Source organism: Salmo salar, chromosome ssa04, assembly GCF_905237065.1.
Source record: "Salmo salar chromosome ssa04, Ssal_v3.1, whole genome shotgun sequence".
Lineage (NCBI taxonomy): Eukaryota > Metazoa > Chordata > Actinopteri > Salmoniformes > Salmonidae > Salmo > Salmo salar.
Genome location: NC_059445.1, coordinates 36,664,524 through 36,736,612, shown reverse-complemented (window position 1 = coordinate 36,736,612; position 72,089 = coordinate 36,664,524). Strand labels below are relative to the sequence as shown.

At 42.5% G+C, this 72,089-nt stretch overlaps 2 protein-coding genes across 2 annotated transcripts in view; one reads left to right on the top strand and one right to left on the bottom strand.

Annotated features, from left to right (window-relative positions):
- Positions 1–22,235: 22,235 nt before the first annotated feature.
- LOC106603005 (claudin-4-like) lies at positions 22,236–47,512 on the bottom strand. Its single transcript, XM_014196105.2, has 2 exons — positions 46,912–47,512; positions 22,236–23,274 (listed from the first exon to the last, which is right to left on the bottom strand). The coding sequence occupies exons 1-2, from the start codon at positions 47,397–47,399 to the stop codon at positions 22,623–22,625; spliced, it is 1,140 nt and encodes a 379-aa protein (XP_014051580.2). The 5' UTR covers positions 47,400–47,512; the 3' UTR covers positions 22,236–22,622.
- A 15,885-nt stretch (positions 47,513–63,397) lies between these two features.
- LOC106602913 (claudin-like protein ZF-A89) overlaps positions 63,398–72,089 on the top strand; it is a 13,703-nt gene continuing 5,011 nt past the window's right edge. The window contains exon 1 of the mRNA XM_045716872.1: positions 63,398–64,050. Coding sequence (XP_045572828.1) covers positions 63,575–64,050 — 476 coding nt within the window. The 5' untranslated portion in view covers positions 63,398–63,574. The remainder of the gene's footprint in view (positions 64,051–72,089) is intronic.

Below are 72,089 nucleotides of genomic sequence, written 5' to 3'. Positions count from 1 at the left end.
ACAATAGGTGGCAGCATAGACGATCAATGTACAATTCAGCAGAACATTTATGAATATCTGTACAAGAAGAGGATAGGGATGATACAATACAAACAACACAACATTGCAAAATGGCAACATATGATAAAGAGACACGTATGAAGAGGAGGAATATTTGCTGTGTCTTACAGTGAGGGAAAAAAGTATTTGATCCCCTGCTGATTTTGTACGTTTGCCCACTGACAAAGAAATGATCAGTCTATAATTTTAATGGTAGGTTTATTTGAACAGTGAGAGACAGAATAACAACAAAGAAATCCAGAAAAACGCATGTCAAAAATGTTATAAATTGATTTGCATTTTAATGAGGGAAATAAGTATTTGACCCCCTCTCAATCAGAAAGATTTCTGGCTCCCAGATGTCTTTTATACAGGTAATGAGCTGAGATTAGGAGCACACTCTTAGCCTATGAATGAAAGTTTACAATGTAGGTACAGGTCCCTCGGGTGTAACTGCTAAACTGCTTGCTAACTGTACATTGTACATACAGTACAGTGTACAGTTAGCAAGCAGTTTAGCAGTTACACCGCCGGGCACCAGTGGCAATAAATGAGTAAAACCAAAAGCTTTCCTTGACTTGGAAGAGTTCCAGTGTTGGGTAGCCATAGCCAACTAGGTAACATAGCATCCCTTTCTGTTTTTATCCGGGTGTTGGAGTAGGCTAAACTAACTAACTGCATTAGCTAGTAAGTGAAGGTGAAAGTATATATATACTTTCACCTGATTGATTGCTTCTGTGGACAGGTGTCTTTTTTACGGGTAACAAGCTGCGGTTAGGAGCACTCCCTTTAAGAGTGTGCTCCTAATCTCAGCTCGTTACCTGTATAAAAGACACCTGGGAGCCAGAAATCTTTCTGATTGAGAGGGGGTCAAATACTTATTTCCCTCATTAAAATGCAAATAATTTTATAACATTTTTTACATGCGTTTTTCTGGATTTTTTTGTTGTTATTCTGTCTCTCACTGTTCAAATAAACCTACTATTAAAATTATAGACTGATCATTTCTTTGTAAGTGGGAAAATGTACAAAATCAGCAGGGGATCAAATACTTTTTTCCCCCACTGTAGCTATCTATCTCTCTCTCTCGCTTCTCTTAAAGTTTTAAAGAAATGTATTTGTTAAAAACTCTTCAGCTATTCTGCTTCTCTCTCTTTGAGTCAACTACTCACCATATTATATGCACTGTAGTGCTAGCTAGCTTCAGCCTATGCTTTCAGTACTATATTAATTATTTGATCTGTTGATTGGGTGGACAACATGTCAGTTAGGTTGGAGGATGTTCCCCCGGAAGATTTCATAATTACTATGTACGTCTATGGAAGTGGTTGAAAACCACGAGCATTTTAGGTTTTGTGTTGAAGTCAATGTACCCAGAGGAGCATGGAAACTAGCTGTCCTCCAGCCACACCATGGTGCTACCCTACAGAGTGCTGTTGAGGCTACTGTAAACCTTCATTGCAAAACAGGATGTTTTAATCAATTATTTGGTGACATGTTAATATATTTAGTATAGTTTTATGTTTCACTATTTACATTTTTCTAAAATTCACTGAGGAGGATGGTCCTCCCCTTCCTCCTCTGAGGAGCCTCCACTGACAATTACAGTATGCCCCATAATGACAAAGCAAAAACAGGTTTTTAGAAATGTTTGCAAATGTATAAAAAATACTAAAATGAATTATCACATTTACATACGTATTCAGACCCATTACTCAGTACTTTGTTGAACCATTTCAGGCAGCGATTACAGCCTTGATTCTTCTTGGGTATGCCTCTACGAGCTAGGCAAACCAGTATTTGGGGAGTTTCTCCCTTCTCTGCAGATCCTCTCAAGCTCTGTCAGGTTGGATGGGGAGCGTCGCTGCACAGCTATTTTCAGGTTTCTCCAGAGATGTTCGATCAGGTTCATGTCCGGGCTCTGGCTGAGCCACTCAAGGACATTCAGAGACTTGGGCCGAAGCCACTCCTGCGATGTCTTGGCTGTGTGCTTAAGGTTATTGTCCTGTTGGAAGGTGAACCTTCAACCCAATTTAATTTTATATGTACATTCTTGTCTTGTTCCAGCATCAGTAATATTTAATGCCTTTATTATGTTCAGCACCACCTCTTCCTGTATTTACCTCTTATAGTATTAAGCACCACAATTGTTTAAACTGATCTCATTAATAAATTGTCATGGCAATGAATAGCAATGGCTTGTATTTGTCTTTTTACTGAATTTACAGGTACCAACCTTGATAAAGACCAGAAAATGTACAACTGCCGTCAATTCTGTGCATGACGCATCACTGAGAGCTCTTTTGGCATCTTGACTGTCAGGTGGGGGATCCTTGGCCCGGCCAATTGAGTTCCATCCCGACAAGGCGGTGGACGTTGTGAAGGCGTGCGTCGCCCTTTAAGACATTTAAGTATCACTTGATCAGTTCATGAATCAGTTATCAACAGAGAAGTCTTTCATTCACTAATTAATAGTGAAGTGAAACAAGTTAAATATGCTATGCAAACCCTTTACAACGTACCTCAACAATGTAAAGTGTCACAGAACCTTTTTAAAAGAACAAAACATATATTTTCAGTGTGTGTGGTTGTTTGTGAGATAGTGAACGAATAGCTACTCTTCAGTTCCCTGCTGATCCTCAGACGATGGCTGCTCATACATAGCCAGCTCCATTTCGAAGAGAAGATTAGCATTTCCTTCATTGTTTGGGCAAACGGTGAATGCATATTGTTGACAGATGCAGCTAACCTTTCCTCCCTGCGCCTGTCTAACTTCTCAAGTCGCTGCGTAAGGGCATCATCAACTGGGTCAACTCTTCTTGTCTTCGATGCCCTAACCTTAGATGGATATGGCCTCTTTCCTGGATTTGGAGGATAGGTGATGGCAGCTGAGGCTGGAGATGGGGAGGTGCTGCCTGGAAGTAGAGTGAAGCTGGCAGCATCAGGTTGTTAAGAGGTGATGAGTCTGCTGTCCCGATCCTCCACCATATTGACTTATTATAGTTACCATCACCATCTCTTTACCTCGCTTCAATTTATCCATCACTATGAAATCTCTCTAGCTCGTGTGTGGTATGAGTACCGCAGAGAGAGAGAGATACATATTTTTCACAGGGGGAACTTCAGGTGTGGCAATCGGTAGGACAGTAATGCACAATAAATACATAACAGTTCAATACATACAATACATTACAATTACAGATACAGTTTACATGACAAACTACAACGTTCAGTTAGTGCTAATTTAAAAGTGTTAGAGGTTGGCACACTCAGTTGAGTGTTGCTCTGCGCCTCTTAAAATGCACCACTCGTAGTGATTCAGGGTAAATCTCTATAGCCAGCCAGCTAATTATGGGCGGCTGGCTAAACTAAAAAACAGATATGTTGGAGTCAGTTCCCTGGTGCTTGACATAGGAGCTCAGACAAGCATGAAGTAAAAAGGAGGCAGCGTTTTCCCAACTGCATCTCCACTTCAACCTTTATTTTTATCTTTACAAACTTATACTGCCTCCACTTCTTGTAGCAAGCGTCCCCTTCCAGACCCATTACCTCCCCGATCTCTTTCCTGGAGTTGAAACGAATTTAAGTGTCTTTGAAATCCCTACACGAGGTATCATAAAGATATTTATATTTGCGAACTTCTTCTGATAGACTTTCGTCAAATTTCTCCATGTTTGATCTGAAGGAAGTGAGTTTGGGTTAATACAGGATGTGCCACACAGCGATGCGGTATGGAGCTCGATTTGACCTCTGCATGCCTCTGGCGGCTCCGCAATTGTGTCACATCCTCCTGACCACATTTTCGGATCAAGCATAACATTTACTTTCAGAGAGCTAGTTATAACTTCTCAGAAATATCCAGATCAACTAGCCCATGTCAGCTAACATTTTTTTGTTCGCTTTTTTTTAGCCCATAGATTTTGTTGTAACATTTCAGTGACTGTAATCGCTGCCAAAGGGGATTCTAACATGTATTGATCCGAGGGGTGTGAATACTTATGGAAATGTGATATTTCTGTATTTCATTTTTTGTATTTTTTATATAAAAAAATTATGTAATAGAATTCAGGCTGTAACACAACAAAATGTGGAACAAGTCAAGGGGTATGATTACTTTCTGAAGGCACTGTATGTATGAAAATAAAAAAGCTGAAACTCTCACAAACATGAACCTGTCAGTTGTTTTGTTCTATGACCCCCACAAGCTTCACAGGACTTGTCTGAAGTCAGTGTCGCCGATGTGCCAACTTCTGTCTAGATCCAGCAGAAAAAGGACTAAATGCATTTCAGGTAAAATACCAACCCAAATGTTTATCTCCCAGGACAAATCAGCAATCAACAGTAAGCTAGTTAAATGTCTGTGAATGTTTCATGTGTTTCGACCTGTCCCCAAATTAATATAGTTGGTTCACAGTTGGTTTTGGTATTTTAACCTACGTGTCATGAATGTGTCTGGTGGGGATAGACAAAATCAACATTCGTGCGATGGCTGATGCGCGCGTAGAGCCGGTTTGGTCAGCATGTTAGATTCACTTTTATTTTAGACCAGCCTCCGAGGCCCATATTTACACTGATCAGCCTGTGAGGAACCTTAATTATAGATCAGCCTCCGAGGAGCCTTGCACATAGACCAGCCCGGAGGCTGTGAGTGAAACTGATAGCTTTAAGACCCACCAGCCTCTAAGTACACTTACCAGCCTGGGTGGAGCCTGCATTGTGTTAATGCAATGATATATCTACACTGAATAAAAATATAAATACAACATACAACAATTTAAAAGATTTGACAGTTACAGTTCATACAAGGAAATCAGTTACTGTAATTGAAATAAATTAATTAGTCCCTAATCTATGGATTTCACATGACTGGGAATACAGATATGCATTCATTTTGTATTTTATTTAACCTTTATTGAACTAGGCAAGTCAGTTAAGAACAAATTCTTATTTACAATGAAGGCCTACCAAAGGAAAAAGGCCTCCTGCGGGGACGGGGGCTGGGATAAAAATTTAATGAAATAAAAATATAGGACAAAACACACATCACGACAAGAGAGACAACACAACACTACATAAAGAGAGACCTAAGACAACAACATAGCATGGCATATGAGGGTTTTATAAATAATTATCAACCAGTGGGTCTTGTGACGTGTATACAGAGATGACCAGTTTACAGAGGATTATAGAGTGCAATGATGTGTCCTATAAGGAGCATTGGTGGCAAATCTGATGGCCGAATGGTAAAGAACATCTAGCTGCTCGAGAGCACCCTTACCTGCCGATCTATAAATTACATATCCATATTCTAGCATGGGTAGGATGGTCATCTGAATCAAGGTCGGTTTGGCAGTTGGGGTGAAATAGGAGCGATTACAATAGAGGAAATCTAGTCTAGATTTAACTTTAGCCTGCAGCTTTGATATGTGCTGAGAGAAGGACAGTGTACCGTCTAGCCATATTCCCAAGTACTTGTATGAGGTAACTACCCCAAGCTCTAAACCCTCAGAGGTAGTAATCACACCTGTGGGGAGAGGGGCATACTTCTTACCAAAACACATTACCTTTGTTTTGGAGGTGTTCAGAGCAAGGTTAAAGGCAGAGAAAGCTTGTTGGATACTAAGAAAGCTTTGTTGTAGTGCGTTTAACCTGTTAGGGCTAGGGGGCAGTATTGACACGGCTGGATAAAAAACATACCCGATTTAATCTGGTTACCACTCCTACCCAGTAACTAGAATATGCATATACTTATTACATATGGATAGAAAACACCCTAAAGTTTCTAAAACTGTTTGAATGGTGTCTGTGAGTATAACAGAACTCAAATGGCAGGTCAAAACCTGAGAGATTCCTTTACAGGAAGTGGCCTGTCTGACCATTTCTTGAACTTCTTTTCCATCTCTATCTTTTACTAAGGATCTCTGCTCTAACGTGACACTTCCTACGTCGTCCATAGGCGCTCAGAGCCCGGGAAAAACCTGAATGTCGTCATCCCAGCCCCAGGCTGAAACACATTATCGCCTTTCTCAAGTGGCCGATCAAGGGACTCTGGGCTTAGGCGCGTGACCTGACCGCCCCCGTCTTTGTGATTTTTTCCTCTGTTTGCCGAAAAGGAGATTCAGAATATTATCGCTTTTCTACGAGAAAAATGCCATAAAAATTGATTTTAAACAGCGGTTGACATGCTTCGAAGTACGGTAATGGAATATTTAGAATTTTTTTGTCACGAATTGCGCCATGCGCACAACCCTTCTTTACCATTTCGGATAGTGTCTGGAACGCACGAACAAAACGCCGCTATTCGGATATAACGATGGATTATTTTGGACCAAACCAACATTTGTTATTGAAGTAGCAGTCCTGGGAGTGCATTCTGACGAAGACAACAAAAGGTAATCAAACATTTATAATAGTAAATATGATTATGGTGAGTGCTAAACTTGCCGGGTGTCTAAATAGCTAGCCCGTGATGCCTGGGCTATGTACTTAGAATATTGCAAAATGTGCTTTCACCAAAAAGCTATTTTAAAATCGGACATATCGAGTGCATAGAGGAGGTCTGTATCTATAATTCTTAAAATAATTGTTATGCTTTTTGTGAACGTTTATCGTGAGTAATTTAGTAAAATGTTAGCGAATTCCCGGAAGTTTGCGGGGGTATGCTAGTTCTGAACGTCACATGCTAATGTAAAAAGCTGGTTTTTGATATAAATATGAACTTGATTGAACAAAACATGCATGTATTGTATAACATAATGTCCTAGGGTTGTCATCTGATGAAGATCATCAAAGGTTAGTGCTGCATTTAGCTGTCTTCTGGGTTTTTGTGACATTATATGCTAGCTTGAAAAATGGGTGTCTGATTATTTCTGGCTTGGTACTCTGCTGACATAATCTAATGTTTTGCTTTCGTTGTAAAGCCTTTTTGAAATCGGACAGTGTGGTTAGATTAACGAGTCTTGTCTTTAAATGGCTGTAAAATAGTCATATGTTTGAGAAATTGAAGTAATAGGATTTTTAAGGTTTTGAAAATCGCGCCACAGGCTTCAAGTGGCTGTTACGTAGGTGGGACGAATTCGTCCCGCCTAGCCCAGAGAGGTTAACACAAAATCCGGGGAGGGGGCAGCTGAGTGTAATACTGTATCATCTGCATATAAATGGATGAGAGAGCTTCCTGCTGCCTGAGCTATGTTGTTGATGTAAATTGAGAAGAGCATGGGGCCAAGGATTGAGCCTTGGGGTACACCCTTGGTGACAGGCAGTGGCTGAAACAGCAGATGTTCTGACTTGATACACTGCACTCTTTGAGAGAGGTAGTTAGCAAACCAGGCCAAAGACGCCTCAGAGACACCAATACTCTTTAGCCGGCCTACAAGAATGGAATGGTCTACCATATCAAAATCTTTGGCCAAGTCAATAAAAATAGCAGCACAACATTGCTTAGAATGAAGGGCAATGGTGACATCATTGAGGACCTTTAAGGTTGCAGTGACACATCTATAACCTGAGCGAAAACCAGATTGCATACCAGAGAGAATACTATAGACATCAAGAAAGCCAGTCAGTTGATTATTGACAAGTTTTTCCAACACTTTTGATAAACAGGGCAAAATAGAAATAGGCCTATAACAGTTTATATTTAAATAAAGGACCAACTGTGGCTGCCTTCCAAGCAATGGGAACCTCCCCAGAGGGGAGAGATGGGTTAAAAAGGTCCGAGATTGGCTTGGCGATTATAGGGGTAGCAACCTTAAAGAACAAAGGGTCTAAATCATCTGACCCAGATGTTTTTTTGGGGTCAAGTTTAAGGAGCTCCTTTAGCACCTCAGACTCAGTGAACGCCTGCAGGGGAGAAAGAGGGAGGAACATCGGGGCTAGTCACATTAGAAGGGGTGGGAGATGAGGACATTTTGGATGGGCAGGGAGGCATGGCTGAGTCAAATAGGAGTCCTGACTTACTGAAGTGGTGATTAAAGAGCTCAGCCATGAGCTTCTTGTCAGTAACAACCACATCATCAACTTTAAGGGACATGGGCAGATGTGAGGAGGAGGGTTTATTCTCCAGGTCTTTAACCATTTTCCAGAACTTCTTGGGCTTAGACCCACAGAGAGAGAACAGCTCCTTAAAGTAACTAACTTTGGCCTTCCAGATAGCCGGAGTGCACTTATTTCTCATTTGCCTGAACGAGAGCCAGTCAGCCTGAGTATGTGTGTGCCGAGTCTTTCACCAAATGCAATCCTTGAGGTGGAGTAACTCTGCAAGATCACGGTCGAACCAGGGGCTGAACCTATTTTTAATTCTCATTTTCGTAATGGGGGCATTTGTTAACAATACCACTGAAAATATAAAAAAAGAAGGTCCAAGCGTCATTGAACCAGAGGAGATCAAGCTGATTCTATACCATTTTACATAGGCCAGGCCAGGTCATGAAGGAAGGCTTGCTCATTAAAGTTTTCTACAAAGCGTTTCACTGAGCAGCCACTACAAACATAGGTTGTAAAACAGTGATCACTAAGGTCCTTACAGTAAACACCAGACTGATACCTATCAGGATTATTTGTGAAAATAACATCGAGGAGAGTAGCCTTTTCTGGGTGTTTGGAGTCATACCTTGTAATAATCTGAGAAAGATTTAGGGAGTCTCATTGCTTTAGGATGTGGTCAGGTGGTTTAAGCATGTCCCAGTTTAGGTCACCTAGCAGGACACATTCAGACTTAGCGTAAGGGGCCAGGAGAGAGTTAGGGCAGGTAGGGTACAGGCCGGTGCTGATGTAGGACGATAACACCCAGGAACAGTCAATGAAGAGTTATTTGAAAGTGTAATGCTTAAAACTGCAAATCAATTTGTTTGGGAACAGACTTGGTGGAGACAACCAAGCACTAAAGGTGATCCTTGCTAAAGATTGCCACTTCCCCACCTTTGTAAAATCTGTCTTTCTGAAAAAGGTTATCACCAGAAAGGTTAACATCAGTATTCAAAACACTCTTCCTTAACCACGTTTCAGTAATGACCAACACAGCTGGATTGGAGCTGTGAACCCACACTTTCAATTGATCAATTTTAGGTACAGTAATAAGCTTCTAGTGTTAATGTGCAGAAAACACAGGCTTTTACGAGAGCGGAAATCAGTGAAACAGATATCAGAGCACAAGTCAGAATTGGAGCTAGAAACAATAGATGGGCCAGAGTGTACATGCACATTTCCAGATATCATCAACAGTAATACAATCAAGGCATGGCAGAGGACAGGGAGAGCTCTGCAGTGTTGATTTATGACATTTGAATGTGCATTAGATCATATTTCAACAAGATGATATTGTACAGCAATTCCATCAGGTAACATGAATACAAAGCCGGCGAGAGGTGGTTAGGTCTAAACACACACTCTATTAGTGAGATGATGCTGACTAACGGAAAATGTGTAACTTTGAAAAATAACTGATTGGACATGTTATCCAGGGAATTGCATGTCCCCTTCTCACCGCCTATCCCTCATTTTAATCTAACAATCATTAAAGTTGAATTAGGACCAGGTTGTGTGTTCTCTCTGTGGGCCCATCTGCCATTGGCTGATCTATGATCAGCTGAAACCAACAAAGAGAGAAACAGTGAAGAGAAGTCTGAGCTGAATTTTCATCTCTCTCTAACTGGCCCATTTCTATGCGAGACATGTCTACCAGGATAGAGCAGGCAATGCATGGCGTCACCATAGTGATGACATGACACAGAGGCCTGACAGAAGAAGGGGAAACAAGCCAACTGAAACTCTAGGTCAACTCTCTCTCCCTCTTTTTGTCTCTTTGTCTCTCTCTTCGCTCTCTCTCGCTCTCTCTCTCACTCTTCCTCTGTTTCGTTCTCCCTCTCCCCTCCCTCTCTCTCGCACTTCCACTGTGTCATTCTCTCTCTCTCTCTCTCTCTTTCTCTCTCTCCGTGTTTGAAGATTGTGCTGTGTATCTTCGCATGTTGTCAGAAAACGAACTCTCAGCCAAGGCGTGACGTAAAAAAAGTAATTGTTAAGTGTGCAGACAGCCATACTGTACTCCTTTGGAAAACAACAGATTTGTGTTTGCTACTGCCCCTATGTCTCCCCATACACTCCCAGAACATGATTCAGTAGCTTTTTGACCCTGTGTCTCAGTCACTTAACTCTGTCTGTCTCTCCATGTTACACAGAGCATGACCACTCAAGGCCTTGTCTGTTCCTTCCACCAGCACCTGATCATACACACTCACACACACATACTGTAAGCATATTTTTGGACGAGATGACAAATGTTTGAAAGAACGTTTATTGGCGACTGATATATGAAAAATAGATGAGGGATCCTTTGGTTTTACTTAATCTATGTCCGTAAAAGTAAAACTGATCCACAGTTTCAACCTACATTTTTTGGGGGCCTTTTTCTGCTTTTTCTGTTTTCAAGTGAGCCAGGTTATTTCTTGATACAATGCAAACACACAAGGGTGTGTACACTCTTTGGAAAAAAAGTGCTATAAAGGGTTCTTCGGCTGTGCCCATAGGAGAACCCTTTGAAGAATCTTTCTTGGTTCCAGGTAGAACATTTTACACAGAGGGTTCTACATGGAAGCAAAAAAGGGTTTTCCTATGGGGACAGCTGAAGAACCCTTTTCGAATCCTTTTTTTCTAAGTGTAGGGAAGGACAGAGAAGTTCACAGAATTGCACTGAGATTTTTCACTTTAAAATGTATGCCAAACAAAAACCAATGATTTCAAAGTGTAACAAACCATACAAATCTATGCACTATTTATGCAGAAAATGTTACAAAAACACATTTACTGGAAGAACTGTGCAAATGCAAAGTATGGTAACAGAATTACAGTAAAATCTCCCTCACTTTTTTATGTGACCACATTTTCCAAAAACTCTGTTAGGGCTAAGCCCCTTTTTTCTCAATTTCCGATAGAATGACGTGCCTAAAGTAAACTGCCTGTTGCTCAGGCCCTGAAGCCATGATATGCATACAATTGGTACCATTGGAAAGAAAACACTTTGAAGTTTGTAGAAATGTTAAAATAATGTAGGAGAATATAACACAATAGATATGGTAGGAGAAAATCCAAAGAAAAACCAACCAGAAATATTTTTTGAGAGAGACCATGCTCTTACAATGGCAAGTATAAGGGCATACTGAAAATTAGCTCCCAGGATGCAATTCCTATGGCTTCCACAGGGTGTCAGCAGTCTATGTTCAAGGTTTCAGGCGTGTAACTTAAAAAATGAATAAGAAATATCAGTTTTAGTACAGAGACTCAGTCTTGGAAATTCGTGTTTGTGCGCCCTATGAAGACAGGACGCACCTGCTAAAATCGGTTTCCTATATTGAACATACTTATTTCCGTAAGAAATATTATAGTTTTATTACATTTTAGGGTATCTGAGGAGTTAATAGAAGCATATTTTGACTTGTTGAAACAAAGTTCAGGGGTAGATTTTCGGATTCCTTTCTCTGCATGTTGAACGAGTGGATTACTCAAATTGATGGCGCCAACTAAACAGACTTTTTGGGATATAAAGAAGGATTTTATCTAACAAAACAACACTACATGTTATAGATGGGTCCCTTTGGATGACAAATCAGCGGAAGAGTTTCAAAAAGTAATTGAATACTTAATCGCTCTTTGTGAATTTATGAAACCTTGTAACGCTAGGGCGTAGTGGGTGCAGAGTCAGGAGCAGGAGGCAGAGAATGCAGGGTAGTGTTATTTATTTAACACACAATGGCAAAACACAAGCCGCCCCAACAGCGAACTAGAGCGCACACCAAAACCAACGTGCCCAAACACATGGGACAAAAACAGGTCGGCGCAACATACGCACTTCAAAAATACAAATGAGCGTGCATACACAAGCAATACAGTACCAAATAATCCTGCACACAGAGCAGGCGGGCCTCCTGGCTAAAATAGCCCAGCTAATCAGCCCAAACCAAAAACAGGTGCACACAATCAACAAAAAGGGGGAAAAGGAAATCAGCTAGTAGGCCGGCGACGACGACCGCCGAGCGCCACCCGAACAGGAGGGGGAGCTACCTACGGTAGGAGTCGTGACAAACCTGTGCCGGTGGAAAAATATTTTGATGTGGGGCACCGTCCTCAAACAATCGCATGGCATGCTTTCGCTGTAATAGCTACTGTAAATCGGACAGTGCAGTTAGATTAACAAGAATTTAAGTTTTCAACCGATATAAGACACTTTTATATATATATATATACACTGCTCAGAAAAATAAAGGGAACACTTAAACAACACAATGTAACTCCAAGTCAATCACACTTCTGTGAAATCAAACTGTCCACTTAGGAAGCAACACTGATTGACAATACATTTCACATGCTGTTGTGCAAATGGAATAGACAACAGGTGGAAATTATAGGCAATTAGCAAGACACCCCCAATAAAGGAGTGGTTCTGCAGGTGGGGACCACAGACCACTTCTCAGTTCCTATGCTTCCTGGCTGATGTTTTGGTCACTTTTGAATGCTGGCGGTGCTTTCACTCTAGTGGTAGCATGAGACGGAGTCTACAACCCACACAAGTGGCTCAGGTAGTGCAGCTCATCCAGGATGGCACATCAATGCGAGCTGTGGCAAGAAGATTTGCTGTGTCTGTCAGCGTAGTGTCCAGAGCATGGAGGCGCTACCAGGAGACAGGCCAGCACATCAGGAGACGTGGAGGAGGCCGTAGGAGGGCAACAACCCAGCAGCAGGACCGCTACCTCCGCCTTTGTGCAAGGAGGAGCAGGAGAAGCACTGCCAGAGCCCTGCAAAATGACCACCAGCAGGCCACAAATGTGCATGTGTCTGCTCAAGCGGTCAGAAACAGACTCCATGAGGGTGGTATGAGGGCCCGACGTCCACAGGTGGGGGTTGTGCTTACAGCCCAACACCGTGCAGGACGTTTGGCATTTGCCAGAGAACACCAAGATTGGCAAATTCACCACTGGCGCCCTGTGCTCTTCACAGATGAAAGCAGGTTCACACTGAGCACATGTGACAGACGTGACAGAGTCTGGAGACGCTGTGGAGAACGTTCTGCTGCCTGCAACATCCTCCAGCATGACCGGTTTGGCGGTGGGTCAGTCATGGTGTGGGGTGGCATTTCTTTGGGGGGCCGCACAGCCCTCCATGTGCTCACCAGAGGTAGCCTGACTGCCATTAGGTACCGAGATGAGATCCTCAGACCCCTTGTGAGACCATATGCTGGTGCGGTTGGCCCTGGGTTCCTCCTAATGCAAGACAATGCTAGACCTCATGTGGCTGGAGTGTGTCAGCAGTTCCTGCAAGAGGAAGGCATTGATGCTATGGACTGGCCCGCCCGTTCCCCAGACCTGAATCCAATTGAGCACATCTGGGACATCATGTCTCGCTCCATCCACCAACGCCACGTTGCACCACAGACTGTCCAGGAGTTGGTGGATGCTTTAGTCCAGGTCTGGGAGGAGATCCCTCAGGAGACCATCCGCCACCTCATCAGGAGCATGCCCAGGCGTTGTAGGGAGGTCATACAGGCACGTGGAGGCCACACACACTACTGAGCCTCATTTTGACTTGTTTTAAGGACATTACATCAAAGTTGGATCAGCCTGTAGTGTGGTTTTCCACTTTAATTTTGAGTGTGACTCCAAATCCAGACCTCCATGGGTTGATAAATTGGATTTCCATTGATTATTTTTGTGTGATTTTGTTGTCAGCACATTCAACTATGTAAAGAAAAAAGTATTTAATAAGATGATTTCTTTCATTCAGATCTAGGATGTGTTGTTTAAGTGTTCCCTTTATTTTTTTGAGCAGTATATATACACCTAAATGTTTAATATCCATAATTTGTATAATTATTTATTTGAATTGCGCGGCCTAGACCTAAATAGCTGCTCCGAATTAAGGTTAAAAGATGTCTGCAGAAATAATGGGGTGTTCAGTTGATTATTGAACTACAGTAAGTGAAGTGGATTTACACCCAGTAACGGAGTTACAGTAACGCAATTTCATAATGGGTCCTTGATCTGTACTACACAGAATTGCATAATTATGGATATGAATGTCATTCTCTTCATGGTGATGCAGTATCCTCCTTTCAATGTTTGGGTATTAGTCTACACACTGGCTATAATTTTAATCCTTTGTTTCTGGCAATTTTGAGCCTGTAATCGAACCCACAAATGCTGATGCTCCAGATACTCAACACGTCTAAAGAAGGCCAGTTTTATTGCTTCTTTAATCAGCACAACAGTTTTCAGCTGTGCTAAAAAAAAAATTGCAAAAGGTTTTCTAATGATCAATTAATTTGATTAGCTAACACAATGTGCCATTGGAACACAGGAGTGATTGTTGCTGATAATGGGCCTCTGTACGCCTATGTAGATAGTCAATAAAAAATCTGTAGTTTCCAGCTACAATGGTCATTTACAACATTAACAATGTCCACACTATATTTCTGATCAATTTGATGTTATTTTAATGGACAAAACATTTGCTTTTCTTTCAAAAACAAGGACATTTCTAAGTGACCCCAAACTTTTGAACGGTAATATAAGTGTTAATATTAATAGGCAGGGGTCTTTACTTCAACATGATTCTATTTTGGTGTATTTCTAATACCTTTTAATACTTTTTTCTGGTAGATGTTTTCTAAGACCTCTTTCATGTCTGTTTGACCAGAAATCACAGCATTTGCTTATTCCTAGTCTTTAGGAGAAAAAATGTATATATGGAAAATGTATATATGCCTTAATTAAAATATATATATAGGCATTCATCAAATCAAATTAAAAATGTATTTGTCACATTCGCCAAATACAACAAGCCCTTAAGCATTTCACAGTAAGGTCTACACCTGTTGTATTCTGCGCATGTGACAAATAAAATGTGATTTGATTTGATTGTGACACCAGCTTTGACATGGTCCTACGAACTTCACGTTGGTGCTCATCGGCCCTTTTACATGGAAATTAGTTAGATACAATATCTAGACACAACACAAACTGCTTACACAGTGGTAGCCCGTTAAAAAAGAATGCAAGCACGCACACATACAGTATGACATACACGCTAATGGCTGCAGTCAATTTAAGTGCTGTAACACCATAAAGAAATAAAAGGATCGTTACTAATTGACTGTGAATGGCACACTAACCTAGAGTAAATGACAAACTACCTTCCAGCTGTGTTTCTTTTTTCTAGTCATTTAGGTGACATGATATTTCTTTAAAGTCAGTCACTATTCAGAATGCAAATTATGCAACTACTTTCCCTGTAAATTATCATTTGTAGTCACAATTTGTAATCACAGTAAATAAAAATATCCTGCTCTCTCTCTGTCTCTCTCACCCTCTCTTTTTCTCTCTCTCTCTGTCCCTCTCTCTCTCTCTGTCTTTGAACTTTTAACATGAAATGTTCCCTCAGATAAGAACCATAATAATATCTCATTATGTAAGAGGAGAAGAAGGTGTCATAAGGAAACTATTGTTGATGTCTAGCTTACCACACAAAACCCAATCCAAATGTTTCGGTCCAATGTTTCTAATATTTCACAACACTTAATTGTCCGTAATGGGATAAACGAGTTGTATTGAATTGAAATGTCAGTAACATGCTGTGCGCACTAGCCTTGAGAAGTAACCAACTGTTGACAGTTTGATACCAGCTAGAGATAGCTATCCCTGGTTTAGCTTTGTCAGTGTTACAGGTGAGGTGGGGTGGGGTAATGCTCATTTTGAGGCAAAAATACGTAGAGGGTCACTCCAGGCCACACTTTCTGAAGGAAAGGGGTAGTAGAGCACATTACAGCACACTTTAATACACAGTTGGGTAAATTCGAACTCAAGTCAGTCGAATCAGGAATTATTGGAATTTGAAATTATTCTTTTTTTAAGCTTTTTAAATAGTTTCTATTTTTAACTTTATTCAGTTTGTCATTGAAAATAGATGCTATTTTTTCAATTCTTGAATTGAAATTTCTGTTTAATTGAATTAGCAAGTCAGAAGAGCTTGGTGCCTCTCCAACAGGTGTCCTTCCAACTCTTTCTCCTGAAGTGTTTCACCACCACGAAATCACCTGAGTTCAAACAGTGTTCAGCTCCACCTAGCTAATTTTGGCAAAGACGCCTTCACCTGGGGGAAAAGAGTCTTAAGAACACTGTTAAGGGTGACACAATATAACCTCCTCCATTCCTTGAAGGGACAAGATGTTCTGGGTATGATCTCTCTCACGAGTGCTTTCGCCGCAGCAGCCGATGTGGCTCTCCTGCAAGGGAAAGCTTCAATCCATTTAGAAAACATGTCAACAATCACCAAACAATACTTATTCCCCTCACAAGGGGTCAACTCAATGATGTCCATCATTAAGTGCTCAAAAGGTCCTTCGGGCCTTGGATTGACTGAAATGTTAGTTAGTCATACAAATCAAACATTTCTTGCAGAAATTCTCTGCAAACACAGTACAACCTACTCTACACCAACATTTATTTACAATATCCACCATCCCTCCTTTGACAATTTTGCAAGGAACTGGAAAGTACAACGGAACATGGCAAGTCTGCTCCGCTCATCAAGCCATACACCCGAGGTGTCCTTATGACAGCACCCCGCCCACTTGAGTTGTCTCAAAAGCATCAGCCTTGGCCTGTAAAGCAACGATAAAATTAACAGAGAAAGGGTTGGTGGGAGCTGGAACTGCTGCCATCTGTAGGAGGGAGGAAACAGAAGAAGTAGTAGCCAGTTTAGCTGCACAGTTAGCCTTGACATTCCCCAGAGCTTACTGTGATTAATTTGTTTTCCAGAGGAGGTCAAAAACCCTCTATTCTTCTACAATGTTCCAAATCATGCACTACCCCAAACGAATACCTACTGTCGGTGTATATGTTAACAGAGCTGTCTTTATCCAAAATACAAGCTCTAGTCAAAATATAATTATGCTCCTTGAGCTGACAAGTGAGATGGGAACCTTGCACTCTCCACAGTCTCCAAATTAGTCACAACAGCATAACCAACTTAATTCTCTCCTTTGTCATTACGCTGAGCAGACCCATCTTCAAATCTGGATTTTCTAACAGGGTATCTCAAGTCCAACCTAGGGCTACAGTCAATTTCAATAGCTAAGTCACAGTCATGGTCTTCACCAGCATCTGCTATTGGGAGAAGAGTTCAGTTAAAGGGTAAAGAATTGTAAACCGTTTCAGAGTAACATGGGACATTGTCAACAGAATGTTCTGATCGTCTAGCAGTCTCGCAGGCTATGAGCCGTTTTTGCCTGTGTAATAATTGCGTGCACAGCATGGGGCGCATGGATGGTTAGAGGAGACACAGCCACAATATCAGAACATGCCAAAACAGCCTCAGTAGCAGCCGCTACCGATCTCAAACAGGAAACCATTCCCCTGATCACACTATCCAATCGTTTAGAATTATAGCAGGTCTATATCCATGATACTCCGTCAAAAGTGCTGACATAACTCACCCGTCTCAGAAACAAACAGATGAAAAGGTTTTGTATGGTCGGGCAGGCCCAGGCAAGGGTTGGACATCGGAATTTGTTTCAATTTTACCAATGCCACCTCAACCTCATCGGTCCAGACCACAACTTCACTCGCCTCCATCTTTGTCCCATAAATACAATCCTGCAGTAGTTGAACTATTTCTGCATAGTCTTTCAACCACGGACAACAGTAACCAGCCACTCCCAACAAAGACATCATGTGTTGCTTGGTACCAGGTTTTTAGGCAACCCTTTAATTTCCCATCGCTCCACCATCCCCTTTCTGCGTTACATCATCGCTGCAGGGAGTGTACAGATGGATCCCGGAAAGGTGAGAGCGGTGGTGGATTGGCCCCAGCTTACATCCAGAGTGCAGCTGCAATGTTTCCTGGGATTCACCAATTTTTATTGCCGCTTTATCCGGGGTTACAGCACCCTGGTTTTACCCCTGTCTGCTCTCACCTCTCCCACGGTTCCGTTCATGTGATCCCAAGCTGCTGACCGGGCGTTCCGGGATCTCAAACACCGCTTCAGCACAGCTCCCATCTTGGTTCATCCTGACCCGTCCCGCCAGTTCGTGGTGGATGCCAATGCTTCGGATGTCGGAGTGGGTGCTGTCTTGTACCAGCGTTCTGCCCTGGACCTCAAGTTACATCCCTGCGCCTTCTTCTCCCACCGCCTCAACTCCACAGAGAGGAACTACGATGTGGGGAATTGTGAGTTTCTCGCAGTGAAGATGGCATTGGAAGAGTGGAGATGATTGTTCCTGACAGGGTCTGCTCCTCGTCCTGGAGTTGGCCCACTCCTACAGGCTTGCCTGCCACCCGGGCTCCCGGCGGACCCTGGCCTTTGTGTGACAAAGCATTTGGTGGTTCCTGACGTCTCTGCGTTTGTCGCTGCATGCATGATCTGTGCACAGAACAAGACTCCTCGGCAAGCTCCGGCTGGTCTCCTTCAACCTCTGCCTATCCCTTACCGTCCCTGGTCTCATATATCCCTGGACTTTGTCACGTCTCCCCCCGTCTGATGACAACATCCTGACCGTAGTGGATCGGTTTTCCAATGCTGCCCTCTTCATTCCTCTCCCCAAGCTACACTCTGCCAAAGAGGTGGCCCAGCTCATGTTGCAGCTTGTCTTCTGGATATATGGACTGCCTGTGGGCATGGTCTCCAACCGGGGTCGTCAGTTCTCGTTCCGGTTCTGGAAGGCTTTTCTTGCCACTCATTGGGTCGTCAGCCAGCCTGTCCTTTGGGTTCCACCCCCATTCCAATGGCTTGTCGGAGCGAGCCAACCAAGACCTGGAGACAACTCTGCACTGCCTGGTCTCCGCCAACCCCATCACCTGGAGCCGGCAACTAGTGTGGGTCGAATGCGCCCGCAACACCCTTCCTTGCTCTGCCACTGGTCTATCGCCCTTTGAATGTTCCCTGGGGTATCAGCCTCCACTTTTCCCTGAGCAGGAGGAAGAGGTCGGCATACCTTCGGCCAAGATGTTTGTCAGCCACTGTCATCGTACCTAGAAGAGAGCCCGGTCGGCCCTTCTCAAGTCCACTTCCAGGTGGCACATCGCCACCGGACCCCGGGCTCCCCGGTATCGTCTCAGGCAGAAGGTATGGCTGTCCCCCTGCAAGCTCTCCCCCTGGTTTATCATCCCTTTCCCCATCTCCAAGGTCATTAGACCCTCTGCTGTTCGTATTCTGTTGCCACGTACCCTCCGTATACATCCCACTTTTCATGTTTCCAGAATTAAACCTATGTCTCACAGCCCTTTGTCTCCTGTTTCCAGACCCACCCCTCTGCCCTGTCTCATCGACGGCCAACCGGGGGAAAACGGTGAGCCGTCTAATGAAAGTTCGACCTTGGGGCAGGGGCTTCCAGTACCTGGTTGACTGGGAGGATAATGTCCTGGAGGAGAGGTGCTGGGTACCCGCTAGGGACATCCTGGACCCAGGCCTCATTGCGGATTTCCAAAGCCGGCACCTTGGTCAGCCAGGTATGCGCCCAGGTAGGACGCCAGGTGGCACCCCTAGAGCTGGGGGGGGGGGGTACTATCACACCCTGATCTGTTTCACCTGTGTTTGTGCTTGTCTCTACCCCCATCCAGGTGTCGCCAATCTTCCCCATTATCCCCAGTGTATTTATACCTGTGTTGTCTGTTGCCAGTTCATTTTGTTTCGTGAAACCTACCAGAGTTTTTCCCCTTGCTCCTGTCTGTTCAAGTTCCTGTTTTCTAGTTTTTCCCAGTTTTGACCATTCTGCCTACCCTGACCCTGAGCCTGCCTGCCGTTCTGTACCTTGCCACACCACACAGGATTATTGACCCCTACCTACACTGACCCTGAGACTGCTTGCTGTTCTGGACCTTTTGCACCCTATCTGAATTACTGACCTCTGCCTGCCCTTGACCTGTCATTTTGCCAGCCCCTGTACTAGTAATACACTTTTGTTACTTTGACACTGACTGCATCTGGGTCTTACCTGAAACGCAATACACTTTAAGTCAATATTACATGAATCACTCTTTATTGTCAGCAAGCTGGAGAGGTCACAGTCAGTCAGTTAGATGCATAAATTACCAGTCTGAAGTGAGCTCTATACATAGTGACTTATATACGGCCACATAAAAACCAACATAAACATGATTCATAGGATTGATTCCAACATGTGACTGGCGCCATCTCCTATCTTAATTCATAGAACATATTTTGGCCATTCTGCCAGATGGTCCTAAGGAAAGGGTCATGACTCCCTCATATCTTTCCCCAGCACAGGCAGGAACCAAGGATTACTTATGACACGAAAGACAAATTGAACATTTTCAAGGATATCTCATCACTACATACAATGATCCTGGTTTACTGTCCCTCTCCTATTAGAATCATGGTTTTACACACAGCACAACTATACAAATGGAATAGTCTTCTTCCTTTACAAGTGACAGTACAGATACAGTATCATAATATTTACGAGAAAGAAATCTGAACACAAAGCATGCATGATATTAAAAAGCTATGTAATATATGATTGTTTGTACAAAACAAATCTTGTTTCACCAAACATATACACACATTGACCTAAATACAGTGAAACTGTGAAGAGGAAGAGATCTATGATAATGTGACCTGAGGCTGTATCATGGACCTAGCAGAATCTCTCGTAGTCAAATACATTCAAAAGATGCGCACGTGCACACACGCACACGCACACACACACACACACTATTGTGAAATAATTAACAGTTGTCAACCTAGCCATTTGGGATTATACAGTGGGGGAAAAAAGTATTTGATCCCCTGCTGATTTTGTGCGTTTGCCCACTTACAAAGAAATGATCAGTCTATACATTTACTAGTAGGTTTATTTGAACAGTGAGAGACAGAATAACAACAATAATAAAATGATTTGCATTTTAATGAGGGAAATAAGTATTTGACCCCTCTGCAAAACATGACTTAGTACTTGGTGGCAAAACCCTTGTTGGCAATCACAGAGGTCAGACGTTTCTTGTAGTTGGCCACCAGGTTTGCACACATCTCAGGAGAGATTTTGTCCCACTCCTCTTTGCAGATCTTCTCCAAGTCATTAAGGTTTCGAGGCTGACGTTTAGCAACTTGAACCTTCAGCTCCCTCCACAGATTTTCTATGGGATTAAGGTCTGGAGACTGGCTAGGCCACTCCAGGACCTTAATGTGCTTCTTCTTGAGCCACTCCTTTGTTGCCTTGGCCTTGAGTTTTGGGTCATTGTCATGCTGGAATACCCATAGATACCCAAGATTTGATGGTACATGGCCCCGTCCATCGTCCCTTTGATGTGGTGAAGTTGTCCTGTCCCCTTAGCAGAAAAACACCCCCAAAGCATAATGTTTCCACCTCCATGTTTGACGGTGGCGATGGTGTTCTTGGGGTCATAGGCAGCATTCCTCCTTCTCCAAACATGGCGAGTTGAGTTGATGTCAAAGAGCTCAATTTTGGTCTCATCTGACCACAACACTTTCACCAGTTGTCCTCTGAGTCATTCAGATGTTCATTGGTTAACTTCAGACGGGCATGTATATGTATTTTTGAGCAGGGGGACCTTGCGGGCACTGCAGTATTTCAGTCCTTCACGGCGTAGTGTGTTACCAATTGTTTTCTTGGTGACTATGGTCCCAGCTGCCTTGAGATCATAGACAAGATCCGCCCGTGTAGTTCTGGGCTGATTCCTCACCGTTCTCATGATCATTGCAACTCCACGAGGTGAGATCTTGCATGGAGCCCCAGGCCGAGGGATATTGACAGTTCTTTTGTTTTTCTTCCATTTGCGAATAATCGCACCAAATGTTGTCACCTTCTCACCAAGCTGCTTGGCGATGGTCTTGTAGCCCATTCCAGCCTTGTGTAGGTCTACAATCTTGTCCCTGACATCCTTGGAGAGCTCTTTGGTCTTGGCCATGGTGGGGAGTTTGGAATCTGATTGATTGATTGCTTCTGTGGACAGGTGTCTTTTATACAGGTAACAAACTGAGATTAGGAGCACTCCCTTTAAGAGTGTGCTCCTAATCTCAGCTCGTTACCTGTATAAAAGACACCTGGGAGCCAGAAATCTTTCTGATTGAGAGGGGGTCAAATACTTATTTCCCTCATTAAAATGCAAATCAATTTCTAACATTTCTGACATGCGTTTTTCTGGATATTTTTGTTGTTATTCTGTCTCTCACTGTTCAAATAAACCTACCATTAAAATTATAGACTGATCCTTTCTTTTTCAGTGGGCAAACGTACAAAATCAACAGGGGATGAAATACTTTTTCCCCCCACTGTATGTACAGTATCTCGATCTAAGAGCCTCTACCATACGTCACACAAGCCTGCACACTATAAAGCTGAACAATGAAACTAAATAGAAATGCGCAGGGGAGGAAAAGCCAAGAAGTAACAGTAAAGCACACATTCCTTCATGTAGGAGTCTTTCTAGGAGATTCTTCTCCTAGTTTTTGTGTCAGACAGCAAACAAACACGCTAATGTTCAGGATAGCGATACCTCTCCTCTTCTTTTCCTTCATTTTTTCTTCCCTCCATTCAATTAGGCAGGTGAAGAAGTCTCTCTCAGACGTAGTCCTTCCTGCCGTATCCCGCTGTGCCCCCGCTGCGAGGGGCGGAGTAGGCCATGCCGGGGGGCTTGTACCTCTTCTCCTCCCTGGGGGGGCAGGAGCTGCACAGCATGGCCCCTCCGATCAGTAGCAGGGCTGCGGCCCCCCAGCCAATGTAGAGAGAGGCCCCCAGCTCCCTCTTCTGTGCGTTGATCAGAAGGGGGTTGTAGAAGCCTTGGATGATGGTGCTGGCCGACCAGGAGACAGGGATGAGGACTAGGATCCCGGCCAGGATGAAGAAGATTCCAGAGATGATCATGACTTTAGCTTTGGAGGGTTCATCATCGATGCAGTTGGTGCACTTGGCTCCGACGATGGAGACCATCACCCCTAGAATCCCCAGGATGATTGCGATGATTGTCATGGCTCTGGCGGCCTGCAGGTCCTGGGGCAAGGCCATGAGGGAGTCGTAGACCTTACACTGCATCTGCCCCGTGCTCTGGGTCACACAGTTCATCCACAGGCCCTCCCATATGGTCTGGGATGTGATAATGTTGGCTCCGATATAGGCTGTCACCTTCCACAAGGGCAAAGCACAGACCACGATGCCCAGGATGAATCCTATGACACCCAGGGCAATTCCCACGATCTCCATGCCCATCGACATGCTAGCTCCCTGGGCTGGCTCTCTCCAACACCTGCCCCTCCTGGAGGAACGACTGACTTAACTAAGAAGTTCTTAGAACCTGCTGAGATTCTCAACTTCCAGAATCCAGCGCACAAATTCTAGAATTAACAGAGGATTCAGTCAAGCTGAGATTCTAATCAAAGACAGAAGATTCTGTTCCAAATCTGGAGCTTCTTTGTGGTTCTTTGTGTTCGGTGTTCATCCTTTTAACTCCTCTCTCGCTCTTGCGCTCTCTTTCTCGCTCTGTGTGTGGGGGTGTGATGTAGCTAAGTGATGCTGCCACATAATCAGAGATCCTTTATAGCCCAGGGTTGGCAGGAGAGGAGGGAGGGAGCAGTCACCTGGTGATGATGTCTCAGTATGGTAGAACAGGTGTTTTCAAGCTCTTCACAAAAACAATGACCTGCCCATAGAGGCTACTGGGAGAAGGGGATGGAGGGAGGAGGAGGAGGAGGGAGGAGCAGGTGAGATGAGAGAAGAGAAGGGAGGGAGGAGGCAGCCAGAGGGGAGGGTTTCACCTGTAATCTGACTCCCTCTTGACTGTTCCTTACAGTAACATAAGGACAATGACAATTAACCTGGCCTTGCCTGCTCTCTTTTTTCATGCCTTTCTGAAGAATGAATGCCCTCTAAATGTTGGTGAAAAGTATGCTGAATCATGTCTTCTGACTGGATTTACACTGTATATTTGAGGTACAGGCTGGTATAGGTGGGTCGTTCCACGAAATGAGTGCCTTTTGCGTAATGAGTGCCTTTTTAAAATGAATCAAAGACTTGCTAAAGTGCCAAAATTCTGCATTTGACATGTCCCTCCTTGCACCCTCTGTGACTTCTAGGAATATTTTAACGCACTTAACCGCACACTTTATCCACGTTTTTACCATCATCGTAAAGCTCTAGTTATTTTGTGGCTTTGACAAAGTCATTTCTGAAGATTATAATTTATTTCATGTGATTAGCGATTCATTTTAGTCTGTACCTCATTTTAAGGTCAAACCTGTTATGTGAACTGAACTCTCATTTTAATATGGTGAAACTATTCATTTTAAAATCTTTTTTTTTCAAAAGAAACATCAACATTCAACATTTTCAAAAGAAACATCAACATTCAACATCTGAAAGTAAAATCATAGTGTAATAGCGGGTATGCTTTTTATACTATGTTTGGCCACTTGCGTGTGTTTTGTGGATAAAAACTGAGTGGGTCATGCATACAGTTACACGTCAACCCTGTTACCCATAGATATACAGGCTTGAAATGTTTGATCAAATCAATTTTTTTTGTAAAGCTTGCATTAAATTGCCACTTCCTGGTGCACAGAACAAGCTTCCATTCTCCCTGTCACAGGGGGATTTATTGCTGATTTAGGATGAAATCATCAACCTTGTCACGGTCAATCCTGTTACTTTATTTGGCACTTAATATAGTAAAGTAATTTAAACATTTTTAATTTAGACATATTATTATACTTTTTTTGTTACACTTCTCAAAAGGCACCGAATTGGTGGAACAAGTCAGGAAGTGTCATATAATGGTTTGAATACAGGTGTATTTCACACAAAAAAAACATGGAGGGGAAACCAGTTATGTTGGTTTGGCGACAAACATTACGTAGCCAGTCAATTGGGTTGGGCCTGTGGCTACTTATTTGCATGGAAACACACACACAGACACACACACACACACACACACACACACACACACACACACACACACACACACACACACACACACACCTACACACACACACACACACACACACACACACAGGCAGACATACAAATACACAGGCAGGCAGATACACTCAGTAATAGCCACGCTCTCACTCGCTTATGATAGTGATTTCTGACAGCGGTCTCTTGGTCCCTTGACTCTAATGGTAATTATTCCATAGTTTGTATAATTCTTCCTTAGTTTGTATTCCAATTAGAATGTATTAATAAAAGACAATAAGGAAAAGGTTAACATTCCTGTCAGAATTGGTGTCGCTTTATTATGTCAGCCTACTTCCTGGTGCCATATGGTGACTTGGCTTTCCACAGCCAGCAGGTTTCTGTGTCTGTTCCTGTGACAGAGCGATTGTGTGTGCAAATATTCCCATATCCCTGAAAACCTGCAGAACTGTTTTCTTAGTAAATAGAGAGAGAAAGAGAGAGACAAAGAGCATAGACACCCTTAGCATACAAACCTCCCCACCTCTATGATTCAGAGGGGTTGGGTTAAATGCGGAAGACACATTTCAGTGGAATGCATTTAGTTGTACAACTGACTAGGTATCCCCCTTCCTTTCCCTCATCTCAGTATCGGTTAGATACACACTCACATTACACGGCCAGGGATCATCCATGTATACCCAATGCTAGATTAGAAACACCGTAAAAAATGTCACCCACACTTTCAATTGTTGTCCGTCATAAATATAACGAATATTCAGTAACTTTTAAATCCTTAAGAGTTACTGATGCACCCGTGCATCAATCTAAGTAACATAATAAAACAAATCCCCATCCGAATCTGTCATTTTAAGCTAGAGATATCTGGTGGCCGAGCTAAAGCAGTGTTTGTCAGACCATGAGACATCCTGAAAACTGGTCTTCTCACGAAAATGTCTGAAGTCAGTACTGCTGATGTGCCAACTTCTGTCTGTAGCGTCCGAACCGTTTGGGCTACAAACTAATATGACCGCTCTATGGTCACGATGGTGTTCTCTGTTTTCTCTACGACCCTCACAAATGTCACAGGACTTTTCAAAATAAATGGAAGTATGGAGGTAGTTTTGTGCCAAATAAATAGGGGTTAAATATGTGTCCAAAAAACTTTAACATTTCCTGAGCGTTTATATGGGCTATCATAGTAAAGGCCAAATTCAATATTTTATCAACCCTTTTTTTCAAAATCAAATAGTTAAATGATCCTGGATATGACCATATGTTAGCTTAGTTTGCTGTTTTGGCCTTAGTTGTCCGTGAAGCACTGTTCAGCTGACAAAAGCAGTTGTACAGAAAAACTTGGGGACACAACAGTTATGCTGTTTGTGGTCCAACACCCCAAGATGGCCGCATTTGTCAGTTAGTTGCCTGTGGTTACAGGTCTTTGAGGTATATTGCACAGATACAAACAACGATAACAACATTGAGATGGCTACATTTACACATGAAACCTTACACATTAATTGAACTCTGCTCTGTATGCATCTGATTCTGGTGTGTTTACAGTTTTTCTGTCCATTGATTGTACCACCTTGATAATCAACACAACAACAGCAACAGCTACACCTACAACAGTGGAGTGTTTTACAATGAAAGATACATTATTTATTGTTTTGTTTTCATTTATTTTTCTTGGTAAATTTTGGGGTGAAGCCTGGCTTCCCTTGGCATCCATGAATACATGCCACAGCTGTAAAGTTAACCTCCAATCCGATATCAAACCTACAGGGTGTAAAGACAACAGACCCTCTGCTTCAGCTTCTCAGAGGTGAGACGAGGGGGTTGATGAGATAATGCAGCATTGCAAATACATCACAAAGGATACAGTGTAAAGAGTCACTTTGGGGGCTGGGTCACACTACACTATTGATTATAAACATTTGTCTTTATTAATGTTTTAATGAACTTTTTCTAGAACACCATATCACACACTCACAAACTGAAAATATAACGTGTGTACAATTAATTGGTTAGAGAGGTCTCAAATATCACTATAATTTGTATCACCTGTAGCTTTACAATTGCCGCAAAGTTGGTTCCTGTTTCGGTTACGTGTTCGGCAACGTTGGCGTGGGTCAAACAAAAACACCCTAATGATCGACTGACAAATTGTGATGACGGCATGGTGCAGTTGGTGAGAAGGAACTGCAGCGACTTGAAGGCGACTTCATAAAAAACTCCATGATTTTTTAAAGGTTCATGTAGTCGATATAGCCCCATAATGCAAGACACTTTGAAAGGCGGTGACCAATGACGTCTTGACAAAAGTGATCCACTCAAACACACCCACTCAGTCAGGGTTGGGGTCAATTCAGAATTTTGGAATTGACTCCCATTCAACTCATGAGTTGAAATGAAATTGGCCACACCCCACAGGATGTAGAATTTGAATATGAGTGACAGGAAGTAGAATTGAACTTAGTCATAGAACACGAGTGTTTCATTGAATCTGACAAGTCACACTTCCAGATACCAAGAATACAGTATATCACTTTTCTCTGGATTTTTTTTTCCTATACTCTTTTAACCTTAGTGCTTAGAATAGCCAATTATATCTTTTCGGCAAACAACGTAGTTAAATTAGACCTTTCCTTTACATATTGTGTTTTTTATTTGAAAGCCACAATCTGTGATTGGTGCAAAGACTTTGTGGACTTTTTGGATATAATGAATATACTGGATGCCTCATGAGCATAGACTGCTGATCATCCCCATTATAACCCCAAAACAGTATGGTTTAATTTCAATGTTTACAAAAAGTACAAATGTAAACAACCCATGTATCTACAGTATGAGCATATATTGCCATCCACAAGGATACACTGTGTAGTAGTGAACGTTTTAAGCAAAAACTGGAAGCGCCAGAGTCAATCCAGGAGCTCAAAAGCTTTAAAGACCGCCACTACTAGGCCCTGTCGGATATGAAACATGTCGAAGGCAGCATCCACGCTAACTCCGTCATACGCCCGCTGCGAAAGAAGTCACGGGCCCGGCCTTCTTCACACCACATCACCAGTGAAGGAGAGTCTTTCAGCTTGGAGGCAGTGGACGGTGCCAGGGACGTACTGAAGTCTATCCACAAAAACCTGGAGAAACTGGAGATGCTTCAGACAATCCAGCAGAGCATATCAGAACTGACAGCCAGTTTAGAGTTCAGCCAAAAGGAAATAGACAATCTGAAGGAGGAGAATAAATCTTTGAAAGGTACTGTACATACCATGCGGAATGCTGTTGAGACAATCGGGAGAACAGAATGCTGAAGGAGTCACTGCTTGATAGATACAATCTCAGGGAATGAGAGACATTCTAATTTGGGGGGGATTTCTGAGGCAGACAATATCGAACCAGAGAATAGTGTGAAGGAATTTATGACTGAAAAGCTGAAACTGCCCTCTGATGTGGTGGAGAAAATCACCTTCTCCAGGGTGCATAGAATGGGGAAATCCTTCAGAGGCAGACCTCATGCAATTATTGCATTCTTTGAACATTTCAAACAGAAGGAAATGGCCAAAAGCAGAGACAGATAATTAAATGGAATAATTATGGGATGAATGACCACTTTCCTCACAACATAAATGAGACGCAAAGTACTCTATCCTGTCATGAAAGAACAAAGGGCCAGAGCGACCGAGTTGCAGAGGTTGTGGACAAACTGTACATAAATGGCCAGGTGTTCAGATACACAAAAATGACTCACTCATGGTTAACAGGTCATTCCCTGTTTACCATGAGTCCTGAATCCAGTGTTCCACTAAAAACACAGTGACTACCTGTACAAAAATGTCTTATTCTGTCAATTTGCAATTATCAAAGAAAGAACCCCATATCACCCATGTACCGTAAATTCCGGACTATAAGCCGCAACTTTTTCCCCAGGCTTTGAACCTCGCGGCTTAAACAATGACGCGGCTAATATATGGATTGTTCCCGCTTTAAAAAAAATAAATAAAAAAAAAACATTCTGTGACGTGCTCAGTTTTTTGCCGGCATGAAGCTTTCATTAGACCAATGAAATTGCCGAACGGGTTAAGGTCAAACAACTTTTTAGTTTACTGTTTAGATTAAATCGAGCGCTCTCAAACTTCCCATCATTCTGATTACGGTAGTCATTTTGTCACCCTCATCATGGCAAAGACACGGAGAAATGCCTATGATGCAGCTTTCAAGTTGAAGCCGATTGATCTGGCTGTTGGAAAAGGAAATAGAGCTGCTGCACGGGAGCTTGGTCTTAATGAGTCGATGATAAGACGTTGGAAACAGCAGCGTGAGGAATTGACTTAGTGCAAAAAGACAACTAAAGCTTACTGCAAATTTTTTTTTTTTACAAGCCGTGTTTCGTTAAAGCCTATATGTTTCTTGTTACAAGCCGTGTTTCGTTAAAGCCTATTTATTTTTGTTACAAGCCGTGTTTCGTTAAAGCCTGTGTAAAGTTCATTTGTTTCATTGTACCGGTAGGCACCTGCGGCTTATAGACATGTGCGGCTTATTTATGTTCAAAATAATATATATTTTTTAATTCAGTGGGTGCGGCTTATATTCAGGTACGCTTAATAGTCCGGAAATTACGGTAAATGTGTGTAGCCTCCCTAATAAGATCCATGAAGTCTATGACTTGGTGCATAAAAACAACGTGCATGTTCTAGCAATCAAAGAAACCCATCTGGACCATTCTATTACTGATGGACAGGTCAGCATCAGTGGTACTATGATTAGAAAGGACAGGAACAGACGTGGTGGTGGTGTAGCAATATACTCTATATATACACACAAAAGTACGTGGACACCCATTCAATTTAGGGTATTCGGCTATTTCAGCCACACCCGTTGCTGATAGGTGTATAAAATCGAGCACACAGCCATGCAATCTCCATAGACAAGCATTGGCAAAAGAATGGCCTGACTGAAGAGCTCAGTGACTTTCAATGTGGCACCGTCATAGCATGCCACCTTTCCAACAAGTCAGTTCGTCAAATTTCTGCCCTGCTAGAGTGGAAATGGTAGACCACACAAGCTCACAGAATGGGACTCGGAGGAGTGATGAAGTTTGTAGTGCGTTAAAATCGTCTGTCCTCAGTTGCAACACTCACTATCGAGTTCTAAACTGCCTCTGGAAGCAACATCAGCACGAAAAATGTTAGTCGGGAGCTTCATGAAATTGGTTTACATGGTCGAGCAGCTGCACACAAGCCTACGATCACCATGCACAATGCCAAGCGTCGGCTGGAGTGGTGTAAAGCTCGCCGCCATTGGACTCTGGAGCAGTGGAAATGTGTTCTCTGGAGTGATGAATCACGCCTCACCATCTGGCAGTCCGACAGATGTATCTGGGTTTGGCGGATGCCAGGAGAACGCTACCTGCCACAACGCCAACTGTAACATTTAATGGAAGAGGTACAATGGTCTGGAGCTGTCTTTCATTGTTCGGGCTAGGCCCCTTAGTTCCAGTGAAGGGACATCTTAATGCTACAGCATACAATTGCATTCTAGACAATTATGTGCTTACAACTTTGTGGCAACAGTTTTGGGAAGGCCCTTTCTTGTTTCAGCATGACAATTCTCCCATGCTCAAAGCAAGGTCCATACAGAATGGTTTGTCGAGATCGGTGTGGAAGAACTTGACTGGCCTGCACAGAGCCCTGACCTCAAAACCTTTGGGATGAATTGGAATGCCGACTGCGAGCCAGGCGTAATCGCCCAACATCAGTGCCCGACCTCACTAATGCTCTTGTGGCTGAATGGAAGCAATTCCCCCAGCAATGTTCCAACGTCTAGTAGAAAGTCTTCCCAGAAGAGTGGAGGTTGTGATAGCAGCAAAGGGGGAACCAACTCTATATTAATGCCCATGATATAGAAATACTACGACTAGAGTTTAATTTACCATTTCAACCACTAAAATCTGTTGGGTGTGTGTACATGTTCAAATGTATTGTCACGCCCTGGCCATAGAGAGGGTTTTATTCTCTATTTTGGTTAGGCCAGGGTGTGACTAGGGTGGGCATTCTATGTCCTTTTTTCTATGTTTTGTATTTCTTTGTTTTGGCCCGGGTATGGTTCTCAATCAGGGACAGCTGTATATCGTTGTCTCTGATTGGGAGCCATACTTAGGCAGCCTGTTTTCCTTTGGGGTTTTGTGGGTGGTTAATTTCTGTTTAGTGTTGCTTACTTGACAGAACTGTTTGGCTGTCGTTTTGTTTCTTTGTTTATGTGTTCTCAGTACAATAAATACATGATGAGCACTCAACACGCTGCGCCTTGATCTACTCCCTTCGACGGCCGTTACATGTATCTTACCTAGATATTATATGTGACAGTATTGACCGTGCTACTGATGAAAACAAAAAGTGATATTTCTCAAATATGTTAATATTAACTGGAAGCACAAGAATGAGGGCAACAAATCCAGACTTGCCACATTCAATGACAGTGTAAATCTAACGGAAATGGTTAATGCCACCACTAAATCCTCCAGAAAAAGGTTTGGCAACCAAACTTCATCATGAGAAGTTGGCGTTGGTCTGAAACCGAAAAATAAATGAAATTCACATAAGCACCACAATGCCTATTCTACCCAGGCTCTACCAAGGTTTTCCAGCACACAGTTTTGACCTACTACAGTAGCTATGTTGGTATTGTACTTCCAACTATGTGTAGGAAGGTTGCTTAGGATTCAAACCTTCTCAAACAGACTAATTCAAACTCTTAGAGGAGGTGCTTCCACAATAATGTGATGTGTACCGCATACAAGGTAAAGCATTGAATTTTTCACACACCACAGTAAGACATTATCTCATTACACTACCTTTTCATGCTGTTTTAATTAAATGAAAGCAAGCATTTTATACTTACAAGACCATTAGGCTTGATTGAGCTGTTTTGTCTTGTAGTAATGTGGTGCATGCCTGTATTTCCTTAAACTTTTGTTTTAGCAATACATGTCATTGAAAATAAATAATAAAAACATAATATTTTGGTCAGTAGGTGCCCAAAATAACAACAGGTGCTGGTGTGTTGGACACAGAAGCTCAGATAGATACAGCCCATCTGCATTCCTGATTTCTGTAACTGTTAGCTTACCTGTGTAATAATGACATAAGCTCAGAACCACTTGTGTTTCAAACGTGGTCCTGTTTTATCAATTGCTGTGCTGATCAATGGATGGTTCACTACCTCTGTCAAAATAATATGTAGCTTAAAGTTATATTTGTACTTGTATGTCTTTTTGCTGACGCAACAATAATACACATTTACAATAGACCTATACGTAAAACTACATAGAGCCAAATTATATATACAGTACCATTCAAAAGTTTGGACACATGTACTCATTCATGGGTTTTTCTTTATTTTTACAATTTTCTACATTGTAGAATAATATTGAAGACATCAAAACTATAAGTAAGATGGTGCCGGAGCAGAAGGCTGACTTTCTACATGCTCCCAACCAATTGTGTTTTTTTGTTCATTCAACTGGGTTGTTAGTAACTTATTCTTTTACTATTGTTGTACATAATGTTGCCGCTACCATCCTATGACCGAAAATAACTTCTAGACATCAGGACTGCGATTACTCACCACAGACTAGCAGAATCCTTTTTCTTCTATCATGACTCTGACAAGCCCGAGGCAGAGGATATACAGCTCAGCTCGGGAACAGGTCCCGAGCCACCGTTGTCTGCGTGAAGAGGAGGCAGAGAAAGAGAGGCAGGAGAGTGGGCTGCCTGCTGAGAAGTCGGAGACAATAGAATAAACCCTCACTTCCCTCAATTCTGCTGGCAAACATGCAATCTTTGGACAGTAAAATGGACGAGTTATTGGGAAGATTAAACTACCAATGAGACATTAAAAACATTAACATCATGCTTCACGGAGTCTTGGCTGAACGACGACAATACCAACATACAGCTGGCTGGTTATACGATGTACCGGCAGGATAGAGCAGCGGCGTCTGGTAAGACAAGGGGCGGCGGTCTATGTATTTTTGTAAACAACAGCTGGTGCACGATATCTAACGAAGTCTCGAGCTATTGCTCGCCTGAGGTAGAGTTTCTCATGATAAGCTGCAGACTAAATTACCTACCGAGAGAGTTTTCATCTACACTGCTCAAAAAAATAAAGGGAACACTAAAATAACACATCCTAGATCTGAATGAATGAAATAATCTTATTAAATACTTTTTTCTTTACATAGTTGAATGTGCTGACAACAAAATCACACAAAAATAATCAATGGAAATCCAATTTATCAACCCATGCAGGTCTGGATTTGGAGTCACACTCAAAATTAAAGTGGAAAACCACACTACAGGCTGATCTAACTTTGATGTAATGTCCTTAAAACAAGTCAAAATGAGGCTCAGAAGTGTGTGTGGCCTCCACGTGCCTGTATGACCTCCCTACAACGCCTGGGCATGCTCCTGATGAGGTGGCGGATGGTCTCCTGAGGGATCTCCTCCCAGACCTGGACTAAAGCATCCGCCAACTCCTGGACAGTCTGTGGTGCAACGTGGCGTTGGTGGATGGAGCGAGACATGATGTCCCAGATGTGCTCAATTGGATTCAGGTCTGGGGAACGGGCGGGCCAGTCCATAGCATCAATGCCTTCCTCTTGCAGGAACTGCTGACACACTCCAGCCACATGAGGTCTAGCATTGTCTTGCATTAGGAGGAACCCAGGGCCAACCACACCAGCATATGGTCTCACAAGGGGTCTGAGGATCTCATCTCGGTACCTAATGGCAGTCAGGCTACCTCTGGCGAGCACATGGAGGGCTGTGCGGCCCCCCAAAGAAATGCCACCCCACACCATGACTGACCCACCGCCAAACCGGTCATGCTGGAGGATGTTGTAGGCAGCAGAACGTTCTCCACGGTGTCTCCAGACTGTCACGTCTGTCACATGTGCTCAGTGTGAACCTGCTTTCATCTGTGAAGAGCACAGGGCGCCAGTGGCGAATTTGCCAATCTTGGTGTTCTCTGGCAAATGCCAAACGTCCTGCACGGTGTTGGGCTGTAAGCACAACCCCCACCTGTGGACGTCGGGCCCTCATACCACCCTCATGGAGTCTGTTTCTCACCGTTTGAGCAGACACATGCACATTTGTGGCCTGCTGGAGGTCATTTTGCAGGGCTCTGGCAGTGCTCCTCCTGCTCCTCCTTGCACAAAGGCGGAGGTAGCGGTCCTGCTGCTGGGTTGTTGCCCTCCTACGGCCTCCTCCACGTCTCCTAATGTACTGGCCTGTCTCCTGGTAGCGCCTCCATGCTCTGGACACTACGCTGACAGACACAGCAAACCTTCTTGCCACAGCTCGCATTGATGTGCCATCCTGGATGAGCTGCGCTACCTGAGCCACTTGTGTGGGTTGTAGACTCCGTCTCATGCTACCACTAGAGTGAAAGCACCGCCAGCATTCAAAAGTGACCAAAACATCAGCCAGGAAGCATAGGAACTGAGAAGTGGTCTGTGGTCCCCACTGCAGAACCACTCCTTTATTGGGGGTGTCTTGCTAATTGCCTATAATTTCCACCTGTTGTCTATTCCATTTGCACAACAGCATGTGAAATTTATTGTCAATCAGTGTTGCTTCCTAAGTGGACAGTTTGATTTCACAGAAGTGTGATTGACTTGGAGTTACATTGTGTTGTTTAAGTGTTCCCTTTATTTTTTTTGAGCAGTGTATATTCTTTGTAGCTGTTTACATACCACCACAGTCAGAAGCTGGCACTAAGATAGCATTGAATGAGCTGTTTTCCGCCATAAGCAAACAAAAAAACGCTCACCCATAGGCGGTGCTCCTAGTAGCCGGGGACTTCAATGCAGGGAAACTTAAATCAGTTTTACCAAATTTCTATCAGCATGTTAAATGTGCAACCAGAGGGATAATAACTCTAGACCACCTATACTCCACACACAGAGATGCATAAAAAGCTCTCCCTCGCCCTCCGTTTGGCAAATCTGACCATAATTCCATCCTCCTGATTCTTGCATACAAGCAAAAATTAAAGCAGGAAGCACCAGTGACTAGATCAATAAAAAAGTGGTCAGATGAAGCAGATGCTAAGCTACAGAACTGTTTTGCTAGCACAGACTGGAATATGTTCCGGGATTCCTCCAATGGCATTGAGGAGTACACCACATCTGTCATTGGCTTCATCAATAAGTGCATCGATGACGTCGTCCCCACAGTGACCGTACGTACATACCCCAACCAGAAGCCATGGATTACAGGCAGCATCCGCACTGAGCTAAAGGCTAGAGCTGCCGTTTTCAAGGAGTGGGACTCTAAGCTTATAAGAAATCCCGCTATGCCCTCCGACGAACCATCAAACAGGCAAAGCGTCAATACAGGACTAAGATTGATTCGTACTACACCGGCTCTGATGCTCTTCAGATATGGAAGGGCCTGCAAACCATTACAAACTACAAAGGGAAGCACATTCGAGAGCTGCCAGGTGACACAAGCCTACCGGACGAGCTAAACTACTTCCATGTCCGCTTCGAGGAAAATTACACTGAAACATGCATGAGACCTCCAGCTGTACCGAAAGACTGTGTGATCCCCCTCTGCGCAGCTGATGTGAGTAAGACCTTTAGACAGGTCAACATTCACAAGGCCACAGGGCCAGACGGATTACCAGGACGTGTTCTGCGAGCATGCGCTGACCAACTAGCAAGTGTCTTCATTGACATTTTCATCCTCTCCCTGTCCAAGCCTGTAATACCAGCATGTTTTAAGCAGACCAACACAGTGCCTGTGCCCAGGAACACTAAGATAACCTGCGTAAATGACTACCGACCCGTAGCACTCACATCTGTAGCCATGAAGTGCTTTGAAAGGCTGATCATGGCTCACATCAACACCATCATCCCAGAAACCCTAGACCCACAATTTACATACCGCCTCAACAGATCCACAGATGATGCACTCCACACTGCCCTTTCCCACCTGGACAAAAGAAAGAAATATGTGAGAAGGCTATTCATTGACTACAGCTCAGCGTTCAACACCATGGTGCCCTCAACGCTCATCAAAAAGCTAAGGTCCCTGGGACTAAACACCTCCCTCTTCAACTGGATCCTGGACTTTCTGACAGGCTGCCCCCAGATGGTAAGGGCAGGTAATAACACATCCACCACGCTGATCCTCAACACAGGGGCCAGGGCAACAACCTCTCCCTCAACGTGATCAAGACAGAGGAGATGATTGTGGACTACAGGAAAAAAAGGACTGAGCACGCACCCATTCTCATCGACGGGGCTGCAGTGGAGCAGGTTGAGAGCTTCAAGTTCCTTGGTGTCCACATCACCAACAAACTAACATGGTCCAAGCACACCATGACAGTCGTGAAGCGGGCATGACAAAACCTATTCCCCCTCAGGAAACTGAAAAGATTTGGCATGGGTCCTCAGATCCTCAAAAGGTTCTACAGCTGCACCATCGAGAGCATCCTGACTAGTTGCATCACCGCCTGGTATGGCAACTGCTCGGCCTCCGACTGCAAGGCACTACAGAGGGTAGTGCAAACGGCCCAGTACATCACTGGGGCCAAACTTCCTGCCATCCAGGACCTCTATACCAGGCGGTGTCAGAGGAAGGCCCAAGAAATTGTCAAAAACTCCAGCCACCCTCGTCATAGACTGTTCTCTTTGCTACCACACGGAAAGCGGTACCGGAGCGCCAAGTCTAGGTCCAAGAGGCTTCTAAACAGCTTCTATCCCGAAGCCATAAGACTCCTGAACATCTTGTCAAATGGCTACCCAGACTGTTTGCATTCCCCCCCCTCTCCACACCACTGCCACTCTCTGTTGTCATCTATGCATAGTCACTTTAATTAACTCTACCTACATGTACATACTACCTCAACTAAACGGTGCCCCCGCATATTGACTCTGTACCGGCACCCCCCTGTATATATATATATTTTTTTTTACTGCTGCTCTTTAATTACTTGATACTTTTATCTCTTATTCTGATTGGTATTTTTTTTAAACTGCATTGTTGGTTAGGGGCTCATAAGTAAACATTTCACTGTAAGGTCTACACCTGTTGTATTCGGTGCATGTGACTAATACAATTTGATTTGATTTGATTTGAAATAACACATATGGAATCATGTAGTAACCAAAAAAGTGTTAAACAATTCTATATATATTTTATATTATTCAAAGTAGCCACCCTTTGCCTTGATGACAGCTTTGCACACTCTTGGCATCCTCTCAACCAGCTTCATGTCACCTGGAATGCATTTCAATTAACAGGTGTGCCTTGTTAAAAGTACATTTGTGGAATTTCTTTCCTTCTTCATGCGTTTGAGCCAATCAGTTGTGTTGGGACAAGGTAGGGGTGATATACAGAAGATAGCCCTATTTGGTAAAAGACCAAGTCCATATTACGGCAAGAACAGCTCAAATATATTTTTTAAATATTTTTATAAACCTCAACTTCAAAATACTCTACTGCAACCCGCCTCACCCAATGTGGTGTGGATCTGCTTTTTTCTAAAGTATTTTTCTTTACTTCTGAACCAGAATCCCCCAACAGAGGCTAGCCAGCTAACTAGCTACTAGCTAATAGTCAGCTAACCACTGCTAGTGCTCATCAGCTAACCTATAGCTCGGAAATCTCTCGCCAGTTTGCACAACGCGATTCAAACGAGAGCGTACCGGACCTATTTTCTCTCCATATCCCCCGATTCCTATCGCAAGCTCTGAACCTTTTCACCTGGATCATCGCAGCTAGATAGCTGCAATCCGAGTGGCTACTCCTGACTAACGTCTCTGTTCCGAAGCAAGCACCAATTAGCCTGGAGCTAGCCCATGCTAGGCCCATCTCCCGGCTAGCTGAAGAGGTCCATCAGCCATTCTGGGGCTACAATACCTATTTTACCAATTGGCCCAGACCCCTTTTACCGCCGGTACGGAGCTCCTTCACGACTAGACTACCAACGTAATCTGCCCGAGGGGGTTATTCAACTGTCTCCTACATCGCGACGTCCCCTGAATGCCCATCTGCTAGCCTGCTAGCCGCGGCCCGCTAGCTGTCTAGAGCATATCGGACTGTTAGCTGAATAGGTCCATCGGCCAATTTCTTGGGCCACTAAACCTATTTTGCCAATTGGCTTGTACCCTTTTTGCTACACGAAGCCCTGCTTATCCATCACGACTGGACTACCAACGTAATCTGCCCGAGGGTTTTTTTTCCAACAGGCCCCTCCGTTGCGACGTCCCCTGAATGCCCATCTGCTAGCCTGCTAGCCGCAGCCCGCTAGCTGTCTAGAGCATATTGGACTGTTAGCTGAAGAGATCCATCGGCCAATTTCTTGGGCCACTATACCTATTTTGCCAACTGGACTGGACCCCTTTGCTACACGGAACCCTACTAATCCATCACGACTGGTCTGTCGACGTAACCGCACGAGGAGGCTATAACAGACTTCCTCCGTCGCGTCGTCCCTCTAAGGCCCTTCTGCTAGCTTGCTAGCCCCGGCCTGCTAGCTGTCTGAATCGCCGTGTCTCCAGCCAGCCTAACTACTCACTGGACCCCTATGATCACTCGGCTATGCATGCCTCTCCCCAATGTCAATATGCCTTATCCATTGCTGTTCTGGTTAGTGATCATTGTCTTATTTCACTGTAGAGCATCTAGCCCTGCACAATATGCCTTAGCCAGCTGGTTTAAATTTTTCTAGAGACAATATCTCTCTCATCATTACTCAATGCCTAGGTTTACCTCCAATGTATTCACATCCTACCATACCTTTGTCTGTACATTATGCCTTGAATCTATTCTATCGCGCCCAGAAACCTGCTCCTTTTACTCTCTGTTCCAAATGTACTAGACGACCAGTTCTTATAGGCTTTAACCGTACCCTTATCCCACTCCTCCTCTGTTCCTCTGGTGATGTAGAGGTTAATCCAGGCCCTGCAGTGCCTAGCTCCACTCCTATTCCCCAGGTGGTCTAATTTGTTGACTTCTGTAACCATAAAAGCCTTGGTTTCATGCATGTTAACATTAGAAGCCTCCTCCCTAAGTTTGTTTTATTCACTGCTTTGGCACACGCTGCCAACCCGGATGTCCAAGCCGTGTCTGAATCCTGGCTTAGGAAGACCACCAAAAAGCCTGAAATTTCCATCCCTAACTATAACATTTTCCGACAAGATAGAACTGCCAAAGGGGGCGGAGTTGCAATCTCCTGCAGAGATAGCCTGTAGAGTCTGTCTTACTATCCAGGTCTGTACCCAGGTCTGTAACAATTCGAGTTTCTACTTTTAAAAATCCGCCTTTCCAGAAACAAGTCTCACGTCGTTGCCGCTTGCTATAGACCACCCTCTGCCCCCAGCTGTGCCCTCGACACCATATGTGAATTGATTGCCCCCCATCTATCTTCAGAGCTCGTGCTGCTAGGTGACCTAAACTGGGACATGCTTAACACCTCAGCCATCCTACAATCTAAGCTTGATGCCCTCAATCGCACACAAATTATCAATGAACCTACCAGGTACAACCCCAAATCTGTAAACACGGGCACCCTCATAGATATCATCCTAACCAACTTGCCCTCCAAATACACCTCTGCTGTTTTCAACCAAGATCTCAGCGATCACTGCCTCATTGCCTGCATCTGTAATGGGGCTGTGGTCAAACGACCACCCCTCATCACTGTCAAACGCTCCCTAAAACACTTCAGCAAGCAGGCCTTTCTAATCGACCTGGCCTGGGTATCCTGGAAGGATATTGACCTCATCCCGTCAGTAGAGGATGCCTGGTTATTCTTTAAAAGTGCCTTCCTCACCATCTTAAATAAGCATGTACCACTCAAAAAATGTAGAACCAGGACCAGATATAGACCTTGGTTCTCTCCTGTGGCGTACTGCATTAGCGTCGAATAGCCCCCGTGATATGCAACTTTTCAGGGAAGTTAGGAACCAATATACACAGACAGTTAGGAAAGCTAAGGCTAGCTTTTTCAAACAGAAATTTGCATCCTTTAGCTCAAACTCAAAAAGTTCTGGGACTGTAAAGTCAATGGAGAATAAGAGCACTTCCTTCCAGGTGCCCACTACACTGAGGCTAAGAAACATTGTCACCACCGATAAATCCACTATAATTGAGAATTTCAATATGCATTTTTCTACAGCTGGCCATGCTTTCCACCTGGCTACCCCTACTCCGGTCAACTGCCCTGCACCCCCCACAGCAACTCGCCCAAGCCTTCCAAATTTCTCCTTCACCCAAATCCAGATAGCTGATGCAAAACAAAGCGTCCTTCACTCATGCTGCCATACCCTCATAAAACTGACCATCCTACCAATCCTCGACTTCGGCGATGTCATTTACAAAATAGCCTCCAACACTCTACTCAACAAATTGGATGCAGTCTATCACAGTGCCATCCGTTTTGTCACCAAAGCCCAATAAACTACCCACCACTGCTACCTGTACACTCTCATAGGCTGACCCTCGCTTCATACTCGTCGCCAAACCCACTGGCTCCAGGTTATCAATAAGTCTGCTAGGTAAAGCCCAGCCTTATCTCAGCTCACTTGTCACCATAGCAGCACCCACCTGTAGCATGCGCTCCAGCAGGTATATCCCACTAGTCACCCCCAAAGCCAATTCCTACTTTGGCCGCCTTTCCTTACAGTTCTCTGCTGCCAATGACTGGAACAAACTGCAAAAATCACTGAAGCTGGAGACTCATATCTCCCTAACTAGCTTTAAGCACCAGCTGCCAGAGCAGCTCACAGATCACTGCACTTGTACATAGCCCATCTGTAAATAGCCCATCCAACTACCTCATCCCCATACTGTATTTATTTATCTTGCTCCTTTGCACCCAGTATCTCTACTTGCACATTCATCTTCTGCACATCTATCACTCCAGTGTTTAATTGGTATGTTGTAATACTTCGCCACCATGGCCTATTTATTGCCTTACCTCCCTTATTATACCTCATTTGCACGCACTGTATATAGACTTTTTTCTACTGTATTATTTGACTGTATGTTTGTTGTATGAGTCAAACTGCTTTGCTTTATCTTGGCCAGGTCGCAGTTGCAAATGAGAACTTGTTCTCAACTAGCCTACCTGGTTAAATAAAGGTGAAATAAAATAAAATAAATAAAAAAATAAGCAGAGAAACAACAGTCCATCATTACTTTAAGATATGAAGGTCAGTCAAGAAATTGCAGCCCAAATAAGTGCTTCACAGAGTTCAAGTAACAAACACATCTCAACATCAACTGTTCAGAGACTGCATGAATCAGTTCTTCATGGCTTCCCTGTGGCTCAGTTGGTAGAGCATGGTGTTTGCAATGCCAGCATGGTGTGTGCAACGCCAGGGTTGTGGGTTCAATTCCCACAGGGGGCCAGTCCAACAAAAAAAAAATGCATGAAATGTATGTATTCACTACTGTAAGTTGCTCTGGATAAGAGCGTCTGCTAAATGGCTAAAATGTAATGGTTGATTTCCTGCAAAGAAAAGACTACTAAAGGACACCAATATGAAGAATGGAATTGCTTGGGCCAAGAAACATGAGCAATGTCCTTTGGTCTGATGAGTCCAAATCAGAGATTTTTGGTTCCAACCACCATGTCTTTGTGAGACGCAGAGTAGGTGAACGGATGATTTCCGTGTGTGTGGTTCCCACCTTGAAGCATGGAGGAGGTGTGATGGTGTGTGGGTGCTTTGCTGGTGACACATAACCAGCATGGCTACCACAGCATTCTGCAGCGATACGCCATCCCATCTGGTTTGCGTTTAGTGGAATTATCATTTGTTTTTCAACAGGACAATGACCCAACACACCTCTAGGCTGTGTAAGGGCTACAGTGAGGGAAAAACGTTTTTGATCCCCTGCTGATTTTGTACGTTTGCCCACTGACAAAGAAATGATCAGTCTATAATTTTAATGGTAGGTTTATTTGAACAGTGAGAGACAGAATAACAACAAAAAATCCAGAAAAACGCATGTCAAAAATGTTATAAATTGATTTGCATTTTAATGAGGGAAATAAGAAAATAAAACGCTGAAATGTCAATTATTTAACCCCTTTGTTATGGCAAGTCTAAATAAGTTCAGTATTAAACATGTGCTTAACAAGTCACATAATAAGTTGTATGGACTCACTTTTTATTTTTTTATTTAACCTTTATTTAACTAGAAAGGTCAGTTAAAAACTAATTCTTATTTACAATTACGGCCTACCAAAAGGCAAAAGCCTTCCTGCGGTGACGGGGGCTGGGATTAAAAATGAATAAATAAATAAAATATAAATATAGGACAAAACACACCTCACGACAAGAGAGACAACACAACGCTACATAAAGAGAGACCTAAGACAACAACATAGCAAGGCAGCAACACAACATAACAACAACATGGTAGCAACACAACATGGTAGCAGCAGAAAACATGGTACCAACATTATTGGGCACAGACAACAGCACAAAGGGCAAGTAGGTGGAGACAACAATACATCACAGAAAGCAGCCACAACTGTCAGTAAGAGTGTCCATGATTGAGTCTTTGAATGAAAAGATTGGTAGATGGGTAAAAAAAAGCAGACATTGAATATCCCTTTGAGCATGATGAAGTTAATAATTACACTTTCGATGGTGTATCAATACACCCAGTCACTACAAAGATACAGGTATCCTTCCTAACTCAGTTGCCGGAGAAGAAGGAAACCGCTCAGGGATTTCACCATGAGGCCAATGGTGACTTTAAAATAGTTACAGAGTTCAATGGCTGTGATAGGAGAAAACTGAGGGTGGATCAACAACATTGTAGTTACTCCACAATACTAACCTAATTGACAGCATGAAAAGAAGGAAACTGTACAGAATAAATTCCAAAACATGCATCCTGTTTGCAACAAGGCAGTAAAGTAAAACTGCAAAAATGTGGGAAAGCAATTAACTTTTCATCTTGAATACAAAGTGTTATGTGCAGGGCAAATCCAATACAACTCATTACTGAGTACCACTCTCAATATTTACAAGGATAGTGGTGTCTGCATCATATTATGTGTATGCTTGTAATTGCTAAGGACTGTGGAGGTTTTCAGGATAAAAAATAAAAGGAATGGAGCTAAGCACAGGCAAATTTCTAGAAGCAAACCTGGTTCAGTCTGCTTTCCACCAGACACCGGGAGATGAATTCACCTTTCAGCAGAACAATAACCTAAAACACATGGCCAAATCTACACTGACGTTGCTTACTAAGAAGACGGCAAATGCTCCTGAGTGGCCAAGTTACAGTTTTGACTTAAATGTGCTTGGAAATCTATGGCAAGACCTGAAAATGGTTGTCTTGCAATGATCAACAACCAATTTGACAGAGCTTGAAGATTGTTGAAAAGAATAATGGGCAAATATTGTACAATCCAGGTGTGGAAAGTTCTTAGAGATTTAGCCAGAAAGACTCAGAGCTATAATTGCTGCCAAATGTGATTCTAACATGCGTTGACTCAGGAGGTTGAATACTTATATAATAAAGATATATTACTGTTTTTATGTATTTTTTACAAATGTATGAATTCGTCTTCCACTTGGACATTACAGAGTATTTTGTGTACATCGTTGACAAAAAAATGACAATGAAATCCTTTTTAATCCCACTATGTATCACAACAAAATGTGGAAAAAGTCAAGGTGTATGAATAGTTTCTGAAGGCACTGTATATACTTGCTTTATACAAATGACCTCCCTCTGAAATTCTACGTCAACCACTGTCTAGTAAAAGGCAATTCTGAAGGTCAGCTAAAAGAGTCTCTTGAAGCTGACAGGATAAGTATTTCAAATTGGATAACCCCAAACAAATTAGTGCTAAATACAAAGAAAACCAAGGCAATATGTGCGAAGAGCAGAAGGAATAAACCACCCTCCTTACAGCTGACAGTTGGCGGGACACCCATAGAAGATGTTTCAGTGACTAGGCTGTTCGGTGTGCTGCTGGACAACTGTGTATCTTGGTCATCACACATTTCACAACTCTACAACAAAATTAACAGCACCTCCTCTATGCTAAGAAGGATTGCCAGAGCAAATTCTGGAACAAATCTCACAAGCTCTAATCCATAGTCCAATTACCTCGTCTGGAGCAATGCAAGTGTTGGTGACCTGAAGAGACTGCAGATAGCACAAAATAAGGCAGCTAGAATGGTTCTTCAATGTGGTTATGATTGCTCCTGCATAGAATTACATAATGCACTCAAATGGCCGACTGATGTAACATGCGCAGAGATAGCGGTTGCTAAGTGCGTCGTTGGAGCATGTGTCGACACTGATAGGATCGAAAGAAAGGGGATGTTGCTCTCGGATCAGCATTCTCACTTCAAATCTTACATTAACATTATAATTATTTCACAATACTAACGACAGATCAGCTCCTAGAGAGAAATATTATCACCTATGGCTGCAAATATTGCGGTGGTTTATTGTAATGCTTATCCCTCCCAAAATCTTTACAAAATTACAGATCTTGCACATCACTGCACACGTTAGGCTGCACATCATTAAATATATTGAGACAAATTACAGTCAGTAGCCTACTAGTAGCAAAATATAACTACATTTATTGAACATGAAATATATTTCAATATGATTATAATAGGCCTATAGCCTACTATATTTACATTTTAATGCAGCCATCTCGGTTTTTATTTTAAGCGTCTTTTTATGTCGCTTGTTTGTAGCAATTGCAAAGACATTGGAAACTATATTCTGACGTTATCGGCTGTCACCGAGAGATGGATAAACCATGTGATTCTATGTTTAACTGATATATTCTGTGTATAAAGTGACGCAGGGGGGCAAAAAAACATCTAACAACACACTTAGCTGTTCTACGAGTGGTCTGAGGCAGGCGTTAGATTACGAGCGTTTTCAAGTGCAACGTTAATTCATATGTTTTTGGGAAACAGCTTTAACGATGCTCCTACGGACGTTGTAACGATGAACTTAGACTTAAGACGCTATTGGGAATCTGGGCCCAGTCCAGCATCTCTTAAAATTGCAATATGTAACTTTTTTGGGTAACCCGACCAAATCCACATAAAAATGTGAGTTGTAGACCTGTCATTCTCATTGAAAGTAAGTCTAACAAGAGGAATATCTGTTCTATGTGTGCTATTTCTATGCTTCCCGTTCTTAAGTTTGGTTTTTGCGTCTTTCACTTTCAGTTTTGTACACCAGCTTCAAACTGCAGAAAATGCTACCTTTTTGGTTTTGGAAATTATTTTTCACAATGGTTAGATACTTGCTTGTTTTGTCACATAAACTGAAATTAGGCTAACTATTAGAATCTTAGCAACCAGGTAATGGCAGTGTCACGACTCCCGCCGAAGTCGGCCCCTCTCCTTGTTCGGGCGGCGTTCGGTGGTCGACGTCACCGGCTTACTAGTTGCCACCGATCGATGTTTCACTGTTCGTTTGGTTTTGTCTTTATTGTGTACACCTGTTTTTCATTTCGCTAATCATGTTCATTATTTAACCTCTGCATTTCCTGTTTGTCTTGTCGGTGATTGTTTGTCTGTTTTGTGTAGTTGGAGGTGTTTCTCCAAACTATGTATTTTTCTATGAGAAGATTTATTGATATTTTTAGTAAACACGTTTGTTTACCTTTATCCCTGCGCCTGACTCCTCCACTTCTCTAAGAAAACCATGACAGGCAGAGCGATTTTTGCATACTGCACCTTTAAACATTCCTGGATGCTTTTTCATGTGTGTTTGAGGTCGTTGTCCTGCTGGAAGACCCACAACCTTCAATAGAGATCCAGTTTGTAGACACTGGGTTGAGCATTTGACTACAAAACACATGATAATCTGCTGATTTCATGATGCCTTGCGCACATTCAAGGCCCCCAGTACCAGAGGCAGAAAAGCAACCCCACAGCACTATCAAACCTCTACCATCTTTGACTGCAGGGAGGGTGTTATTTTCTTTGAATGCTTCATTTGTTCATCAATAAACACAGCGTTGATCTGTATTGCCAAAGAGCTCTAATTTTGTTTCATTGGTCCACATACCATTTACCCAAGAATTTAACTTGTTTAGGTGTTTATGTGGGTTTTTGAGAAGTATAATATACTGTATCTTGTAATAATTGTTGTCATAATATACTCTATCTTGTCATAACTGTTGTCATAACAAACTGTATAGGAAATTATTAACTGGAGTTATTGTAGTTATTTCCTCTGGGAAATGAGAGGGATGTGACTCATTGCCAATAGAAAGTGCTCAGTTATGACGAGTGCCTGACAACTGATGGTAAACCAGACAGAAGTATAAAACAACAAACATCTTGTTTCGATGAGTGTATAAGGACGTTTTTTTCAGTCTCAGAGGAAAAAGAGTCAACTTGATTCTGAGCTCTGGTCACCTCAAGCCGTCCTGTGCTCGATACATCTCCCTTTCCATGAAGGCAAGGATGAGTAAAATAATTTGCCCATGCTCCTGGTATATTTAAACAAACTGTGGTAACACTCTGTTATATTCTCAAGAAACCCACAAATAAACCGACATGTTGAACACCCCCCCACCCCCCTCCTTTTCTCACACATAGTCTTTCCTGTGGGAGATGGACCTTGGAGCAGAGGAATACGCCACCCAGCTTTGGGGACGGATTGAGTACCTTGTCATTGGTTTGTCTTCCTGAGGAGGGCAGCTGCAGCAGAGACATGTTGAACACCCCCCCCCCCCCCCCCCCTTTTCTCACACATAGTCTTTCCTGTTGTAGGAGCTGGGGGCCATGGACCTTGGAGCAGCGGAATACGCCATCCGGCTTTGGGGACGGATTGAGTACCTTGTCATTGGTTTGTCTTCCTGAGGAGGGCAGCTGCAGCAGAGGATAGCCCCCCCCCCCAGCAGCAGCAATGCGGCCGCGGCCTAGCCCAGGCACAGCGCTGCCCCGATCTCCATCTTCTGTGCCGAGGGGATGATAGGGTTGTAGAACTCCAAGATGATGGGGTGGGCTGACCAGGACACAGGCACCAGCTGGGCCAGCGAAGCCAGGATAAAGGCAGCTCCGGCAGACACCATCACCTTGGCCTTCACTCCCTCCTCCTCGATGCAGTTGGCACACTTGGCTCCGATGGTCGCCACGAGGAGAGCTAAGACCCCCAGGATGATGGTGACCACAGAGAGAGCTCTGGCAGCCTTCAGGTCCTGGGGCAAGGCCAGCATGGAGTTGTACACCTTACACTGCATCTGGCCTGTGCTCTGAACCACACAGCTCATCCATAAACCTTCCCAGTAGACCTGGGCTGTGATGATGTTGGTTCCGATGACGGCTGAGACCCTCCACATGGGCAGAGCACAGCTCACTACGCTCAGTATCCAGCCCAGCACTGACAGGATCCCACCCACTAGCTCCAGAGCGAACGACGCCATCGCACCACACTACAATTAAGTCTCACTTAGGATTAAGATGGCACTCCTCTTTCTCTCACTCTCCTTTTCTTGGTCTCAGTCACTCACTCTTCTGCTGTGTCTCTTTCGCTCCTTTCCCAGTCTCTTTATTTGTGTGTGTTTCTCCTCATAAAAGGGAGTAGTATTTATGGGTTAGCCATTAGCCCATAGTAGCACTGTGTTCTGTAGTGTTAACGGGTAAGAGCTTGTTATGTGGTTGATGGGTAACCAGATGATAAGGAGGCAGGGACACTGAAACAAAGCTGGTTAGGGTGTGTGTGTGTTTGTGTTTGTGTATGTGCGCCTGCATGTATATGTGCGCGTGTTTGTGCATGTGTGTGTGTTTACTGTGGCCTACACAGTAAAAATGTGTAAAAATGGGCTGCATGCTGACAATTCATTCTTAGGGGCCTTGAGGGTGTGCACACATTCGTTCCAGCCCTAGACTAACATACCCACCTGTTTCAACTAATTAACAAATCACCATGCCCTTGATTACTTGAAACAGGTGTTAGTGTAAAGTTTGAACAAAAACTGTGTGCATCAAGTGGTTCCCACACCGGAAAGGATGAGAAACACTGATGTACAGCAAAGGAGCCACACCAACACTGTACAGTCTGCAGCGATTGCCATTTTTACTGTGTTCGATTGGCAGATTGGTTGGTTGTGTTGGCAGTAGAGTTGGCACCGTACCTTTACACTTGTGGAGCTATCAAAGTCCACTGCGGTAGATTTAACCTAATAATGGAATAGCACAAACGGTTAAAACAGGGCATATAACAATTCCATTAGCACATAGTGTCTTGTTTGCTCTACTTGAGCTCTCTCTCTCTCTTTCTCTGTAAGCCTGCATGGGGGATAGGTTACAACATGCAATATAATATATCTCACATGCGTTGGGCCACAATACTCATAGAATTCTGCAGGACAATGTCAGGCCATCTATCTTCGCGCTGAAACTGAAGAGCATGCAGCAAGACAATGATCCAAAACTCACAATCAAGTCTACATGAAAATGGCTAAAAAGCAACACATTTGAAGTTTTGGAATGGCCTAGTCAAAGTCCAGACATAATCCCAATTGAGATGTTGTGGCAGGACTTGAAACGAGCATTTCATGCTTGAAAACCCACAAATCATGCTTGAAAACACTACAAATCTACCATTCCAGTGTTTTACTTGCTATATTGTTTTTACTTTGCCACCATGGCCTTTGTTTTGCCTTTACCTCCCTTATCTCACCTCATTTGCTCACATTGTATATAGACTTATTTTCTACTGTATAATTGACTGTATGTTTGTTTTACTCCATGTGTAACTCTGTGTTGTTGTGTGTGTCGAACTGCTTTGCTTTATCTTGGCCAGGTCGCAATTGAAAATGAGAAATTGTTCTCAACTTGCCTACCTGGTTAAATAAAGGTGAAATAAATAAAATAAAATAAAAAATAACAGCCGCAACTCTTCTTGGAAGACTTTCGACTAGATGCAGAAACATTGCTGCAGAGATTTGCTTCCATTCAGCCACAAGAGCATTAGTGAGGTCGGGCACTGATGTTGAACGATTATACCTAGGTCATAGTCGGTGTTCCAATTCATCCCAAAAGTGTTTGATGGGGTTGAGGTCAGGGCTCTGTGCAGGCCGGTCAAGTTCTTCCACACCGATCGACAAACCATTTCGCTTTGTGCAAGTGGGCACTGTCATGCTGAAACAGGAAAGGGCCTTCCCCAATCTGTTGCCACAAAGTTGGAAGCACAGAATCGCCTAGAATGTCATTGTATGCTGTAGCATTAAGATTACCCTTCACTGGAACTAAGGGGCGTAGCTCGAACCATGAAAATGAGCCCCAGACCATTATTCCTCCTCCGCCAAACTGTACAGATGGCACTTTGCATTGGGGCAGGTAGCATTCTCCTGGCATCAAACCCAGATTCGTCTGTCAGATTGACAGATGGTGAAGCGTGATTCATCACTGTAGAGAACGCATTTCCACTGTTCCAGCCAACGCTCCAGCCAACGCTTGGCGATCTTAGGCTTGTGAGGCTGCTCGGCCATGGAAACTCAATTGATGAAGCTCCCGACAAAAAGTTATTGTGCTGATGTTGGTTCCAGAGGCCATTTGGAACTTCTTAGTGAGTGTTGCAACTGAGGACAGACGATTTTTACGCGTTATACGCTTCAGCACACGGCAGTCCTGTTCTGTGGTCTTGTGTGGCCTACCACTTCACGGTTGAGCCATTGTTACTCCTAGACATTTCCACTTCACAATAACAGCACATACAGTTGACCAGGGCAGCTCTAGCAGGGCAGAAATTTGACGAACTGACTTGTTGGAAAGGTGACATCCTATGACGGTGCCAGGTTGAAAGTGACTGAGCTCTTCAGCAAGGCCATTCTTCTGCCAATGTTCCTCTATGGAGATTGAATGGCTGTGTGCTCGATTTTTACACCTGTCAGCAACAGGTGTGGCTGAAATAGCTTAATCCACTAATTTGAAGGGGGTCTACATACTTTTGTATATATAGTGTAGGGACTGTACGTGCATGCGTACCTACTTGTGTAAATTTCAGGGTGCATGTGTGTGTGACTGGTTACTCCAGCACTGGCACAGCCACAGAAGAAAACAGGTGTAGAATATGATCTTGTTTATTTGTACAAGTTATCGCTCAACACACTTTAGAATCACTCAGACAGGCCACTCCACTATGGACAAACAAATCATATATTAGCAGCGATAAGATAACCTGGGCTGCCACCCTATTACCTAGTGCACTACTTTTGTCCAGGACGTGGTCAAAGGTTGTGCACAATTACTGTAGGTAATAGGGTGCCATTTGGGACGTAGCCGTTAATCTGCGTCTGAGGAAGGATTCAATGGCACAAATAAAGCACACCTTAAGTGTTTGTTCAATCAAATTGGAAACGATTTTAGATGAATGCTGGTCAATACTTCTGAAGAGTAGAAGACTTGTATTACTGACTGTTATACTGTATTGCTGGTTTCCCAGCCTAGTCTTGGACTAAAAAATGATTTCCATTAAAAAACTTTTTAGTTCAGGACTAGGCTCAATCTGTGTCCATTCGTCACACTTTATTTGGATAGTCTGGATTGTTCATCTGTCCATTTACAGATGGTCATACTATCAACAAATTATATGTTGATAATCAACTGCTTGCTAAGGTTACGGTTAGGTTTGGGTTTTGAATAGGTGTAGCGTTAAGTTTCAGGTTAAGGTAAGGGTTAAGTTTAGGGTTAGGATAAGGGTTAACCTGTTAGGGCTAGGGGGCAGTAATGACACGGCCGGATAAAAAATGTACCCGATTTAATCTGGTTACTACTCCTGCCCAGAAACGAGAATATGCATATAATTAGTAGATTTGGATAGAAAACACTCTAAAGTTTCTAAAACTGTTTGAATGGTGTCTGTGAGTATAACAGAACTCATATGGCAGGCCAAAACCTGAGAAGATTCCATACAGGAAGTGCCCTGTCTGACAATTTGTTCTCCTTCTGTGGCATCTCTATCGAAAATACAGCATCTCTGCTGTAACGTGACATTTTATAAGGCTTCCATTGGCTCTCAGAAGGCACCAGAAAGTGGAATGACGTCTCTCCTGTCTCTGGGCGAAAAACAGCAGGAGATTTTGTGAGTGGTCAGGCTGAGAACAGTGACACTGGAGATGCGCGTTCTCAATTTTTTTCGCCCGGTTGGAATATTATCGCTATTTTACGAGAAAAATTGCATAAAAATTGATTTTAAACAGCGTTTGACATGCTTCTAAGTATGGTAATGGAATATTTTGACATTTTTGGTCACGAAATGCACTCGCGCGTCACCCTTCGCATACTGACCTGAACGCACAAACAAAACGGAGGTATATGAATATAACTATGGATTATTTGGAACCAAAACAACATTTGTTGTTGAAGTAGAAGTCCTGGGAGTGCATTCTGACGAAGAACAGCAAAGGTAATCCAATTTTTCTTATAGTAAATCTTAGTTTGGTGAGGGCCAAACTTGGTGGGTGTCAAATTAGCTAGCCGTGATGGCCGGGCTATGTACTCAGAATATTGCAAAATGTGCTTTCGCCGAAAAGCTATTTTAAAATCTGACACCGCGATTGCATAAAGGAGTTCTGTATCTATAATTCTTTAAATAATTGTTATGTATTTTGTGAACGTTAATCGTGAGTAATTTAGTAAATTCACCGGAAGTTTGCGGTGGGTACGCTAGTTCTGAACATCACATACTAATGTAAAAAGCTGTTTTTTGATATAAATATGAACTTGATTGAACAAAAAATGCATGTATTGTATAACATAATGTCCTAGGAGTGTCATCTGATGAAGATCATCAAAGGTTAGTGCTGCATTTAGCTGTGGTTTTGGTTTTTGTGACATATATGCTTGCTTTGAAAATGGCTGTGTGATTATTTTTGGCAGGGTACTCTCCTGACATAATCTAATGTTTTGCTTTCACTGTAAAGCCTTTTTGAAATCGGACAATGTGGTTAGATTAACGAGAGTCTTGTCTTTCAAATGGTGTAAAATAGTTATATGTTTGAGAAATTTAAGTTATAGCATTTTTGAGGTATTTGTATTTCGCGCCACGCGATTCCACTGGCTGTTGCCCAGGGAGGTTAATAAGATAACAAATTGCATACTGTATATTCTCTGAATTTGGCGCTAAGACATACAGATTATGAAAGTGAAGACATTGTTTTGTTAAAACCAGGTGAAACCCCCAAACAGTGAAAAATCGACATTTGGACAAAAACACAATTTATATGCAAATTAGCCATAGCGACTTCTGACTGATTATGATAAAGCGCATCACATTTACAACTTGAAGCAACCACATATTTAGCCATGGAACATGTTCTGATTTTCCAGTGAGGGATCAAGCCTCGACACACCTACAACTTCTTGATTCCTCAAAACCCAGCCCTTTCGCGCCACCACCAGCATTTACGCTCATAATTCCAGCTGTGAAAATAGCACAAATATTTCAGACACACCCCAGGACCGATAGCTCTACTGTCAGCACTATGATTTACCATTGCATTAGATTTGTTCAAATAAAGCCCAATGTGTAATTTAGTCTTTAAAACCTCTTACATCTAGACGTTCCGCTAGCGGAACACCTGCGCCAATATCCAATGATAGGCGTGGCGCGAATTACAAATTCCTCAAAAATCCCAAAACTTCCATTTTTCAAACATATTACTATTTTACACCATTTTAAAGACAAGACTCTCCTTTATCTAACCACACTGTCCGATTTCAAAAAGGCTTTACAGCGAAAGCAAAACATTAGATTATGTCGGCAGAGTACCCAGCCAGAAATAATCAGACACCCATTTTTCAAGCTAGCATATAATGTCACAAAAAACAAACCCCAGCTAAATTCAGCACTAACCTTTGATGATCTTCATCAGATGACACGCCTAGGACATTATGTTATACAACACATGCATGTTTTGTTCAATCAAGTTCATATTTATATCAAAAACCAGCTTTTTACATTAGCATGTGACGTTCAGAACTAGCATTCCCACCGAACACTTCCGGTGAATTTACTAAATTACTCACGATAAACGTTCACAAAAAACATAACACTTATTTTAAGAATTATAGATACAGAACTCCTTTATGCACTCACTATGTCCAATTTTAAAATAGCTTTTCGGTGAAAGCACATTTTGCAATATTCTGAGTAGATAGCCCAGCCATCCCGGCTAGCTATTTTGACACCCACCAAGTTTGACCCTCACCAAACTCCGATTTACTATTAGAAAAGTTTGATTACCTTTCCTGTTCTTTGTCAGAATGGACTCCCAGGACTGCTACTTCAATAACAAATGTTGGTTTGGTTCAAAATAATCCATAGTTATATCCAAATAGCAGCGTTTTGTTCGTGACACTATCCAAGGGTGACGAAGGGTTACGCGCCCGACGCGTTTCGTGACAAAAAAAATCTAAATATTCCATTACCGTACTTCGAAGCATGTCAACCGCTGTTTAAAATACATTTTTATGCAATTTTTCTCGTAAAAAAGCGATAATATTCCGACCGGGAGTCGTTGTTTACGTTCAAAGACGAAAGAATAAAAACATGGGGTCACCTCGTGCATGTGCCTCAGTCTCATTGTACTCTGATCGACCACTATCAAAATGCGCTAATGTTTTTCAGCCAGGGCCTGCAAAGCCACCATTCAGCTTTTTCCCGGTTTCTGAGAGCCTATGGGAGCCGTAGGAAGTGTCACGTTAGAGCAAAGATCCCCTGTTTTGGTTAGAGATGATCAAGAAGGCCAAGAAATGGTCAGAGAGGGCGCTTCCTGTTTGGAATCTTCTCAGGTTTTGGCCTGCCAAATGAGTTCTGTTATACTCACAGACACCATTCAAACAGTTTTAGAAACTTTGGAGTGTTTTCTATCCAAAGCTAATAATTATATGCATATTCTAGTTTCTGGGCAGGAGTAATAATCAGATTAAATCGGGTACGTTTTTTATCCGGCCGTGAAAATACTGCCCCCTATCCATAACAGGATAAACACAAAAACTATGTTTCAGGTGAGAATGAGGCAGATCTGATGTTGAAAATTAAGGAAATTTGTGCCTAACTCACCCATACCTTGTTTTATAATTTTTTTTAAATAAGTTGGGTCTAGTTCTAGTCGTTAGCTACATCACTACATGGCAAAAACGTAATTAACTACTGAAAACACTAGCAAGTTTTGAATTGAGTTAAACTACCACCAAGCTACTGCAAAATGTAGTTAAATTACTAATTGATCAACATCTAGTTCACTATGACCCAACAATCAATTTGCGCATATATTCTGTGCACAGCGCCATGTAAAAAATCTTTGCAGCGTGAGTGTTATGACATCATGTTGTAAGATTTCTCACTGCGTGAACATTTTCCCAGTTGAATATTTGCACGCATTTCTATTTATGTGGAAGGCTGAGCTTGTGTGGCTGTCTCGCTCACACATCCCCCCCTTGCCCTTGAATTAGCCAGATCGCTATCTAGATAGCCAGCATAATTATCGGTCAACTGGTCGAGATGCTTGTCTCGGAGGTGTGGAGTTTTAGCTTGTTTGTATAGCTAAATAAACAGATGTAAAAGCTAGGTTTTAGCCAAAGTATTAACAACTGTTTCCCATCTCCAGTAAAAGTGACTTTGACATTGTTCAAAGATGTTATTTTGATAACCAAATGTTTTGAGCTAGCTATCTGCCATTTTGTGCATCACATGATACACTAGCTAGATAGCACATTTAGCTTGTGATCACAACTAGCTAACGTTAAATTGCTCATCAAGTAAGCCAAGTACACTACATGACCAAAAGTATGTGGACACCTGCTCATTGAACATCTCATTCCAAAATCATGGTCATTAAAACCTGTTGAGGACAGACATTCCGCTAGCGGGTCCCCGTTCCGCCAGCGGGACCCCTCGCCAACAGCCAATGGAATAGCAGGGCGCGAAATACAAAACAACAAAAATCTCATAATTCAAATTTCTCAAACAATCAACTATTTTACACCATTTTAAAGATAAACTTCTCATTGATCCAACCACATTGTCCGATTTCAAAAAGGCTTTACGGCGAAAGCATAGCATTAGGTTATGTTAGGACAGCACCTAGACAAGAAAAACCACACAGCCATTTTCCAAGAAAGGAGAGGCGTCACAAAAACCAGAAATACAGCTAAAATTAATCACTAACCTTTGACGATCTTCATCAGATGACACTCCCAGGACTCAATGTTACACAATACATGTATGTTTTGTTCGATAAAGTTCATATTTATATCCAAAAACCCCATTTTACATTGGCGAGGGATGTTCAGAAAAGGTTTTCCCCCTAAAACGACCGGTGAATGAGCACATCAATTTACAAAAATACTCATCATAAACATTGATAAAATTTACAACAGTTATTGAAAGAATTATAGATACCCTTCTCCTTAATGCAACTGCTGTGTCAGATTTCAAAACAGCTTTACGGCGAAAGCACATTGTTCAATATTCTGAGTACAGAGCTCAGCCATCAAACCAAGCTATACACTTACACGCCAAGTTCTGAAGTCAACAAAACTCAGAAATAGTATTATAAATCTTCACTTACCTTTGCTGATCTTCATCGGAATGCACTCCCAGGACCCCCACTTCCACAAGAAATGTTCGTTAAATTCGATAAACTCCATATTTATGTCCAAATACCTCCGTTTTATTCGCGCGTTCAGATCACTATTCCAAAGGCACAATGCGAGAGCGCAAAACCCTAGACGAATAGTCAAAAAGTTCCATTACCGTTCGTAGAAACATGTCAAACGATGTTTACAATCAATCCTTAGGGTCTTTTTATCATAAATCTTCGATAATATTCCAACTCGACAATAGCGTATTCATTGCAGAGGAAAAAGAAGGAACGGTGCGCCTGCGTGACTCCGTAATAAACAACTCATTGGCCTCAGGCAGTCCACTTGTTGAGTCAGCTCTTATTCTCTCCCCAGTCACAGTAGAAGCATGAAACAAGGTTCTAAAGACTGTTGACATCTAGTGGAAGCCTTAGGAAGTGCAAAATGACCCCTCAGACACTGTAGTTTGGATAGGCAATCTCTTGAAAAACTACAAATCTCAGATTTCCCACTTCCTGGTTGGATTTTTCTCAGGTTTTTGCCTGCCATATGAGTTCTGTTATACTCACAGACATCATTCAAACAGTTTTAGAAACCTCAGAGTGTTTTCTATCCAAATATACTAATTATATGCAAATATTTGACTCTGGGCCCGAGTAGCAGGCAGTTTACTCTGGGCACGCTTTTCATCCAAACGTGAAAATATTGCCCCCTATCCCAAACAGGTTTTAATATGGAGTTGTCCCCCCTTTGCTGCTCACTCCAGAGAAAGCGTTTCCACTGCTCCAGATTCCAATGGCGGTGAGCCGTTGCTCCTAGATGTTTCCACTTCATAATAACAGCACTTACAGTTTACAGGGGCAACTCTAGCAGGGCAGAAATTTGATAAACTGACTTGTTGGAAAGGTAGCATCCTATGACGGTGTCACGGTGAAAGTCACTTAGCTCTTCAGTAAGGTCATTCTACTGCCAATGTTTGTTTATAGAGATTGCATGTCTGTGTGCTTGATTTTATTCACCTGTCAGCAACGGGTGTGGCTGAAATAGCCGAATCTACTAATTTGAAGGGGTGTCCACATACTTTTGTATATATAGTGTACCTCAACTCCTCCACGAAGCTGAGCGCAGACTAGAGATTTTTAAATGAACCCCCAACTCACTATGTATTGATATGTCAAAAATGTAAATTCTTAAACCCTTATTGTGTACCTACTGTATGTTTGTCCTCGGTTGTCACGTGCCTTTTTTATTTGCTGAAATCAATACTTTGGAATAAACCGTTTATCAAATACAACCACCGACTGTTTCCTCATTGCTGTTGGTCTAAGATGGCAACTCAGCTTGCATAGGAATGTGCCCATTGAATCTCAATAAGGAAATATTTTGGGGCCATGTATTGTGCTAGTAGGTTGATGACAACAGAAATTAACTGTGAAATATTTTAGGGTATGAGAGGAAGAGACATTACAGGCTATCCAAAAGGCTATCAGGCTATCCACTATTCATCCACAAGGTATCAGACCAAAAGCAAAATGTACAACAAGTAAAACCTGCATAAACAATTAATGTCTCATGGTGATCTGCTGTATTGTAGCAGATATTGATGACACTAGACAGGGTCAAAGACTGTCAGTATTCTTCCTGCCTAGGCAAAAATATGTTGCTGTGTAGCTACAACAACATACAGTAGCCCACCCAAATACAATGGGTCATGCTCTTCATGTTACACTTACCCAGTGGGGCAGCTTAATGTCAGGTTAATGACAGTAAACAACACTGAAATATGAGAAATGTATTTATTTCACGGAGAGAGGGGGAGAGACAGAGATACATTCTCAGAAATACAATTCACGTGTTTTCATGTACGTCTGCTTTCCTTTAGTCTTCAGAAAAATGATTAAATCCCTCTGCTCCCTAAGACATATTAGACTTCAAACCGTACAAGCCAAGACTTCCAACAAATGTATACAACCTCCAAGCAATACAAACAGAATCAGTCCTTCAACCCAGATATTAGTAATTCAAGCAAGAGGTAGTATGTGCTGAGACATATGGTGTGGAAAAAAGTATCTGAAATTGAACATTTGATTGCAAAGGGGGCAAAAGTAGGATGAACGTAATAGCACAGTGAGGATTAATGAATTGAAAGAACAGGGGTGCAGCAAGCATACATCAATGATGCCACTCTTGCTGCTGGTGATTCTCTGATCCACCTCTACGCAGACGATACCATTCTATATACTTCTGGCCCTTCTTTGGACACTGTGTTAACTAAACTCCAGACGAGCTTCAATGCCATACAACTCTCCTTCCGTGGCCTCCAACTGCTCTTAAATGCAAGTAAAACTAAATGCATGCTCTTCAACCGATCACTACCAGCACCTGCCCACCCGTCCAGCATCACTACCCTGGACGGTTCTGACTTAGAATATGTGGACATCTACAAATACCTAGGTGTCTGGTTAGACTGTAAACTCACATTAAGCATCTCCAATCCAAAATTAAATCTAGAATCGGCTTCCTATTTCACAACAAAGCATCCTTCACTCATGATGCCAAACATACCCTCGTAAAACTGACTATCCTACCGATCCTTGACTTCGGCGATGTCATTTACAAAATAGCCTCCAACACTCTACTCAGCAAATTGGATGCAGTCTATCACAGTGCCATCCGTTTTGTCACGAAAGCCCCATATACTACCCACCACTGCAACCTGTATGCTCTCGTGGCTGGTCCTCGCTTCATATTTGTCGCCAAACCCATTGGCTCCAGGTCATCTATCAGTCTTTGCTAGGTAAAGCCTTATCTCAGCTCACTGGTCACCATAGCAGCACCCACCCGTAGCACGCGCTCCAGCAGGTATATTTCACTTGTCACCCCCAATCTCCCTCACTAACTTTAAACACCAGCTGTCAGAGCAGCTCACAGATCACTGCACCTGTACAAAGCCCATCTGTAAATAGCCTATCCAACTACCTCATCCCCATACTGTAATTTAGTTTTTTTTGCTCCTTTGCACCCTAGTATCTCTACTTGCACATTCATCTTCTGCACACCTATCACTCCAGTGTTTAATTGCTAAATTGTAATTATTTCGCCACTGTGGCCTATTTATTGCCTTACCTCCCTTATCTTACCTCATTTGCACACACTGTATATAGACTTTTTGTTCTATTGTGTTAATGACTGTACGTTTGTTTATTCCATGTGTAACTCTGTGTTATTGTTTTTGTCGCACTGCTTTGCTTTATCTTGGCCAGGTCGCAGTTGTAAATGAGAACTTGTTCTCAACTGGCCTACCTGGTTAAATAAAATAATAATATAAAATGCAGGAGACTGAGCCACCCAGGGGAGGCAGAGGAGCACAGGATCAGGCTGCTTCTCAGAATGGACTGTAGGATGGATGCTGAGAAGAACAGAGGACCTGACGCTGCCAGGGCTTCTGCTCGCTAGGGGAAATAATGACACAAACAGTGAGTCATGATGATGTGCCATGACACTTTCCTTCTTGAAAGTCCAAAAAAAACAGGTGGAATGTTGGATGCATAGATTGTGATTTTTGAAACAGGTTTGTGTAGTTTTTGTTATTGTAAACCAGAGGACATATTAGTAAACATATTACAATTGCTGTCTTTAAATGTGTATTTGTAGTGTCAACTGCATCAAGAACAGTTGGCCTTGGACTTACAATGAATCTTGGAATTTGATTGACAGACTTGATAAGAGGTATGATCTTTGACTTTTTCTCCATTTAAAGAGCACATTGTGAATCCACACACACAGCTTATATGATACTACTCCACGTCTGCTCCACAACATGTATTCTATGCTTGTTAGACCTGTTGAAATTGTTGCATGTTGCATTTATATTTTTGTTCGGTTATATTTTGATATGCATTTTACATACAAGCGTTCCACACCACGGTTAATTCCATGTATGTACTCAACACACAGCACCTTTAAAGATAATTGTTTTTAATTGTCCCTGGGTTCCACTAAGACCCTACATTTATGAACACATACTCTCTCTCGCATACACGGTCACTGATTGCCTCAATCTGTTGTCATATAAATGTTTTAATTTGTGAATCCGCATTCCTACAGAGTTCTTGTTTACAATTCTAAAGCTGTGACCTTTAAAATGACACACACAGAAACTCACACCTCCCAAAATGTCCCAGTGAGTGGAAGGTGACTATATTAGGTGTTTGTCAGAGGGACTAGTATTTGGAGGAAAATGACTCACTAACTGTCGCTTGGTGACAACCCCTCCCCCTCCCCTCCTCCCTCCCCTGTCACTAAACTAAATTAAACAAGAGAGGGGGAAGGGAGAGGTAGAGAGACTTAGCATAAGTCATGGCAAAATGTATTATAGTATTATATAGAGCCCTTATTGCATGGAACTTCCTTCCATCTCATATTGCTCAAATAAACAACAAACTTGGTTTAAAAAAACAGATAAAGCAACACCTCACGGCACAACGCCTCTCCCCTATTTGACCTAGATAGTCTGTGTCTATGCATTGATATGTAGGCTACGCCTTTTTAAAAAATTGATGTAGTTCTGTCCTTGAGCTGTTATTTTATAATGATGTTCTGTATTATGTCATTCTGTATTATGTTTGATGTTTTATGTGGACCCCAGGAAGAGTAGCTGCTGCTTTTGCAACAGCTAATGGGGACCCTAATAAAATACCAAATACCACCATTTCCAAAACTGCAAGTGACAGCAGAGACTAGAGGAACCTCAAAAATGTAAAGGAAGTGAAGGAGCATCATTGGCAGGGGGTACTGGAGCCTGAGAGCATTGCATGGAATACAGTGCTTAAATTATCAAATGACTCCCGCAAATTCACTATAGAAAAAAACGATATACCTCCGGTAATATGTATAATATACTTAGCTTTTTTTTTTACTATTTCTTAATGTTGTTGCATTTCGTTGGATGTATACCATGTGTATCCTGTACACACGAATAATAAAACTTGAAACTTAATTGGTTTTGGGTGCTCAGTTTTTCTATATGGCATACTTCTTATGGTGTTGCGCCAATATGCAAACTATCAGACAGCCTGTGATTTCTCTGACCATCAAAATTTGGGTCTGGACCAAAAACATTTGGGGCTGCAGCCCCGGAAACCCAGGTCTAATGACGCCTATGGGTAACACTACACTCCCTCTTCCTTTTCATGGACACATATGCTTTGTTTAATGCCAGTGGCAAGTCATTGGTAAAAATAGAAAAGAGTAGAGGGCCTAGAGAGCTGCCCCGCGGTGCCCCACACTTTACATGTTTAACATTAGAGATGCTTTGAGTTCTATTAAATAGATAGTTCTGAATTCACGATATGGCAGAGGTTGAAAAGCCATAGCACTTAAGTTTTTTCAACAACAGGTAATGGTCAATAATATCAAAGGCTGCATTGAAATCTAACTGTACAGCTCCCACAATCTTCTTATTAACAATTTCTTTCAACCAATCATCAGTCATTTGTGTCAGTACAGTACATGTTGAGTGCCTTTCTCTATAAGCATGCTGAAAGTCTGTTGTTAATTTGTTTACAGCGAAATAGCATTGACTTAGACATAGACTTCTCTCTAGGCTCAGATTAAAAATATGACAGATAGGAGTGGCAATAGAGTCAGCCACCATCCTCAGTAGCTTTCCATCTAAGTTGTCAATGCCAGGAGGTTAGTCATTATTGATTATTAACAATAATTATTCCACCTCTCCCACACTAACTTTACAAAATTCAAACTTGCACTGCTTTTCTTTCATTATTAGTTTTTTTTATGCGTGAATATAATTGCTCACTGTTTGTTATGGGCATTTCCTGCCTAAGTTTGCCCACTTTGCCAATGAAATAATGATTAAAATAATTGCCAACATCAAATGGTTTTGTGATGAATAAGCCATCTTTATTCGATGAAAGATGGAGTTGAATTTGTCTTTCTGCTCATAATTTCATTTAAAGTACTCCATCATTCTTTATGTCATTGATCTTGACTTCATAATAAAGTTTCTTCTTCTTTTTGTTGAGTTTAGTCACATAATTTCTCAATTTTCAGTAAGTAAGCCAGTCAGATATCCAGCCAGACTTATTAGTCACTCCTTTTGCCCCATCTCTTTCAACCATACAGTTTTTCAATTCCTCATCAATCCATGGAACCTTAACAATTCTAAGTCAGTTTCTTAACAGGTGCATGTATATCAATAATTGGAAGAAGCAATTTCATAAATTCATCAAGTGCAGCGTCTGGATCCTCCTCAATAATCACTTCAGACCAACAAATATGTTTAACATCATCCACATAAGAGTTACAGCAAAATCTTTTGTATGATCTCTTATACACTATTTTAGGCCCAGCTGTTGGAACTTTGGCTTTGCTGGATATAGCCACTATATTGTGATCACTGCATCCAATTGGTACGGATATAGCTTTAGAACAAAGTTCTACAGTATTAGTAAAAATATGATCGATACATGTGGATGATCTTGTTCCTGTAGTGTTTGTAAACACTCTGGTAGGTTGATTAATAACCTGAACCAGATTACAGGCACTGGTTACAGTAAGAAGCTTCCTCTTGAGCAGACAGCTTGATGAAAACCAGTCAATATTCAGGTCCCCAAGAAAGTAGACCTCTCTGTTTACATCACGTACACTATCAAGCATTTCACACATATTATTTAGATAGCATTTGGTGGCCAATAGCAACACCCCAAAAGAAAAGGCTTTAGATGTGCCAAGTGAACCTCCAACCACAACACTTCAATAACACTTGACATAAGATCTTATCTAAGCATTACAGGGATATGGCTCTGAATATATATACAGCAACACCTCCCCCATAAGCATTTCTGTCTCTTCTATAAATGTTATATCCTTGAATTGCTACTGATGTATCATCAAATGAATTATCTAAGTGAGTCTCAGAAATGGCTAATATATGAATGTTATCTGATGTTAGCAAGTTATTGATTTCATGAACCATTATTTATAAGGCTACATATATTAATATGGGCTATTTTCAGCCCTTTCCTGGGTAGCTATCAGAGATAGACATAATATTGAAAAGAGCAGGGCCACGGTGCGTGGCCCCTCCCTCCGTGGCTGCTCAAGCACCATCCTCACTGGCTTAGGCAGCGCCTCCTGGAGAGAGTGAGAGCGAGAGATTAGAGGTCTCCCCAGGTTCCAAAGTTGGAGCCCGGAACTAAACGGACCCAAGGACATTCAGACCCAAATCCGAATGGACCTGTTCATTTAAAAAAAAGTTATGAGGACCCAGACCCGAACGGACTCTAGAACAATCAAAACCGAACTCGAATGGACCTGAGGACAACCTGACCTAGACCCGACAAATGATTTATATATACACTTGATGACTTATTGGGGGCTCTATGTTGAAGCCAACATGCCTCCATCTTGGCACTCCCTCACCATTGTACATTTTTTGGGAATCTACAAACATTTATTTATTATTTTTTTTTGCCACATGTATTCTATTACAGACACCTTAATGCATACTTTTCAATTATATTACGTGAGCTAAACATACAAATAAAAAAATGTATTAAAACATTTTCCTTAAAATATGTATATTTTTTATCACTAATGTTACTGTCCCCACTAAAACAAAATGAATACTTAAATACATGTGATTGTAAACTTGAAACATTTAATTGAAATACTGTAGAAGTGAAGACCTTTAAGAGAGATGGAGAGAGTGAAAAAGTGAGATAGAGAGACCTGATTTCAAGCCCGGCCCTTCCCCTCTCTCCCTCCCTCCCTCCCGGAGGGGGAGGTCAGAAGAACCTGTTCTCCAGGAAGTCCTTCCCCACTTGGGACTCAGACCTAGAGCAGCACACACAGAAACACAACCACCCACTGTATTCAGATTAGACTGAGAGAAGACAAAGAACCTCTACAACACACAGAAAGGAAGACAAAAGGCTGTCCAGTATCACTCAGACCCACAGACAAACCAACGCCAATCGGATCTAAGATGGTGTCGGCTGGGCTACAGATGCTGGGCACTGCCCTGGGGATCATAGGCTGGATTGGGACCATCATTGTTTGTGCCATGCCCATGTGGAGGGTCACCGCCTTCATCGGCAGTAACATAGTCACCTCGCAGACCTCCTGGGAGGGTATCTGGATGAGCTGCGTGGTCCAGAGCACGGGCCAGATGCAGTGTAAGGTCTACGACTCCATGCTGGCCTTGAGCTCTGACCTACAGGCCGCCAGAGCTCTGACCATCATTGCCATCCTCGCCGGCATTATTGCCATTCTGCTAGCCGTAGCCGGGGGCAAGTGCACCAACTGTGTGGATAACGAGGCGGCCAAGGCTAAAGTGGGTGTGGCATCCGGGGTGGTGTTCATCATTGCCGGAGTTCTGTGCCTGATCCCTGTCTGCTGGACGGCCCACAGCATCATCCAGGACTTCTACAACCCGCTCCTGGTAAGCGCTCAGAAGAGGGAGCTGGGGGGGGCGCTCTACGTGGGCTGGGGGGCCACTGCCCTGCTGCTGATTGGAGGGGGTTTGCTCTGCTGCAACTGCCCCAAGAAGGATGAGGGTTCCTACACTGCCAGGTACAACAAGGCTCCTCGCTCCGAGACCTCAGCAACATCCACTGGAAAGGACTTTGTCTGAGTGAGGAAGAGAGAGAAGAGAGGGAGGGAGTGATGAAAGGGAGAGAAGTCCATTTGCCATGAGAGACTGTCTGATCCAGCTGTGTATATACATGTATTCTGAGTCACTATGGTGCCTCTGTATTACGAAGGTTTGAGGACGATATTTAATGGTGATGAGCGAACCACAGTGACTAAAGATTCCATGTAACTTAACATTGAAAGAGAACCACACCCAAAGAGAAACTGAATTCCTTTAAACCAACCCGATGTAGTCTGCAGTTTTGTATGTATTTTTGTGTAAATATGTGTTCATAAAAAAAATGTATTTCACATTTATTTAACCAGGTAGGCTAGTTGAGAACAAGTTCTCATTTGCAACTGCAACCTGGCCAAGATAAAGCATAGCAATTCGACACATACAACAACAACAGAGAAAAACACAATAGAAACACAATAGAAAAAAAGTCTATATACAGTGTGTGCAAATGAGGTAAGTTAAGGGAGGTAAGGCAATAAATAGGCCATAGGCTATTTCCAAAAAACTGTTTGGGTCTAGAGTGTCACCCCCTTTGAAGAGGGGGATGACCGCGGCAGCTTTCCAATCTTTGGGAATCTCAGACGATACGAAAGAGAGGTTGAACAGGCTAATAATAGGGGTTGCAACAATTTCGGCAGATCATTTTAGAAAGAGAGGGTCCAGATTGTCTAGCCCGGCTGATTTGTAGGGGTCCAGATTTTGCAGCTCTTTCAGAACATCAGCTATCTGGATTTGGGTGAAGGAGAAATGTTGGGGGCTTTGGCGGGTTGCTGTGGAGGGTGCCGGGCAGTTGACCGGGGTAGGGGTAGCCAGGTGGAAAGCATGTTTGTGTGTGCCTTTACACCTTTTGGCAGTGTGTTTTGTTAATTGTTTTATCCCAGCCATGTTTGTTACGGTTGTACATTATTATTTATACATGTTATTGTTAAAGGGATACTTTGGGATTTTGGCGATGAGGCCCTTTATCTACCTCCCCAAATTCATATGAACTTGTCTCTGCGCGTGATTTGAAGGAAGTTGCTAACTAGTGCTAGCGCAATTGCTAACTAGCTTTAGCGCAGTGACTGAAAGAATATGAGTATCTGATAGCATACTAGCAGATACCCACAAACTTCCATTAATTGTGCTAACACTAGTTGTTATTGGCTGGGGAAACCTCTAACTTCCTTCATACTGTACACACAGAGACATAAAATGGTATCCTTGATTTCATCTGATTCTGGAGAAGTAGATAAAGGGCTAAAGATAAAGTTTCCCTTTAATATTGTAATTTGTATTCATCTTTTTTAAAACACGTATGAGTTACAGTAGATGGTTTTGATACTGGAAATAAATATTTTTCAAATGAATTTGATTCTATGTTTTGATGGCATTTCATTCATCAACACCACATTCAACATGATAACTTATTTTAGCACTATTTCTATTAGATACATGTAACTAGCAAGTAAATATTCAACTATGTCCGAAAAACAACATACACCTCCTTTTGCCCTCAGAACAGCCTCAATTCGTCATGGCATGGACTCTACAAGGTGTCGAAAGCATTCCACAGGGATGCTGGCCCATGTTGACTCTAATGCTTCCCACAGTTGTGTCAAGTTGGGTGAATGTATGTTGTGTGGTGGACCATTTGTGATACACACGGGAAACTGTTGAGCATGAAAAACCCAGCAGCGTTGCAGTTCTTGACACACCCAAACCAGTGTGCCCGGCACCTACTACCATACCCCGTTCAAAGGCTCTTAAATATTTTGTCTTGCCAATTCACTCTCTGAATGGCACACATACACAATCCATGTCTCAATTGCCTCAAGGCTTAAAAATCCTTATTTAACCTGTTTCCTCCCCTTCATTTATACTGATTGAAGTGGATTTAACAAGTGACATCAATAAAGGATCATAGCTTTCACTTGGATTCACCTGGTCAGTCTACAGTATGCCATGGAAAGAGCATGTTTTGTACCCTCAGTGTATTTCTCAGGTATTTTTCTTCCGATGTACTATCTAAATGACTGGCTATTAGTCATAACCTAAGGGAAGTTGCTTTGCATGTATCAACTAACAAACATTATTTCCCTAGTCAAATAGCAGAGCAGGATTCTTGGGAGCCATTTTGAACAAAGCCTGAAGAATATGAAACTCACTCCAACCCATTAGTATCGATCTTGAATTCAAATTGTTTGGAATATTCAAAATTACCCAACCAGTGTGTTGTAGTTTCGTCTTTTTGATGTATAGTATTTCTCCTCCATTCATCTGGAAATACCATAGTGTGTGTGAAGTACTCTTTTTTTAAGTGAACAAAGCCTGTTTGCAATAAAATAGAATTTGAGAAGGATCCATTGTCTTGACTCACCCATCAGGTCTAGGTGTGGCACACCAAAGGAGTATGGGAACACGTGGTACTGATAGTTCCAAACTTATTCTTTGTTGAAATAGGGAGCTTTAACTGCAAACAGGACTGGGGGTTGTATTTGAATAAGTACAACACTGCATATAATGATCTGATAAAAAATGTGTCTACAGAGTCTATATTGAAATTCCAGGTGATGTTTGAGAGAGAGAGAGAGAGAGAGAGATGGGTTGAGTGGAGTCAATTGTAATGAATATGTGACTACAACCGGTGTATTTTTAGCAGAGTAAAAGTGAGTGCTGCAGTCCTATTCTCAGACTGCAAAAGTGAATTGGCATTAATCTGTAAGCTCCCACCGGTACATCAATCTAAGTAACATAATAAAAAAATCCCCATCAAAATCTGTCTGTTTAAGCTAGAGATATTCATTTATTTTGTTGCACTGGCTGCGTCTCAATCCACCACATCCGCCTATGTCAGCCTTCCGCATGGAAGGTGGGCGAGCTATAGCTGTGTTTGTCAGACCATGAGATATCCCGAAAACGTCTGTAGCGCCCGAACGGTTTGGCCTACAAACTATTAGTGCTTCTACACATGCATTGCTTGCTGTTTGGGGTTTAAGGCTGGGTTTCTGTACAGCACTTTGAGATATCAGCTTATGTAAGAAGGGCTATATAAATACATTTGATTTGATTTGATTTGATATTATAACCACTCTATGGAAAGGAGAGACTCTCAACCCCCACAAGTGTCAGGTAACCCATACAAACAAATAGAAGTATGGAGGTAGTTTTGTGCCAAGTTCAATATGTGTCCAAAATATATATATACACATTTCCTGAGCTTTCTTATATCTCCTAGATTTAGGACAGACACTTCAAAACCTTATTTCTTATGATTTATTTTTTGACTGTCTTTTTTGCCATTTATGAATGTGTCATTCAATGCGTTTCTATGGGCTATAGTAGTAAAGGCCAAAATCAATATTTTATCAAATCATTGTTTTATTTATTTTTTTGATACCTAAAGAGGTCCTAAAATTCTAAATTAATTGATACATGGTATGACCATCTTAAAAAAAAAATATCCATATGTTAGCTTAGTACTTAGTATATACACTGCTCAAAAAAATAAAGGGAACACTAAAATAACACATCCTAGATCTGAATGAATTAAATAATCTTATTAAATACTTTTATCTTTACATAGTTGAATGTGCTGACAACAAAATCACACAAAAATAATAAATGGAAATCCAATTTATCAACCCATGGAGGTCTGGATTTGGAGTCACACTCATAATTAAAGTGGAAAACCACACTACAGGCTGATCCAACTTTGATGTAATGTCATTAAAACAAGTGAAAATGAGGCTCAGTAGTGTGTGTGGCCTCCACGTGCCTGTATGACCTCCCTACAACGCCTGGGCATGCTCCTGATGAGGTGGCGGATGGTCTCCTGAGGGATCTCCTCCCAGACCTGGACTAAAGCATCTGCCAACTCCTGGACAGTCTGTGGTGCAACGTGGCGTTGGTGGATGGAGCGAGACATGATGTCCCAGATGTGCTCAATTGGATTCAGGTCTGGGGAACGGGCGGGCCAGTCCATAGCATCAATGCCTTCCTCTTGCAGGAACTGCTGACACTCTCCAGCCACATGAGGTCTAGCATTGTCTTGCATTAGGAGGAACCCAGGGTCATCTGCACCAGCATATGGTCTCACAAGGGGTCTGAGGATCTCATCTCGGTACCTAATGGCAGTCAGGCTACCTCTGGCGAGCACATGGAGGGCTGTGCGGCCCCCCAAAGAAATGCCACCCCACACCATGACTGACCCACCGCCAAACCGGTCATGCTGGAGGATGTTGCAGGCAGCAGAACGTTCTCCACGGCGTCTCCAGACTGTCACGTCTGTCACATGTGCTCAGTGTGAACCTGCTTTCATCTGTGAAGAGCACAGGGCGCCAGTGGCGAATTTGCCAATCTTGGTGTTCTCTGGCAAATGCCAAACGTCCTGCACAGTGTTGGGCTGTAAGCACAACCCCCACCTGTGGACGTCGGGCCCTCATACCACCCTCATGGAGTCTGTTTCTGACCGTTTGAGCAGACACATGCACATTTGTGGCCTGCCGGAGGTCATTTTGCAGGGCTCTGGCAGTGCTCCTCCTTGCACAAAGGCGGAGGTAGCTGTCCTGCTGCTGGGTTGTTGCCCTCCTACGGCCTCCTCCACGTCTCCTGATGTACTGGCCTGTCTCCTGGTAGCGCCTCCATGCTCTGGACACTACGCTGACAGACACAGCAAACCTTCTTGCCACAGCTCGCATTGATGTGCCATCCTGGATGAGCTGCACTACCTGAGCCACTTGTGTGGGTTGTAGACTCCGTCTCATGCTACCACTAGAGTGAAAGCACCGCCAGCATTCAAAAGTGACCAAAACATCAGCCAGGAAGCATAGGAACTGAGAAGTGGTCTGTGGTTACCACCTGCAGAACCACTCCTTTATTGGGGGTGTCTTGCTAATTGCCTATAATTTCCACCTGTTGTCTATTCCATTTGCACAACAGCATGTGAAATTTATTGTCAATCAGTGTCGCTTCCTTAAGTGGACAGTTTGATTTCACAGAAGTGTGATTGACTTGGAGTTACATTGTGTTGTTTAAGTGTTCCCTTTATTTTTTTGAGCAGTATAGTTAATAGGCCAAAAGTTCCAAGATGTCATTCTAAATTCGCCAAAATACAAAGTATACAAGCAGTGGACACTATTTCCGTGCCTATAAAGCCCATAATGCAATTCTTCAGAAAATGGGCGGGGCTTCACAATGTTTTCAGATTCGAGGAAAATGGCAGTAAACATGCAGCCGAAGTCCGGCGCGAGTGGATACAAATTCAATGCTTTAACTAATTATGACAAATGTTAAGGAATGTAATAAAGTAATGACTTTTCAAATAAGTTACGTTACACTTTATATTGGCTGACAATTTGTTAGCTATGCTATCCTTATGAACTGCATAGCATTACAGCAGTATGTACCGGTATGTTAGCTAGTTACCTAACATTAGTTGGCTACTAATATATCAACCTTACCAGGCAGTATATTAACCATATGCCATCTAACTAACTACCCAACGTGTATTGACTTGATTATTCATGTCATTCTTAGCTAAGTGGTATAGTTATGCGTTCTCAATAGACATTGTTCATTCTGTCTATCTTCTCGTCTGAGTGATGAATTTAACTGCTGAATTTACAAACGCTCAACACCCTGTAGAATATAGCCGGTGTCAGTAAACGTTGGCAAAAAAATGTTATTCAACTGTTGCCAACAGCACAGTTACAGTCACCAACGCTCTGGATAACATGAAAACAGCGTAACCAGCTCTGCTAGGGTGATTAAAATTGTCAGAGTGAGGTGTTCTCTCATTTGTGTCTGGAAGTAGCCAGCAGGCTAGCCAACGTTAACCAGTTAGCTTGGGTGCTTGACTGCTGTTGAGGTCAGAACCCTCTGATCAACCCTACTCCTTGGCCAGAGCGTCCAGTGTGTGCACTCTGAACGCTCCGAGAGTGGAACACTGAATTTACGAAGGGACAATCTGAACAATGCTCTAGATTTTTCTCTTTCAACCACATAAAATATGCAACCAAGATGAACTGAAATACTATCAGATACATGTTGAATCGTTTTGACAGCTTTTCATTTGTTTTTTTTTCATGCCACTCTCCTCATTTTGCCATTGGGCAGAGAGAAAGTTTACAGTTTTACAGCTAATTTCTTGCAATTCTACACATTTTGCCATGACTTATGCTAAGTCCATGATATCTGAGTGAGAGTGACTAACAAAATCAATGGGGGCCCCCTGGGCATGCTCACTGTGTGCCCGGGCAGTATTCGGCCATGATAACAAGTTTATATAATTGGCTAGACTAACAATCGTTTTTTGTTGTTGTTGCTGGCCTTCTAGGCAGAGTTCCTCTGTCCAGTGTCTGTGTTCTTTTGCCCATCTTAATCTTTTATTTTTATTGGCCAGTCTGAGAACTATTTAATGAAGCTGCCAGTTGAGGACTTGTGAGGCAGCTGTTTCTCAAACTAGACACTCTTATGTACATTTCCTCTTGCTCAGTTGTGCACCGGGGCCTCCCACTCGTCTTTCGATTCTGGTTAGGTACAGTTTGCGATGTTTTGTGAATGGAGTAGTACACAGCGTTCTACAAGATCTTCAGTTTCTTGGCAATTTCTCACATGGAATAGCCTTAATTTCTCCGAACAAGAATAGACTGACGAGTTTCAGAAGAAAGTTCTTTGTTTCTAGCCATTTTGAGCCCGTAATCAAACCTACAAATTGTAATGCTCCGGATACTCAACTAGTCTAAAGAAGGCCAGTTTTATTGCTTCTTTAATCAGGACAACAGTTTTCAGGTGTGCGAACCTAATTGCAAAACGGTTTTCTAATGATCAATTAGCCTTTTAAAATGATAATCTTGGAATAGCCGACACAATGTGCCAATTGGAACACAGGAGTGATGGTTGCTGATAATGGGCCTCTGTACGCCTACGTAGATATTCAATTTTTAAAAATCAGTTGTTTCCAGCTACAATAGTCATTTACAACATTAACAATTTCTGCACTTGTCACGCCCTGACCTGAGAGAGCCGTTCTCTGTTTAGTTAGGTCAGGGTGTGATATGGGGTGGGCATTCTATGTATTTTTTTTCTATGTTTTGGCGGGTATGGTTTCCAATCAGAGGCAGCTGTCTATCGTTGTCTCTGATAGGGAGCCATACTTAGGCAGCCTTTTCCCACCTGGGGTTTTGTGGGTAGTTATTTTCTGTTTTGTTATTCTGTGACCTGACGGAACTGTTTGGCTGTTTTCGGTTTGTTTCTTTGTTATAGTGTTTTCATTGTCTAAATAAATATAATGAACACTCACCACACTGCGCTTTGGTCCCCTCCTTTCGACAGCCGTAACAGCACTGTATTCCTGATCAATTTGTTATTTTAATGGAGAAAAATGTGCTTTTCTTTCAAAAAGTGACCCCAAATGTTTGAACGGTAATGCATAATTCAAATGTGTTACAAAAATCGATACGTCCTTCTTAAAAACTACATTTAAATGTCAAAAGTCATTATTCTACGTGTGTACCCTTTACCACACTTTTATTTTTCTTTATTTACCTTTATTTAACTAGGCAAGTCAGAACAAATTCTTATTTACAAGGACGTCCTACCCCGGGCCAAACCCGGACGACGCTGGGCCAATTGTGCACCAATCATGGCCGGATGTGATACAGCCTGGATTCGAACCAGGGACTGTAGTGACGCCTCTTGCACTGAGATGCAGTGCCTTAGACCACTGCGACTGGAACATGGTCTTGAATGACTAATTTCTCATACCTCATATGAACTTAAAAGAAGTCAAGGCAACCTGAGTCCATCAACTTCTTAATTGGTTGCACAATTTAATTGCAGTATTAATTCATAAAATAATTAAGTGACA

Bases quoted from the DNA above. Each gene is read 5' to 3' on its own strand.
- LOC106603005 (XM_014196105.2), bottom strand. From the start codon at position 47,399: ATGGCGTCGTTCGCTCTGGAGCTAGTGGGTGGGATCCTGTCAGTGCTG. The intron at 23,275-46,911 runs GCTGTGCCTGGG...CCAGGGAGCTAG, and splicing joins AAGATGGAGATCGGGGCAGC to CATGTCGATGGGCATGGAGA.